This window comes from Cyprinodon tularosa, unplaced genomic scaffold (genome assembly GCF_016077235.1).
Source record: "Cyprinodon tularosa strain WSP-4 unplaced genomic scaffold, ASM1607723v1 ctg6, whole genome shotgun sequence".
In the NCBI taxonomy this organism is placed as follows: Eukaryota; Metazoa; Chordata; class Actinopteri; order Cyprinodontiformes; family Cyprinodontidae; genus Cyprinodon; species Cyprinodon tularosa.
The window spans coordinates 1,211,100-1,283,188 of NW_024039340.1; the positions used below are offsets into that span (position 1 = coordinate 1,211,100).

A 72,089-nucleotide genomic window follows, 5' to 3' on the forward strand; every position below is an offset into this window, starting at 1 on the left:
AACCAAATTGACTAATTTTTGGGGATTTTTTGCAACGTACTATGTTTACTTTGAATATCAACAAATCCTAATATCTAAGTAACCAGTATCATAAGACTTTGAGTAATCTGTATGGGCACATGGGGACCATGTATTCTCAGGCGGCGGCACTTTCGTAAACAGGGATCCGCAAATCTGAAAAGCAAATAATGCCTAAGATGATTTAGACCAATTTTTAGACTGACGTAGATGGAGTTAACCCAAATTCTTGATCTTATAATCCAGCTGTGCAGCCTGCTAGGGGAAAAAAGGGGGACACATGGCCAGGCAGATGATGACATCGCCACTGAGACCTGTGCTCGACAAACAGCACGTTTTGACGGATAAATAGTAGTGCAGCTTGTTGCTGAATTAAGTCAACAAATCCTCTTTTCTTTCTGATTAGACCAAATATGTTGATAATTAGAATTAGAAGCAGTTTGGAAATGATGCACGTAGCTCCTGAACACAGCTGTTTTTTGCTGCATATTATCTTCAGAGTAAATGTTCAAGTTGCATTATCTCTGCAAACATCTTTACCTTTTCTGTCTTTTTTCACAGTGTCCAAAAATACATTACCACACTCAATGAGTAAGAGAGAAAAATAGCACAGCAGGCAGTAATGACCAGAACAGGGCTCTGATGGCATGAAATCATGTAAATGGGATGCATCTTTTCTCTGGGCGATGTCAGTGGGATCCTGCTGCACAGACAAAAAGATCTCACAGAGCTTCCTCTCATCCTCTATAAGTCTGACCTTCCAAGTGAGCATGCTGCATCATTGTGAGAAGTGGTGATTCTGGGCGGCGCAATAAGTGGAGGAGAGCACATCAGAGTGCAGGGTATCTGAAAGCAGCAGAGCACAGAGAGGCAGGCACATCCGCCGCTGGAGGGATCAAATCTGTACCATCTGACGCTCAAGGATTTATGGGTTTAGTCAAAATTGCTTTTCCCACTGTGGAGATTAAGCACAGTAGGATGTTTTCCTGTCAGCCCGTAGAATAGCCGGGTGTTGCTGCTGCTGTTTTGCTCCCTGTTATCGGCTCCGGCGCTGGAGAAGGCAATGTCTCAGGAGGGCAGAGTGCTCCAAACCCTGGTGGGAAGTGGATTCTGATTGACAGGAGTGGTCCCGTCCTCTGGGGAATGTGAGCCATGCAGGTGGAAATGGTACTCATGCTTTTCTGTGTTTGGCTGGCGGGCACAGCTGCCAAGATGGTTCAGCCAAGAGGTCACAAGCTGGAAACCTACAAACAAAGCAGGTAATGACCACCAAGAGGTCAATTTCTACAGAAAGAAAAGCAATTTTAGATGTGCTTATTGGAAGAAAAAAAAAAATTCTTTAAGTTGAAAATACACAGAGACTAAAAGTTGTACTCCCATTCAGTTTGTATTTTTAGGTGTGCACAATGTTGCCTGCTTTCCCTGTTTCACCTGAACCGCTCCCTCCCCTTTAGAAGACAGAAGGTCGGACAGATGAGAGAGGGAGACCTAATTCCCTACATCTATTTATGTACGACAGGACAATGCTGTGTTCTCTTGCCCCACAGCTGCTGCAGGGCAGATAATGACTGTTTCTCTGCCGCCTGCAGTTGTAGCCAATGTCATTTCCAGGTGATTATTTAGGCTAATTGCAGCCTGGTTAATGTGTGCAATGGATTAAACCTTTTTACTGAGCTCTGAACTAGATCAGGGAGTCAATTTAACATCCGTGTTTTAGCAGTTTATTGACTGATCTGACCCACACATTGGAAGTAAAATCTAAAGAGAGATTTCTGAACTGACCTTTGGCTTTTAAAATGTAAGAGAAAATATGCATTGTTAATTTTTCATGAGTTTTCTTTAATATTAAAAGGCAGCTATCTCACAGACAACAAGCAGTTTTTGAAAGGATAATCCAATTTATTATTATTCAGATTGTATCTAATTATTTATGTCATTTTTTAAAATCTAAAATACAGAATATTTAATATAATGTGTTCAGATTTTCAGTAGAAAATAGACTCTTTTACTTTAAAACCTTCACATGTTTTTTACCACAGTTGACTGTTTTCCTCTCTCAATCAACCACTTTTCTGTTGAAACGTTCACTTTTATAAAGCACCATGTACGGTATTTGGATTTAACATTCAAAACAAAATTAAAAGTATTTGTAGGGGACAGTAACAGTGTGAGTTTCAAACCAGTCCTTTATCATATTTATATATAAAGCTCATCTAGTTCAAGTGCAGTGCTTCGTTTTCTTAATTTCCCTCCCTGAATTTTTCTGTGTCATTTGTTAAAAAAAAAACACATTTCATGTTTAGATGCAGGACTTTAAACTATTCTCCTTATTTTCAAAAGAAGACCTTTTGATCATTACATTGTCTTTTCTTTAAGCATCTTAAGTTATGACTATTCCTTTTGAAATAGAATAAACCGACTTTTTTAAGCCAAGAGCAAAACCTAAACCCATAGTTTGAATTTTATTATTTTGTTCTCTGGTTTTTACTGTGACAACTAAAGCAGCTGACACTAGTGTCTCAAGAAAAGGCTTTATTGATCCATAATTTGCTATTACAGAAAATGTTTGTTTCCCTTCCAGATTAATAAAGTATTTAAAAAAAATTGAATTAGAATTGAATTTTTGATTGAAGATGCGGAACAAAAAAAGTCACAGATGCTTAGTTGTAATATTATTGCACACCTGCCATGCTTTATTGGCATAGAAAGATACTCACCTACTAATGAATAATGCTCCCACATCCCCCTTATTCACACCATTTGATTGAAAGCCAAGCCCAGGATGTCCCAGATCTTTATAAAAGTTTGAAAACTCTGGCATAATGAACTGTGTGCAACATATATACTCTATGAAATTGTGCACAAATGCTGCCTGAGAGCTGTACTTTATCTCATGCTACACTATGCAGGTGCTTAGTTTGTGCTGCAGAACATTTCCTCACTTCAACATGTCAAATGCTTAAATTGACTCCTACATAAGGGCTTTTAAATTGCTTTCTTTATAAACCAGCTGATTATTTTAACAAATTGGGAAAATCTTTTAAACAAGAACAGAAACATCATGATGAAAACTGAAAAAACAAAGATAGGGGTTGTAAATACATTACAATTCTTTGTGTTTAGCTCCATGTGAAAGCATTTTAGATCCACCTGTGGCAACATAAACAACATAGATATCAAGGCAGAAGCTTTTAAAAATATATCAAGGCCACTGCTGCTTTCTGTCCATAGTGTTATGATGCTACTTGTCACAAGACAATATCCCCTGGAGTTTTGCCCATCATTTTCTTAACTATATTTGGCAAAACTGCTTCTACATTTGAAGACATTTTCAGATATGTCTGAGCTCAAGTATTTGAAAGCACAAATTTGATGCTCAGGCTTTGGAAACATTTTGTGAATCATAAAAAACCTTGAGCTGACAGTCGGAAACGACCATAAAATGTATTTTTCCCCTTGTCACTGTCGTGAATGTCAAACATATGATTAGTGTCAAGCTAACAACTTCTTACTCGATTCTCCTTTCACATTGGATTTAATACTTGAGAAGAGTGGCATATTTTTCTCTTGTAATTATTTCAGTTATTTTGGATATCAGAAAACTCACTTTTCAAGCATTATCCAGATTGTTTTATCTTATTATCAAAGAAAAGAGAAAGCCTATCAACCCCACAGTTCATGAATTGAAGCTGATTGGGCTTCTTTAGAAACAACGGCTCTCAAAATTGTCTTCAACAATTTAAGTATTAGGGTTTATTGATAAAGATACATCTAATATGACACAAAAACAAGAATAAAACCAATACATTTATCCACACAACACATTTTTTTCAGTCCTGAATTGATTTAGCTAACATTTCCCCAATTACTCCTTAAGCTAAAATCACAATTTGCAGAAAGGCTACAATGGATCAAGGTAGTTACTTGCTGCAATCAATCCAACAACTTTTGGATTGCAAAATAGCTATGAATAGCTATCCACCACAAAACTTGCCCCCATTGAAATCCACTCTGTATTTATGAACAAGAGGATGCATGGATTGAATTACCATGGCACTAAGACAATTAATTCATAAAATCGGTTTAAAAAAAAAGAGATTTGATGGTAAAATAACAGTAAATCAACATATCTGTAGGGATATCAAAGAAAAAAGGCACACCTACGAAAAATGCCATAAGCAACACTAAAGGATGTGCAGAAATGTCCAACATATTGCATATGATAACAGCTGCATGTGTCTGGAGCAAGGAATGGGGTCAAAAGACAGAAGCCTTTTGCACGCAGACCTGCATTACATCTCCAAAATCCTCACAGCTGTTATTGGATAAAAGGTTATTGAGGAGCCCTTTTCAGAACGTATTATTACAACAACAACAAAAAGGGGTTCAATGAAACATAGTAGCATCATGGTTGGCAGTAGATTTTCTTATTGCTTGTTTATTATTTTGACGATTGAAATTATGAGCATTTATCCATGAATTATAATTTTACTTCCCAATATTCACAATGAGTCCAAGCATGTATCCAATTAAAATAAAAAAACAGCCAACAGAGAGATCTGTGGAGCTTTTGTGAAGCAGATTTGGCAAACATTAACAACTAAAGGTGTAAGATGCTGATAGACTCCATCCAAAGACTAAATCCTGTTATTCAATCCAAAGGTGCATAAACATAGATTAGTTAACAGCATTTCATTTAGTTAATGTATAGGTGAGTTAAATCTTACCTTAGACATGGAAAAACTTTTAAAATGACTTGTAATTTCCTTCTTATATCACAAAACCTGGATTTTTTCATCAAGCATTTGTAGATTTAAAAAAAAAAATCTAATATTATCTAATATTATCACCTACATGAACAGCTAATTTTCTCAGCTGTGGACCTTTTGAATGTGGAAATTCATGAAACCAGACAATATCGTACTGTAGACACTTATAATAAGCCCATCTACTTAACAATTTCTTTCCTAGACTTTTCTAGAATGACTGCGTGCAATCAGCTGGTTTTCGTTAGAGAACTGTTATAAAATCTGTCTGGATAATTTGATAGGATTCTCCATATAAAGTGCATTTAGATTACTTTTTTATGAAACATGCATAAATGCATTGCCATATATAAACTAAATACAACTCAATTATGTTGTGATCGGAATGTATATATGTGTGAATTTACTTGGTTTTAATTTTCTATTTGATTAGAAAATGCTCAAGTTTGCATCGTAATGTTTGTTGTGAAATTATGCCACATAAAGCCAGGAATAGTAGAAATAGAAAGTAAAAAATATATATATTTTATTCAGTGATATCATCCTGGGGAGGTGGGTAATAAGCAAAAGGTCCATTTCCCAGAATTGCTTCAGGTCTATCAGAATAGTTGCTGCAGAAAATGATCCCTGCTTCCTGGATCCTTCGTGCAAATGGTGATAAACAACCGATGAAAATCATTTTTAAGGGCATCTTTTTTTATAACAGCAACACTTAACTTAGAAGAAGTACAGACCTAATTGAGATATAAAAATAAAAGAGTTTCCTGTTAATAAGTGTAAAACACTCCCTGCTTGTTATTTAGAAATATCAGCACAAAGTTCAGCTGTAGCCTGTTGCCTCAAGTGAGAAACTGTCTTTGGATTAATATCTGCTGAAGTTGATAAGATTTTCCGGAGTGTGTGACTTCAGCGTTGTATGCTTCAAAATGCTAACAGCATAGGGAGATTTGCATTCTCCTAATATATTCACCAAACCCTGTCAAATCATCCCCCTGCCTTTAGACGCATGCAGTATCACTTTTCATGCTTCAACGGTTATTTATAGATCAGAGGCGGCATAAAAAGTGGGTTCATTGTTCAGATTCTCCTCAATCTGAGGGGAAGTAAATAGGTTTTAATTAACCAAACAGCTGCTGTTTGTACACATCCTGATAAAAGCGTCAAAGTTTGTGGTTTGATGAGTTTTACCCAGAAGACACGTGTTAGGAAACGCTGTACAGTCATCATCTGAGCCTTACTGGGATAGAAATGGTTATTAAAACACAGTAGATATGATGATCATTATCATGACGGCTCATGTAGCTGGGAGCTGATGTGTAGTCTATAAACACTAGTGTCATGTTTTCAAGTCTGAGCTCTGTTGTTTCCAGTAGTTTCTTCCTGCAGCTTGTTAAAAGTCACCTCGCATCAGCCTTCTCCCCTCTGACAAGCAGGCTCTGTGAATACAAATGGAATATAAATCTCACTGCCCCTCTGGCCGCAGGGGAAACTCAGACATTTATGTTGAATCCAACTCTTCCCCCTCTGTGTCTCTTCACTTGACTGGGAAATTCCCAAAGCGTTCGGTTGCTGCTGGTGCTGGATTTGTGGGTGTTCTCATAATGTTAGTTTTCTCAGCTGATGCCTCAGGTTGGAGGACAAGAGAAGAGGAATTCTGCTGGACAGAGGAGCTGGAGGACAGCAGAGGAGAAAACTACATTTAAAAAAATAAACACTTATCTGAGTTCTTTTTTTTGTTGTTGTTTGAAGAGCATATACTATAATTTTTCCTTTTTCACCTTTTCTAAATTCCACATCTCAAGTTAAGAAATGGGTCAAGAGAATGCCAGAATTAAAATGGATTCAAGGTGGTTGAAAATACAACCCAACAGTTAGCAGGATGTTCATGGTTCACCCAAGACGAGACTTGCAAATGCTAAAGTTTTCAGCTCAAATCTGAGTTAAAGTGTCTCATGATTCTGCCCTTTGGGGACTTCTCTTTAAGTTCTTTTTAAGTTTTCAGTTGCACTGATTTATATAATTTTGTGTCATTGGTTTGTTTTCCATTTTGTGTTATGTTTAAGCAGTCTTGTATTTTTTGAGTTACTCTCTGTCTCCCCCTTGTGTCAGTCTTTTTTCCCTAAGCTCCTTCTAGTTACTTCTGTCTACAGCTGCTCCCCATCAGCTAATTAGTCCTCCCATTGTTTCTGGCTCCCATATATACACCACCTGTTCATTTACTCATTGCTGGATCCTCGTCAGTCTTTTGGTTTATTCCTCCTGTGTGTCTGCTAGTTTTTTTGGTTCTGGTTTCCATGTTGATCAGTTCTGTACTTTTTTTTTTACCTTTTCATTACATTTTGCAAGCAATTGTCCCTGCCTCCTTCTACTCTGCATTTGGGTTCACAAGTACATCCACTAACCCTGACAAAGTGAAAATTATTATGATTTATCCTGTGAGGAGGGGGTCAGGAGAAAAACAGCTTCCTGCTGAAAAATTATTTTTAGTCAAGTAAATTTGAAAAACAAAGGGTAAATTAAATAAAGGGGCAATAATAAATTCAGTTCAGAAAACCAAGGTAGTTTCTAAATCTCTAACTTTATAGTTGCCAGTATATTTTTGTATAACTTTAAGTTGCTGACTGTTTCAAAAAGGTTTTTATAGTGAAATGCAGGAAAACCAACTTTTGGAGTTTACTTATTTGCGAGAGGCTCAATTTCCTTTTAGTGTTTAATTTTAGCAATTCAAAGTGTTGCTGAAGATATACTGCCAATTTAAATAGCATTGTTTATTCAGTACAATTACAATAAAGCCAAATATTTCATTATTATCCATCCATCCATTTTCCGTCACCCTTATCCCAAGTGGGGTCACGAGGGGTGCTGGTGCCTATCTCCATCTGTCTCCGGTGAGAGGCAGGGTCCAGTCCAGTTTTTTTCATTATTAATTAAGTGCAAAGCTAACCTATACCTAAGTTACTAATACTAAGTTATTGGGTATAATTTTTACATTAGAAGTTTAAGATTTGTTGTTTATTCCCTAATACTAAAAAAAATGCTAACAGCTAAATGCTACTCCACTGCCTTCACAACTTGTTATTCTCAACTTCTGCATTTTGCAAGACAAGGCTGCACCCCAGCATAAAAAAATCACGTAATCAACCAAAGAAAGAAAGTGTATAGAAAGACATGCAGACAGACAGATATTTGTATAGCTTAAATATGCATATAGTGCATTGTTAATTCTTATTTTATCACTAATGCTTCTCTGTAATATATGTCTATGTCACGATAAGTGTACATAGATTCAGATATGTATGGATAAATATTGACAGTTAACCATGTGTCATTATATATGTAACTATGCATGTTGTTTTTATAAAGTTTCCAGCACATAAAACACTAAAAGTTCACTATATAGTGAGTTATTACCGATTACATACCTGTAACTGAGCCTGTTGCCAACAGGCAATACCTTGCCATGAAGAGTCATGCCTTTATATTTATCAACCACAATATAAGTATGATCGCAATCAGTAGAAATTCAGCAGGGTTTTTGCGCATGTACAGCCGCTAGAAGGAATACTGCCTTCTGGTGGCGTGTAATAATAGCTCTGTTACTGTTGTTGTTAATCTGTGAACTTTATCTCGATATGTTGTGAGAAATGGAAAAGCAATCGGGGTTTTATCAGATTGTTGTTGTGTGTTCAAGGCTTAGCCTATGACTCTCTGGAGCAGTTGTAACCAGCAGCTGTTGCTCTGGTGACATGCATTCCCCTTATAGCTTTATCCCAGTCACAGTCTTGCATACAGTGGAGACCTATGCAGTTAGGGTTAGGGTTAAGTTATTGCCTTTTGAAGACTGGATTCCGCTACAGTAATACGTTTCCCTTAATTTGCTTCCAGCAATGTGTCCTAAAATGCTACTTTAAATGAAATTGTCTTATATCAAACTGGTCCTATAGTCACTCTATTACAAATGGAGTCATGTAATGAAAGTAATTTCTCCCTGGGATTATTAAAGTATTTCTGATTCTGATTCCTGGTTGATGGGACAGGTGTTGTGAATGAAACGGTGCCCAGCTTGAAAGAGCTCCTGTGTGTCGCTGAATGTGTGCATTGATGACTGAAAGACATCTTCTGCCTCCATTGATCTGTTTACTACAGTGAGTTGAATTCATGTTAATGCGGATTTAAAGACATTTCAATTTGCAGAGGGAATATTAAAAAAAAACATCTAATCAACCAAAACTTTCGTGACCCCCATGCAGTACCCCCTGTTGAAGACCTTTGGTGTAAAAGATCAAATTGCAACTGCAGTCAAACACTTTCTTCTTGATTTAACTCAGACATACAAAAAAAAAGCACAAATGAGTCCACGTAGGTCCTAAAGACTAAAGCCAAGTGGGAAAGGTAATGTGAAACACACACACACACCCAGATAGATAGATAGATAGATAGATAGATAGATAGATAGATAGATAGATAGATAGATAGATAGATAGATAGATAGATAGATAGATAGATAGATAGATAGATAGATAGATAGATAGATAGATAGATAGATAGATAGATAGATAGATAGATAGATAGATAGATAGATAGATAGATAGATAGATAGATAGATAGATATCTGCTTAAGGCAAGGCAAAGCAAATTTATTTGTATAGCACAATTCAGTAAAAAGACAATGCAAAGTGCTTTACATGATTAAAATATAGGAAATTAAAACAGAATCAAAGCAAGCAGAAAAAATAAATAAATAAAATAAATAAATAAAAAATGCAGAGACAAAAAATAACATTAAAAACAGTTGGACTAAAGAAAATCAAAAATTTTAACTTAAGGAAGCAAAATTATGCAAAGGAAAAAAATTTTACTTTTTGACAATACCAGTACTTCTAGATTTATTGCTTTGCTTTGAAAATCAATGGGAAGGCCAAATATGCTTTTTTTCCTTTACATCCTCCTAAACTTTATGAGTTTTATAGTTTCAAAATATGTCAATATTTAGATCCTATGTTATAGTTAAACAGTTTTTAGTAGCTGTTCTTGATCCATTTGTCTTCATGTTGGCCTGCTGTAGTGAACATGTCCAGAATAACCTCTGCAGAAATTTGGCCCACTAATCGTGTTGCGGCCTCAGCAGTGATGTATGCTCACGGGCCCACAGCTGCGAAGCACAGCAGGGACAATGTCGGACCACACAGAGAAAAGCAAACAGGCAGCCTGCATGTGCCTTGGGCGAGCAGAGAGAGGATTGCAGAGGCATTTCTGCCAAGAGGATTATGAGCCAGCTGCTGGGTAGACGTGGATGTGTAGCATCCATTGGCTCCGCACAGCGCTGCAGCCTTAGCCCAGTGAAACCGTGTTCTGATGCTCTAATTTTTTCTTGCATTATTCTCCCTTTATTTGTGCAATTCTTGTATCTTAGCTCCTCTCCTTCTTTGATATTTCCTTAATGCATGTCTCCAACGGACATGGGATTTGGCTTCGCCTGTCAAAACACACTCTGCTTTATTAATCCATTTTAGGTTTTTTTTTAGACTTCACTTGTCCCTCTTTCTGTTCGTGGCCTAAAAAATATATCAAACATACTATGAAACAGTGGTGGCCATGTTGGAAAGGAACAATTAGAAAATGGTGTCTTGCTGTAAACTGGATGAGGGGAAAGAAGATCTTCAAACCAACCTGGAGCAACATGAAAAACTGTCTTTTTCACCGTTCGCTACTAATACAGATCAATAAATCTTTGAATCACTCTTTTTGCAGTTTTTTTTTTTTTAAGGAGCCACATAGGAGGATTTTTGAACATGAACAACTAGTTTAAAGTCATTCCACAGCATTTTTGTAAGAGTGGAGTCCAGACTTTGACTAGGCCGCTATAAAATCTTTTAAGTGGGCATTGGATTATTGTCCTGATGTATAATTGAAGTATCTATAAGCTAAAGGATTTTTGTTTTTAGAAAGTATAATTGGTGGATCCTTCAGTTACAGTAAGTGGCTCAGGTCCATTACACCTCCTGTCTGCCATGTTGGAGTGTTATTAAAATGTCATTTTTCTGAAAAGCTGTTAGTTTTTCACCTGATCTAAATGGACAAACACCTCCTGAGAGGCTCAGTTTTTGTCATGTCAGTCTACAGAATAATTTTGGGAATCCTGTGTTCTTTCGCTCAGCAGTAATTTTGGTCTTGGAAACCATTTCTGCTCAGTCTCTTTCTCTTATTGTTAAATCATGAACTCTGTCCTTATCTGAGGAAAAGTCTGCAGAGCATTAGATGTTATTTGAAGTTCTTGGGACCTCATGGATTAGCATTAATGACCTTTTGGATAATATTTTTATGTGCCCGTCCCTGGGAAGGTTCCTTGTTGTTCTCCGTATCTGTATAATGGTTCTCACTTTGGTTTACTGGAGTCCCAAATCCATGGGTTTGTTACAATTAAAAATTATAGATATCAACATTTTTGTCTCATCTGTTGATATTTGAGATCTTTTATCTTCCTTCATGATAGTTAATCAAGTGGCTTTACAAAGGGTCACACTATTTTGTTTTTGTAAATTATTAAAATCATCAAATGTAGACGATTTGTGTTTCAGTGTTCAATGTGGAAAATAAGCACAAAAAAAACATGAAGATTTGCAGATTGTGAATATAGAGAAAACTATTTAATGTTTTATTTATTTTTTTATTAATGTCACTGTTTATATTAACAGGTCACGAAGAGAAACCAGAATGGAGGGAGGAGGAGGTCAGAAGACTGGAAGGTAAATTGAACAAATATCAATTTTTTTAAGTTTTTCAGTGAAGCAAGATGAGTTAAACAGTTACTTGCATGTGATTTGTAACAATTTGCTCTTATTTTTTAAACAGCCCAATTTATAAACGGAGTCCGGACCTGACAAAAAACCCGATGACGAAATCGGAGCAGCTCCTGAGGATAGATGATCACGATTTTACCATGAGACCAGCGTTTGGAGGTTAGACACACTATTTTTGGTCATTTCAGTAATATTCTATTTATAATCCAAAGGCTTGGAAATGCTACGATAGAACTTGGTATGTCGGTTTCACTGGATTTAACCTTCTAGCCCTGCAGAATCTAAGCCTTCGGAGACCTTTGTGATACCATCATTTCAAACCCTGCCTCAAGCCCTGATTGCAGTTCTGTGCTTTACATGTTTTGCTTTTGTTTTTTTACTGGAAGGATTTGCTGTCAGATTGAATGATTATGCATTTATCTTGATATAATTTAATTTCTTTTTAGATTCTTCTTTTAGTTTATCCTCAGACAGAAAATATCCCCAAAAACAGAAGACATTATTTAGCAGCAATAAATGATCCTTGGTCCCTTTTAATTTACAATACTAGTTCTTTCTTTCTGTCAGAGCACTTTTAATCACACTGCAATCAGCTGCTGAGCCATCAAGTGTCTATTTGCTGAATCCTTTCTGCAGTGTGAACCGTGAAGAGGAAAAGACAGTTGGATTGTATCCAATGTTGCATCAGCTTTTATCCTTTGTTATGACCCTAATGTTTTTTTTTTTGAGCTTCTCAGAATATGATGATGCAGAGTGCAGAGGCTGAAGTAGGTCAAAGATAAATCAAAGCCTGACTGTCACAGCCGTAACACCAACAGATGCTGTGTACTCATGCCTTTGTTTGTTTGTTTTTTGTTACTTCTATAATAAAAACATTCAAATATTTGTTCTTAATATGTACTACTTGAAAATATGTTGGTGTTCATATAAAATAAAATATAATAAATCATGAAGCTTGTCAATAAAACTGATCTGAAGCAGGAATTTTCCAAATTTTCACCAAGTTGCACGTTAAAAAAAATCCTTAGCAGATCTGATATTTTTTTTAGATTGATATCTATTATTTAATATCTATCAGTAAAGAAATAAAAATAAAAATAATACATAATCAACAAGTTAATAAAAAAGTATTTGGCAATCAGACATAAAGAGAACAATTACTTTATTTGTCTAGCTCAGACCTTTATGTGCTTTTTAAATCTAAAATAAACATGTGACATTACATTGGATGTTAATACATTTTAAAGCAACGTTAACCAAGAAAGGCTGGTTAGGCATCATGGTTGGTTTGGATCAGACTCCTTCAAAAGTATTAGACCCTCGCAGCATCTTAATCTTCCAGAAGAGTTATTAATGACCAGCCAATCAGAAGCTGGTTTTAGTGTAGCTATAGAAGCTAAGTAGGAAATATTTAACAACCACGCCTGAATTTTCCTTGTGGAACTTAAAAAACAGAACAGGTCCCTGCTATGTGGTTTTTGTTATGTGAGCAAAGTGGTGCAAAGATTGCTTCAAAGGTCAGAAAATCAAATTATCTTTTGAGAGCTATTATTTATTGAGAGCTGCTCTGAATGCGAACCTTAGCAATGATTTTCAGTAAACTTTAGAATCCGTCTGATTTGCTAAAGTAGAATTTTTTTCACCATGCAATATTCATATTATTCATAAATAACAATAAAAGTAGAAGATAATAAATCATCACACTGATCATTGACATGAATTCTGCTTTTTATTTTGTCAGGTCCTCCGATACCTGTTGGAGTAGATGTTCAGGTGGAAAGTATTGACACCATCTCTGAGGTGGACATGGTGAGTCTAAAAGAGTTTTTTTCCTTTATAAATTGGTAGACATTACAAGTCATCATTTGAAGATGAATAATAGCAAAAGCTATTTAAAGGTTCAAAAGTTTTTTGATGATATGTGGGGAATGGGGGCCTATTGGTTAGGGCATTGCACTAGGAATCCAGAGGTTCTGAGTTCAATCCCCCTCTGGCTCCCTGAGCAAAGACCCTTAACCCCACACTGCTCCCCGGGTGCCACACAATGGCAGCCCTCTGCTCCCAAAGAGGATAGGTTAAATGCAGAGTGAATTTTGTTGTTTTGTACTTGTGACAGTGTAATGACTATTAAGTTGAATTATTTTCTAATTCACTACAAATATGTTTATGTGCCTCATAAAGTGATATGTTCTTTTTGATTAAGAATGATTAGCTGCAAGTTTTAATGAATATCCTTGGAACATACATAATGAACATTTTTTTTGGAATAACTGTAAACCATTTAGATTTAAATCAGGTAACTCAGCAAAACCATCTAAGCCAATTTAACAAGAAACAAAACTCCCCTAATCTAATTTTACATTTTATTTCATAACCTAATATTCATAGTGCAGTTTCTGTTAACTGAATTGAAAGCTGAATTAATGCAACATGGTGTAATTTAGTTTTGTTAGTATAAAACAGGTCTTAAAGATGAAACTTTATATTTTAGCTATGTTTAGTGTGTCTTTTTTAAAAAGGATGCACACATTAAATAACCAAACCAAGAGAGGTTTAAAGTAAGAAATAGATTTTAACACTTTAATCTAATAAAGGCAGAAAATAGTTACCATCGCTGGGCTCCTTCTGGTGCTTATATACCAGCTTTGTGTACAGAAAAGAGAGAGAACAATGACATGTACTATTTTTTATACCCTTGGCTCATGTTTCCGGTTAGATGAGAGCTTGAACCTTTCATGTCATCATTAAGAAATAATGTGTGACTATTAAAGGTCATAAATAGCCCAACAGTAACAAAGTTAAACTGGATGTTTGCAGAATGTGAGGTCATAAATCAGACCCCATCAATTCAACCACGTCTACTTTTTTTCTAAATGGTGCAAATACCAGTTTTATCATCCAGATCTTTATCTTAAAATCGTTTTAAATCATTTGGTTATAAAACAAAATCCCAAACTTTGACCATGTTACAGAGCTCAACAACAACAAAGCAACATCTGAAAATGTAAAATAAGGAAAAACAAAAAAAAAAAAACTACAAAGGCATGGTGAGAAGAAAGCCATTCTAAATGAAAGCCAGTGGAAGTTTGCAGTTTGTCACTAACAGGGGACACAGCAACCATGTTGATATAGATACTCTGCTCACATGACAATACATACTGAAAGTATTAGACCTGCATACCAAACACGACTTAAAAGCCACAGAAAAAAATTATTTATCTTAAATTTAAAAAATGATATACAGTAAGCATTTGTCCTACTAGTGTTTACTTAGTCCTTTCATTAGCCTGAAAAGAATTGCTGCATCAGACACGATAAGTAGACCATCTGCATGCAGCAAAATTGAAAAACTAGAACAGTCGCAAATATTGTATGCATTAGATACTGTATGAACTTTTCTTTCACAATAACTAAGCGTCAAAGAATAACATTAATACCAATAGTAGTGGTATTAGTAAGGCTGTGAACTAAACACCAACATTAATACAGTATTCTGATATATTTTTAGCGCTTTTTATTGCTCCTCCTATAGCAGGGGTAACCAATTAAAAATCAGCGAGGTCTGAATAAAGAAAATCATCAACCAGTAAAAGTTCGGAGACATTTTTATTATAATCTGTTACTTTAAACAGAATTTAACACTGAAATAAAATGATGTGTTTATGCATCAATGTTATACATTGGCTTTTTAAATAAATAAAAAAAATGTCCATTTTAAAAACTAAACAGTTTTTTGGAGAAAAATCTCTCAGTTTGGTATATAGAAAATTTCCTGATTCACGTATTTTATAAAACGCCTGAACTGACTGTTTGTTATTTTTTTTCTTTCTTTTTTCTGGCTTAATGAGAGCAGTGGGTTTTAGGCTGCCCTGCAAGGCTTTAAACCTGGGTTTAAAATGGAGACAAAGACATTCTTTAAGAATCCATTCCAAGAGTGGTGATTTTCTTTTAGTCCCCCTTTGTGTGTGAATTTTTTTTTTTATTATTTGACTCAAATCTGCATTGAACTAGATGCATATTTGTAAGTGACATGAACACATGTAAAACACATTATTATCCAGCAATTCACTTTCATACAAAATAAATAATATATAAAATACTTTGCTGAATAAAATAAGTATTTTAAACGTAAGCTTGACTGCTTAACTTCAAACTGTAAAAATTAATATAAGACAATAAATAAATAGTGCACAGTTTTGGTGCAACAGCAAACTTGTGCAAATTTGTAAACATATTTGTGCCTTAAATGCAATGACTACAGGCTACAGTTGTAATATAGAATAAAACATCATTAGCTCAATGCCACATTATGTGGCGATAGCCTACTTTTTCCACTTGTATTTCCTCTGAGCTCTTGCAGTAGTGAGGAGTTTTTTGTCTTTAAGTGCTGCTGCTCTGTTGCCTCCCGCTATCTTCTCCGTGAGCAACACTTGGCTCGACCAATGGGATGAGGGGATTCTGGATAGTTACAAATATGTTGTCAGCTCATTGGTCACAACGCAGGACAGGGCCCGGGAAAAATGTTTACCATAAGTTTTGTATCTAATGTGCCCTTGTTCTTCATTTTCCATCAGCTTTTTACTGACTATTTTTTTTTACTCTCACAGTTCCTTTTCTACTAAATACGGGACAGGTACTTCTATCTATTAAATACGGAACGATTACGTTTTTCAAGGGACGGTTGGCAAACCTGTCAGTGGATGAGACAAAAGTATCTGTCTCTAAATGTGCAAACCCTGAAAAGACATGCTCTAAGTAAATTGGAGTAAAAATTCCTCATTGGAGCTGATGGTCATCCTATACACTGTCTGTCTTGTGTCCATCCTTCACCATGTGCTTTGGCTCAGCCACAAAGAAGGATCTACAGATCCAGACTGCAAACAGTCAGTACTGCAGAGAGAGTCAGGGTTTACCTTCCCTCCATACATGATTTATACAGGCCTATTGTCAGCCAGCTTCTCTGTTGACCCTCATCCTTGACACATATTGTTCAAACTTTTACCTTTAGTTCGGCAGTATGAAAGGCAGTTTCAAACGTAATAATTATAATCTTTTGGAGAAATAAGAGCTAAACCAGTGTTTTAAAGGTGGTTATTTAAAATAAGAAATCTGTCTAATCGTCTGTGGATATGTTTCTACTGCCAGTTATCTTAAAATGATATGAATTGTTTTTGTAGAAATAAACTGAATCATCTTTGAAATAAATATATTTTTTTGTCCCTGTAGGACTTTACAATGACGTTATACCTGCGTCACTACTGGAAAGATGAGCGGCTGTCGTTCCCAAGCAATAACAACCAGAGCATGACTTTCGACAGTCGCCTGGTGAAGAAAATTTGGGTTCCCGACATGTTCTTTGTCCACTCTAAGCGCTCTTTCATCCATGACACCACCACTGACAACGTCATGTTGAGAGTTTATCCTGATGGCAATGTGCTCTACAGCCTCAGGTAAGAACAGTCTGTTCTCTGAACCCAAATTAGGAAGAACCGACTTTCCCACTCTTGTCTCCGCTATCATCTGGGTGTCAGTATGTATTTCACAAAGCAAAGAGCACTAATGATTTGAAAGTACAAACACATCCAATGCAGCAGTTTTAACTTGTTTTCAATCAAGTCAATTAGCAGAATTCCATTCAGTTCAGTTCTATAGCACCAATTTACACCACATTTAATCTCAAGGCACTTTACAGTTCACCAGATCATCCAGTCAAATTTATTCAAAGTTTTCAATCTACGGAAAACCAGTTCATTGCATCGAATCCTTTAATGCTAATGTTATTATTAGGGGTGTCCCAGTCCAATAATACCAGAGATTTAGTCCGACATTAGCCCAAAAAATAATATCTAATAATTAGGGATGCACGATATTGGGATTTTGGCCGATATCCGATATGCCGATATTTTAAAACGCATGTAGCCGATAACCGATATCGATACTGATGTTAAAGCTGGACAAAAATAAGTAGTCATTAAAAATAGCAGTTTTGTTATCCATTTCTGACACTTGGAAAAATAATATACTCAAATATGTTTTCATATGCTGATATCAAATAGATTTTTAAAAACGCGGTATCGATCTATTTTACTTTCAAAATCTCGTGACATTTCATCGTTCTGTTACAAACTCTCGTGATATTTTGCAAATTCTTGTGAGATTTTGTTAGTAAAATAGATCGATACCGCGTCAAAATATCAACATATAAAAATATGGCAAAATTTCCTGAATTTTCGGGGGATTTCATAGCATAACGATGACATATAGCAATATTTCATTAGTAAAAGAGATTGATATGGTGTTTTTAAATGGCAATATATCAGCATATGAAAATATTGTGATATTTTAATGTATCAATATTTTTCCCTCGTCTTTAGAAGTTTTTAAGACTTTAGAAACTCAGAAGCTGATCAAATATCGGATTAAATATCAGTGGGGTGGCCGATGTCCGATATTCAGTTTTAAGGCCGATACAGGCCGATACCGATAGGGGACTGATTATATCGTGCATCCCTACTAATAGTAATAATAGTATATATAGTATTATATCAGCCAGCATCTAAAATCTCCAATAATGCCATCCTGATAGAAACACTCTGCTAGATAGAAACATCCTGCAACTCATTTGTTAATATTATATGGGTCAATTGTTCTCATACCTTTCATTGTTGACTATAGTTCTCTCATTATCAGATCAATATCGTATCGGTCAAATCTTAAAAGAGGCTATATTTGTATTGTATTGGAAATGGAAACAGTGGTATCGGTACACCCCTAGTTAGTGTCATGATTTAACTAAAGATCAGACCCAAATGCAGAGAAACCATTACAGAGAGACCAGGGAAAAAGTTTAACAGGTTTATTGAGAAGCTTGTGGAGATTCCAGTGTTGCGCTGAACACTGCTCAACCGGAACTGAAAGGTGAGAGGAAGACACTGCGGTTAGTTCAGGTTCAGTGGAAAAATTGATTCTCGAACTTGAAGAGGAGAAAAGGTTTGCAGATTCACGTTTCCAGAAAAGTGGTTGACTCTTAGACTCCAGTAGGTGAGGAATGTGTTTTTGTGTGTTTGTATCATATGGTGGAGGGCGGACAGGGTTACCCAGAATGCGGTTGCTTGTAGATGAATGGAGAAAGACTGACTGCCACTCAGATTTCCTGAGGTACTTGAACGGACTGTTGTGCAGATGAATCCCTTGCTCAGTGTGAAGCTCAAACGTTTCCTCAGGGAAAAGAGGATCCAAACCTCCGGTTTGTTTCCTCAGTTCAGTTTGAAGCTCAGTTGATCCTTCCAGGGAGAGAAGGTCCGAAAAATACAGTTTGCAAGATGACTTCCCAAAACTGGCAAACACTCTGGCGGCGAGGTAGTAGCAGTCAGCAGCTTAAGAACACTCCTTTAACGAGGTAACCCCTTGCAGGTGTGTGAGAAGGAGAATCCGAACCAGGCGCCGCCTGGTGGAGGAAGGAAGACAAACACACAAAAACACAGACCACACAGACTGGAGTCCTAACAGTTGGCATTATAACAAAAAGTGAATATTTAAAAAAACACAATAATTATATAATTTTTCAGTAAAATATATACTTTTATTCTTCAGCACTGTAAACGTTTTGTGGATTTATTATCTTTGGAAGATAAAGTGGTAGCTAGCTCCTTTTACAAATTATAAGGTTAACAAGTCTCAACCATGGTTATGTGGAGAGATTAAGTTAAAATATCTTATCAAAGCTCTGTCTTCTTAGGCTCCAGTGTTTTGAAACATTAGAAGACAAAATGCTTTTGGCAACAGGAGGAGGTTCAAACTACTAATAGCAGGGGAATATTAATTAAAAACACAACTTCTTTCCTTAATGTGGGATTTTTTTCCACCAATAAATAAATGTCCTCATATAAAAGACAGTTCTTAAATATTCAGTATAAAATTGTGTTTCTACAGTGAAATACGAATGTATTTGAAGGCTTTTCAAATGTTGTAAATGTGAAAGGTGCTTTGAATAGAACCGTCCTCCGCCGTCACCACAGGTATAAAGGTGCTGACAGACTTCCATTCAGATACAGGTCTTAATGGAACATAAAAGATATCTCACAGAGGAAATAAATTCAGTCATGCTTTCATAAACCATTAAGCTTTAAGTGGGACATTATCAAAATGATGGTAAAATGAATCATCCCTGGAACTGTTCCCCCTTAAGATTAAGAAATATGACCTTGAATTTCCAAAGGTATACTGCTTTTCTGACTGTTAGGTGACATCAGAACTAGTATGGGCTGCACTAACCTATATGATCAAAAATAAATAAGTTATTTTATTTCACTTTTTACCCCAGACAGATGGTGTTCTGTTCCCACAGTAGAGAAACTGCTCTGAACACATTTTACAGTCTCCAGTTAATAACCTCTAATTGAGCAGCTCTGTCTATTAGAATAGCCTCTAATCTTATGGATATATCATGCACTTGGCAAGAGTTTCTCTGTAGATTACAAAGATCCTTTGCAGCATTATCATCCCCCTCTCTCTGACAGCATCCTCCCTGTTTTATTCCCCTGCTTTGCGTCCAGCAGTAAATATTTTCCAACCACAGCATGTACCAAACACATAGATCAGTGAAAAATGATTTTAGACACACCTAATTCTTTGTGTCTTAAAGGTGCAAGGAGAATGAAATACTTTAGTTTTATATGATTTTTGCTTTTTTTTTTTTGCAGCATGTACAACTTAAAAATATTTTATAAAACTTGGCATCATAGACACTAATTATTCTCATTATTAAACCCAAGAGCTCCAGGTTTAGTCATTCTTGCTTTGTATTCATGTCAGTTTGTTTTCATGGTTGGTGAATGACAGAGGATCTGTTCTTTTCTGCAGAGTCACGGTCACTGCTATGTGCAACATGGACCTCAGTCGCTTCCCCCTGGACACCCAAACCTGCTCGCTGGAGATTGAGAGCTGTGAGTGAAATGATTGAATAAGGCAAATATGAAAAGCAATAATGAAGAAGCAAAACGCTGTAAATAAAAAAAGGAAAGGTGAACTGAAGAAGGTGTCCTTAGCAATAAAGGTTTCATTTGGATTGGAAATAACAAAAACACAGCACTTTTTTTTTCAAATTACTTCACTTTCACAGCTTAATGTTAAACCAAACAGTAAACAAAGAGAATGCTTCTTGAACTTTATAGATATAAGGTTATAAGTAGGGCTGTTGTAAACGAATATTTATATTAATATAGTAATCGAGTAATCTATCGATTATTCTTACGATTAATCGAGTAATCGGATAAAAAAAATTTATAAAATAAACTATTGGCAAATCTGCAATAACACCAGTTAGTCCAGATCAGTCCAATATCTCCTTTTTGAGCATCCCTAACAGTTAAATGTTTGTAGTTTAGAAAGTTTACCTGTAACAGTAGTTTGCTTTAACCTGAAGAAAAGTTATAAGATATTAAATTATATTCAAATAATAAAGTGGCAGGCTCACAAATATGCTTATAAAAATGTCTAAATGTAAAGGTTTCAGTTTGTACAGAGTTCTGCAGCCTTAACTAGTCATGATAAAATGCAAAAATGTTGCTATTTTTATTAAAACGATGCTATTATTTATTCTTGATTGCTTAGGTATAAACAAATATAGAATTACTACAAAAAGTATTAATCAAAAATTTCTAATTCATACATAACAGTAGCGAGAAGAAAAGACTGTAACTTTTCAGGATGGAAAGACACCAATAAATAAATGCTTTTCAGCTTATGCCTGTAATCTGTTGCTGCGTATTTTTATTAACAAACTTACATTAAGTCTTGCATAATTTCTCTCAGTTCCACCCTCACATACAATTTACACTACACCCGGTTAAGTAACCGCTATGTTTAGATGTAACGTTAGCAAAAAAATGTGCCTCAATTTACATCTATAACATGGCAGATTATCACACAACGTAGTTAGCAAAGAGAGTGTTTAATTTGACTTTTTAACTATTTCGGTGAACATATTTGCACAGAATCTTAAACATCACAACGATACACTTCAAGAAAGAAGGTTTCCCTGCATCACTTTAAAAAAAAAAAACTCTGGTGTATTTCTGTCGATTTCGTTTTCAGTCATCATGCCAGTTGACAGACATTTTTGATATCCATTTCTGATATCTTCAGAAACTTTCTTGTTGCACCCTGCTGAGACTGACATGTCCGCTTTGCATACCAGATATTTCCTGAAATCCCAGATCTATCACGCTATTAAAGTTTCAAGACTTGCTCTTGCTTCAAAAGGGCAGCACGGCTTTACTTTTAAGCATATCTTCTCCTTCATGTAAAACTCCACGGTGCATAAAGAGCAGTATGTAAATATTACAATCTCTGCAGACAGAGTTACAGCCGGTTCTTCGTTTCTTTATTTTCATTTGTGTTGTAATCTTTCTTTTTTGTCTGTTCTGATTTAGTTTTACTAAAGTCCTGTTTCTACACATTTCTTAAACAGATGCATACACAGACGATGACCTGATGCTGTACTGGAAGAAAGGAAATGAGTCCCTGAACACGGACGACAGAATATCTCTCTCCCAGTTCCTGATCCAGAAATTTCACACCACCACAAAGCTGGCTTTTTACAGCAGCACAGGTACTACTACTCCGCACACTTTTTTGCTTCATTGCTGAATTAAAACTTCAAAAAATCTCATTTCACCTTTCCCGTTCCGTTCCTTATAAAGGAATCAAGTTTTTCATGCATGAACTCATCATCTCCATAGCAAATATAGAGGGAGAATATAAAAGCCTTGCAGAAAAGTGAAACAGACAGGCTGTTGTGAGCCTCCTGTGTGCTGCAGGAAACCAAATGAAAGCATTACACTGTTCAAACAACCACTTGTCACTTTCCAGCAACTCAAAACATAAAGAGGATTTTGTGTGCTATCTTCCTCTGCCAGAGTTGCTGGGACGATGCTTCTAGTGTCGACATGGTTCATCAGCTGCCAGCTCCTGACAATATGAATGTTACAGGCACTGTTTCTTTTTTTCCCCTCTCCTGTAGGCTGGTACAATCGTTTGTACATCCACTTCACCCTGCGGCGCCACATCTTCTTTTTCCTGCTGCAGACTTATTTCCCCGCCACTCTGATGGTGATGTTGTCCTGGGTTTCCTTCTGGATTGATCGCAGGGCCGTGCCTGCCAGGGTGCCGCTAGGTAGGCCAAACTTTTATTATAGACACAAAAATAAAAAAATATCTATCAAAACCTTAAAAAACAAACATTTAAGTAATGTATAATTTATGTGTTTCTACTAATTCCCGGTTTTCAAATCTAAACACATAAGCTAAATTATTCACATTTAGATGAGGGTCAATTTCTTCAAAGCACATATTTCATCATTTTTAAACCCATCCATTGTCTTTGGTTTGCAAAGAGTGCAAGAATAGGTCATTATAACACTGTTCAGCTTCATCTGGTTCGTGGCAACTACAGAAAACTGGCTTAAAGCGGATGGCCAAACATACAATCCGTACACAACAAAAGACTTGAAGAACCCAGGAGGATGACGGGTTGGTCTTTGCATTGCATCTGACTGGGAATGAGCTCAATGTTGCTAAGAATATCATTGCTTCAACTGACCAGATTGCTCTAGTTTGAGCCGGCATGCACGGAGAAAGAAAAATTCTGAAAAACTAAGTGAAAGTCCAGTTTCCTCCGATCTAAGCCTGTTTTGTGAATGTTCAGCTCATTATGAACAGGAAAGAAAGAGTTGTATCGTCCCTTCAGTGTGTTCCGTGTCTGCCCTGGGGGCCTCCTCCCAAAGAGGGATTACCATAAAACCTCCAAAGTGAGGCACCCAGGAGAGATACTGATCAATTCCCGACCCACCTTTGCTGAATCCTTTTGATGCCTTGGAGCATTAGCCCTCAACTCCAGCTTGAAGCAAAGGCTAGACCCTGATCCAGAGGGATCAGTCCACCTTTTTCATTTTAAGATGCACGGAAGCTGACGGGTAGTTAGCACTGTTCAGGTAAGAAGGCTGTAAATTAGAATTGTTATTGTGTGCAAAAAATCTAAATTGACATTTTCATTGAATGAAATTAATGAAATATTTAATTGAAAGGGGAAAAAATATAACAAGCTGAAACCTAGTTTTGCATTTATAAAACTAATTAAAATGCAAAAACATAAAGAAACATACCCTTTCTTTTCATGATTATCAGTTCAATCTAATGGCCTTGCAAAACTCATGTAAAATTATTTTTTTTTCTCATTCAGCTGAGTTTTCTTTTACATATATTCAAAATTTTATAAAAAGCAATACTCTGACCTTTTTGAATAATTTGCCTTAGAATAATTTTTTTCTTCTAAAAGCAAGATAAAATTAGTTATACCACTCTCCATTTTATATTTTCTTTTTATATTTTTTGATAGGAAAGGGCTGCATAAAGTTGAGGAATGACATTTGATTTTGGATGCCACATTTCCAGTATTATTGAGTTACAGAAAATCACTCAAGATAAAAGCATTAATAGTAATGTATGCAGGTTAAATTTGGGGTAATTGTGGTGATTTGATGACACAACCTTAAGATTACCATGTTTCCCATGTTATTCCAAACTTATTTGGTGCTAAATAATCTATAATGTATCTATGCATGGTTTAGAACAAGGGTGTCAAACTCATTTTCTCTGAGGGCCCCATCAACGTAATTGCTGTCCTTAAAGGGCCAGATGTAACTTATAAATGTAACTAAATGTAATTGAATGTAATGTAAAATAAATGTAACAACTCCTTAATGTTAAATAAGTCATTATTTATTATAACTTATTCAAGTGACAATTACAGTTGCATAGAAAACATATGATTGCTTGTTGCTCTAACACACGTGTCACACAGCCACTTCCTACCCAGTCCTCCTCATCGGTCTCTCCCCCTCCACCCGAATCACTATCATCAATATTTTGAAGCATTTCTAAAGCCTGTTTCGCTGTTAGGTTTCTTCTGAACGCCACTTTTTCCATATTAGCCAAAAAGTTCTAGGTAGAATGTTGGTTTCTAGGCAACGGTACCAAACGTCAATCAACCGCAGGAAGAATTTACAATGCAACTAATAGAGCCGTCAAAATGATGGTTGCGGGGGATCGAGGTAGAATTAACCATATTTATTTTTTACGTTTTAATTTTATTAAAAAAACTAAGTGAAAATGAAGGAAATATGGAAACAGGAAAAGTCAGTTAACATGAGCAACATAAATTTAATTTTAAATATAGTTCTTTCCCTTTAAAATCTCAGAACCATCAAAATGACGGCTGTGGGAGTTCTAGCGGGCCACATAAAATGACATGGCGGGCAACATCTGGCCCGCGGGCCTTGAGTTTGACACATGTGGTTTAGACCATTGAGAATCAAACTGAACTTGCTGGCCCTTCCTAGGCAATTTATCGGACACTATAGAGCCTAAAATGGGATATCATGTCATAAAATAGAGGAATGTGGTCTTTTCAAGGTTACAAGGTAAAACTGCTAAATAAATGTGAGTAAAGTTGTAAAATTAGAGACGGGTGCTCTTTGAAATTATGAAATCAAAAGATCCTGTATGTTTTTTTGTTTATGTGGTTTTTAGAACTTTTCTGTATTCTCCTTCTGCATAGCGTTTATATCTTCCTCCTGTTTGTTGGAGGCAGAAGCTCAAGTGACCCTTCATCCCACCCCCTCACACTGCTCATCATAGCTTAAGAGGATATAGAATTGCAGATCTAGACTGTTTCAGAAACTTGGCACGTCTTCAGTGTGGCGCCATGAGCTGATCTTAATGCAGGATCTTTTTTTTTTTACCTAAAGGTACATTTTGTGCTTGTTTTGTTCAAACAAGAGGCTTCAGGCGCAGCATGGTGTGATTGAGAAGCAGACCACCCGCTGTTACTCCATTTTTCTTCCTTTCATTTTCTTGTTTACATTCTTCTGAGTGTAATTATATCTGTTTCACTCCAGATTGTGACAAACATGCCAAGAACCCTCTCAAGCGTAAACGTTCGAAAATTAATTGGTAATGAATTTACTCATCAAGTTTAATTGAGCCAGAAAATGCTCTGTTACAAAATTAGAGTGCTTTAGAGCTGCAGGCCATGTTGGTAGTATCAAGTGTAAAATGTGCAACATCTTCACAAGTTAAAACCCTGCAAAAGTATTTAGACACTTATTGCATTTTCTCTGATTACCGGTACAAACACAAAGTTGGGTGCAGATATTTAGGATTATGCAGGATTTTATGACCTAAACAAAGGAAGGAGAAAGAAAAAATATACAAGGTTTTTATTTCATTGTGCAAGACTTAGTTCAACCAAAAATAAGCATTCATTAACAAATTAAAGTAGACATTAATAACAGATAGCACATGAAGGAAGCTCTAATGCATGTGCTTAACCTGATTCCAAGGCATGGCTGCAAGATTGACAAAGTGGTTCCTGAATTTTTCATGCCGACCCCCCCTTTTGTTTATAATCTCTAACCTCACTCCAACATTTTCTACATTTAAAAAAAAATGGAGAAAAATCAACAGCATTATATTGCAATAAAATAAATTAGAGTCTACATTAAATTGCTAAAGCTATCATTAAAGAGCGATTATTTTAAGTTTAGCTGTTTTATTCTACTGTATTACAGAATTCAACAATTCTATCAATAGAATAAAAGAATAACAACAACTCTCAAACTGGGTCATGCATTATTATTCATTTTCACGACCTCTGTAATTACAATGTACCACCCCTAGGGGGCAAGCCCCCCCTGTTTAGGAGCTTCTGTTTATGTGTATGCATTTAGCAGTCATTTTTATCCAAAGCAACTCACAAAGTAGGCATTAGCGTGTAGGGTCTTGCGTAACGACCCACACTGGCAGCTCATTTCCCCCAGCGGGGATTTGAACCCCGAGCCTCCTGTGTGCAAGTTGGATCACTGACCAATTGACCTAACCAGCCACTCCTGCACACTTCTGCACTGCTAAATTGGTAAACGCATGCTTATATCAGCCAATACCTGAGAAAAAATAAAATTGCTAATATCGGCCCACCGGGGAATTGGATTATGCTAGTCTTAAAAATGACCTCTTGGATGCTTCTCTAACTAATGCTCTTATTAATTCAATTAAAGATATTTCCAATGCTGAAAGGCCACTGTTGTGCAACTTTTGGAGGATTCCCAGTACCAGCATGCCTGGGTCAGTTGAATAGCCTCATAGAATAGAATAAAATAGAATAGAATATCCTGCTGATGTTCTGCTTTGGTCACCCAGGGTTTTTTCGGAGTTGCAGCTAGCTTTAAAACGGGAGGCCATTTGATTTGTAGACCCCTGGGTTACGTTCACCCTACAGGTTTTGATGCTCAATTCTGAAATTTTGCTGAAATTAGATTTTTTTATTCTGCATTGTCGTTCTAATTAAATGCTGCGTCAATGCAAACCTGCATACATGAAAGGATTGCGTATAAATCAAGTGCAATACATACAGAATAACTGATCTTGACATCTCAGTATTACAATATTAATGTCATGATGGGTACTCTAAGAGTGACCCAACAATGCAGAACACCACTGACGGACACAGGAATAAAAGTTCAACAAGTTTATTTTAACACAGGCACACAGAATGTACTGGTTCTGGCTCGGGCCTGGACACTGGTTCACCGGAGTCTGCGTGAGAGACAGTTCAGTTAGTGTTGCACGTTGGAGCTTGATTTCTTGACTAGAACTGATTGTTCCTTGAGGGTTCTTGAGGTTAGCTTTGGGAGAGTCACTGTTGGATCTGGAGAGGAGTTGATCAGCAGAGTCCGCTTGCTGCTTCAGCGTCTCGCGTCTAGTAATGAACAGACCTTGGCTTGGGTTTTCCAGCTCTTAGTCCTGAGCTGCATGGAAGTTCTCTATGGTTCTTCGGGTTTGGCTCTGAGGGTCGGCTCGGCAGGTTAGCTCTTCCAGAGCTTCACAGAGGAGACACTGGTTTCCTGGAAGATAGAGACAACGGTTAGAATCCTGGCTGGATTCAAAGTCACAAAGATACACTGAGAGTCTAGGCTTAGGCGCTGACCAACTGGATCAACACTGCGGCGTTGAGGCAAGGTCTGAAGACAGCTTATATGGTGGATCCTCTGATGATCTGATGGGCTGCAGCTGTGCAGGAGGCTCACTCAGAAGGATCCACGGCGGACTCTGCTGGAGAAAGGTGGAACTTCTCCAGCTCCCAACAATTAAGATTAACAATAACAAAATATATGAAAAAAAGAGAGCAGAGCTACTTCCAATGGGTTTTTGCAGAGCAGTGACTGCTGTGCTGGTGAGGAGTCCGTATGAAGGAGTAGTCAGCCTGGATGATAACATGAAAACTGGATGAAATGCAACATTAAAGCTCAGAACGCAGATATGTGTAAGATTTGGCCCTACATACTGAAGAGGTGCACTTTAGTCTTTTTTAAGGTGAGAAAATTGGAATTTGGCTGTTCTGACTGCCATGAAAAATCTGGATATGCGTCACATATATGCGTCATACTGTTTACCTGCAGTATGACGGTAGACTTAGTTTAGGGGCACGTCCAGTAGCAGTTCTATTCTTACATGTGAATTTTGGTCTCATTTTACATGTTTGCTGTGTTCTCCAAGATGTGGCAAACTGCAGACAAGTTTATCAGTCCTTTTCAGGAATTTTTTTTTCTCGCTAACTCTGCTTAGCCTAACCTTAACCCTGGCTTAGTTGGAGGAACACATTTTGAAGTAGGGTTGCGGATGTGCCATAGTCTTTCCATGTTCAGAAGAGGAATAAAACAGAGTCCTGTAAGATAGAGAACAACTGGATTTATAGTGAGATTTATTAGGCTAAACATTGATACCAACGCATAATATACTTTTCTTTTTATTTGTATAAAATAAACCCATCAGAATACAACATATTGGAATATTTGGCAAAAGGAGGCTCAATTTTCCTTGTCTGCTGCTGAACATAAACCTGTGAGCGTGGAGGGAAGCCCACCCAATCTATAATGATTAGATATCTCTTGTACTGTAACAGTGTTGATGCTGCATATTAATGACTTCCAAATAATAGCACACCTTGGACGAAGTCAAAATTACCACCCCACCTTCCTTTAAACATTGCAAATCTTTAAACTGCACGATTGTAAAGATAAATCACAAAAAGACCTGAATGCTGCAACAGACAACAAATATTGGCATGGAAAATAATGAACTGAGGTCCATTAATACAATATAACAGCTATAAGTTCTTTATCTGTCTCCCATATTTTTTCATTAAGACATTGATGAGTTTCTCCTGAGTCTGTGCAGAACGCAACATAATCAAAACCAGTAACTCAAAGAATGTAAGCAATTCCTCAAACAAGGACAGTATTCAGTAGTGTTGCACCTAAAGCTCTTAATCTTTTTCATTAATTTTAAACACATTTTACATTCTTCCGAGCTTATTCTTTAATGTATTTTTAAGATTGAGCAGAAGCTTTAAACTGAGTCACATTCAGGTGTTCCAGCCTAACATAAAGACATATACTGGGAGCTGCATGGCAGGTTTTGACTAATTAAGAAAAATATTGAGGCAGATGAACAAAGAAATTGGTGTAAAGACACAAAGCAAAACTGACAAAACACAGACTTTTTAAACACAGACTTTTTAAATACAATGAGGAACTGAGAACCTGATGAATAGTGACACAAACTGAAGGCTTAAAGGAATAGTACACCCAAAACCTGATTAGCCTTCATTTTCTACTCACCCCCATGCTGAACAACACTCTGGAGTACTTTTTTGATATCTCAAATGCATCTGGAGATCTGGGAGGCTTCTTGCTGTCTGCTGACATTCAAATAATGGAGGTCTATTGTGCCCGAGACAGAAAGGTCCATAAAAGTCCACAAAAACATGTCAATATTCCTCCATACTGCTCGTCCAATGTATTCCAAGTGTCCTGAGTGGGTAGCATCCAGAATTTACTCGAAACAAAGTCATTTAGAATGTTTTTAGAGCATAAACAGTAGTGTATAGTATTTCCTAAAAGCGCGTTCACGAGTCTACGGAAACCGCGGCAGACCAAACCAGATGAAAGTGCGCATTCAGCTCGGCAAAGAACTCATGCTCTTCCTCAACACTGAAGTCCTCAGACATTTTTCTTTCGTTGTTTCTTTCTTTGCACAGGTAAACAGCACATTTCTTCTTCTACACTTGCATTATCGGCAGAGGAGACGCTGAATGTGCACTTTCATCTGGTTTGGTCTGCCGGCTTCCGTAGCGTCCTGAACGTGCTGGCGCGCGCTTTCAGGAAATCCTATACACTACTGTTTATGCTCTAAAAACATTCTAAATGACTTCGTTTCGAGTAAATTCTGGATGCTACCCACTCAGGACACTTGGAATACATTGGACGAGCAGTATGGAGGAATATTGACACGTTTTTTGTGGACTTTTATGGACCTTTCTGTCTCAGGCACCGTAGACCTCCATTATTTGAATGTCAGCAGACAGCAAGAAGCCTCCCAGATCTCCAGATGCATTTGAGATATCAAAAAAGTACTCCAGAGTGTTGTTCAGCATGGGGGTGAGTAGAAAATGAAGACTAATCATGTTTTGGGTGTACTATTCCTTTAATGAACAGAGTAAACAGTCGCGAATGATAGGCATATTAGCAAACACTTTTTTCCCCCAGATTTTATTGTCAATACACTGTCACAAGGCCAGAGCAATGAAATTTACTCTCTGCATTTAACCCATCCCCTTCAGGAGCAGTGGGCTGCCATTGTGCGGTGCCTGAGGAGCAGTGTGGGGTTAAGGGCTTTGCTCAGAGACCCAGAGTGGCAGTCTGTGGGAGTGTGTCTCAGACCCAGAACCACAGGATTCCAAGCTCTATGCCCTAACCACTTTGCTGCCACTCCCCATTGGGAAAACAGGTGCATAGAAACAACTAATTAGCTATCTGAGGGATATGGCTGAGGGAAAAGTGATTTAACAAAGAAATACGGAGAAAAACGGTAGGACAGAAACTAACCAAGAGATAAAACTTAATGACCAGAGGAAAAAAAAGACAAAAGCACAGAAACAAAGTAAACGAATAGAACTAATATGGCAAACCCCAAAGGACAAAAATAACAGAATATGGCAACCCTCAACGAATCAAATCCAAACGTCCAGATCCTAGAATGGTAAATGGCATGTACTTATATAGCACCTTTATTCAAGCCAGGAGACTTGACCAAAGTGCTTTACACTACATTCGTTCACCCACACACTCACACACTGATGGTGACAAGCTACATTGTAGCCAAAGCTGCCCTGGGGCTCACTGACAGAAGCAGGGCTGCCGTACACTGGCACCACCGGGCCCTCTGACCACCATCAGTAGACAATGCAGGTGAAGTGTCTTGCCCAAGGACACAACGACAATGAAAGTCAGAGCAGGGGCTTGAACCGTCAACCCTTCGATTTCAGGGCAAACTCCTACATCCAACGCCACTGTTGCCCCTAGATCCTTGAACAATCAGACTTCTTGGGAAACATGAGCAACGTGTGTACGTTTGGAAAAATGTTTGTCCTCTTGTCTGCAGGAATCACCACAGTGCTGACCATGTCCACCATTATCACCGGAGTCAACGCCTCCATGCCACGGGTGTCCTACATCAAGGCAGTGGACATTTACCTCTGGGTCAGCTTCGTCTTTGTCTTCCTCTCGGTGATAGAGTACGCAGCTGTGAACTACCTCTCAACCGTGCAGGAGAGGAAAGAGAGGAAGCTCAGGGAGAGAGTGAGTTCGCTTTGATCCATTTGCTTGTTTGTTGGATATTTATCTGTATGGATTCTGCTAGCCTGCAGTATGATAGAAGTCCAATGGTTTATTTAAATGTCATGTCCCTGAATTACATAGGGACACTAATCCATGATTTTTGTGATTTGATCCAAACCTAATAAACATTTTTTAAGTCCTTGAGTTTTGTATAATATGAAATGAAGGAAAAAGAAAAAAACACAGGCTGATGGTATTTCTGAATCTTTTATTCTCACTGGCACACATGATTCATGTTGTTCTGTACTCTGGTTGGCTCTATTGAAGTTTTGTCCTCAGTTATTATTAATGTGAAAATCTGGGAAAGCTTCCGTAGCTCTAAAGTTTTTCTTAGAGACATGATACAAACATTAATGTTGCATTTCTTTCTATCCGACACAAAATTATCCAATAGAATCTTTGCTCTCCATCTGCAGGAGCAGATTGTCCAATAATGACAGGCTTCTGCGGCAAACTCTGCATGTGGGAATGTACTAAACAAAATAAAATGACTTTACCAATATAATTAACATTTTTGCAAATGTGGAATTATGATATTTTTGTAACTCTTTTATTGAAGAGTGCCTCTTTTTTTCTTTTTTGGCTGACAGTTTATCACTTCAGAATATGATTAAATTATGACCAACAGCAACACGCGCCATGCTGCCCTGGGTCAGCAATCAAACCCTTACATCAGATCCAAGACCCCTTTTTAATTTTCATCAGTCACCAAGCACAAAAATGACTGCAGTTCGTCTCTTTGAACCACGCTGTGTATTTCAGTCTCTGTTTTTTCCTTCTTATAATAAACTCTTATATCTGTCAAGGCTCAGAATAGGGAAACCAATATTTCAAAACCGTTTATTTAAAAATGGCGAATCTGCAATGAGCAGCAAGGGTGTCAATGGCAGTAACCTCTGCAGGAAGGAAACACAGGTTAGTGACCATGTCTATCTAGTGGAGGAAGATTATGAACAACTGAGTCACTAGCCTGTTCTTAAAGTTTAGTCCATGCCCGGACGACAAAGTAGAGTCCAACCAATGACGCGGGTGGTGCTGCCCAGAGAGTATCAGACTTTTAAGCCCCGAAGACTGAAGGACAGGCAGGAAATCAGATCCAAGCAGACAAAGGAAGGCAAGACAAACCAAAGCCGGTATCAAGGAAATTCACAAGAGTCCGGGCCAGAAGATCAGATATCAGAAGCGGTACCGGGGGGAAATCCAGGACAGTGTCAGGAATTGGTTCCAGGTTCAGTCAAGAGAATCCAGCAGGAGTCCTAAGACAGTCAGGCAAACAGATCAGAGCGGGAACAGGCAGGCTCACAGGTCCACAGGCAGAACGGGTCAGGATCAGGTCATCAGAAAACACTAAAACTCACTCGAAGACTCTCACCGAGGGCTTGAATAATCTGGCACTGATGACCGGAAGCAGGTAGGTTAAATAGAGACTGCTGCAGGTGTCACAAATGAGCAGTGATGAGAAATGGGGCAGAGATAGGCAGGTGAATAGAATCAACAATCAATTAATTCATCGCCAGGATCATGACAAACCCCTCCAAGATCATGGAGGGGGTTGCACAATTCATGCAATTTGCTTATGCCACGCCCTACCAAGTGATTAACAACTTATAGTGACAACTTGCTTTCAGATTTGGCTCATTTGGAACCACTGCAAAGGTTTTACTAAAGAAATGGGCTGACAGCAAAAACCATTACTGATGGAAAACTCTAATAACCAAATCATGCTGAGCAAGTCGAGACGAAAAAGGGCCAAATGACTTAAGAAGTGGTTCCTGGAGTAAAGGCAGATCAGATCAGGCTCAACTCTAGGTTTACCTAGTAAAATCAATGATGAGAAGCAACAACTTAGACATTTAAAGTAAGTTCAATGAGTTTCAAAATTATAGAGCTAAACAACCATTTTAAATTTAACATTTAAATCCTAGAATTGAAATCCAGTTTTAAAAGTGTTTGCAAATTGAATCGTCAAAGAGGATGTATTAATGCTTATATTAGTGCATTATTAAATATGATTATTTTAAAGATTTTTATCTAAATGGCGAAAAATCTGATTATAAATGACTTTCAGCATCAAACTTTTTGACAGGATTTTCTTTTTACCCTGAGCTTTCATTTTCAGCTTGCCTTTAAAATCGTTTTTGCAACTCTATTTTTCCTTTTTACTTTACCGTCTCCCTTTAGCATTTCAGTGACCTTTCTGGACCCTTTGCATTCTCCTCGCCGTTTCCATTTTGCTTTTACTTAACCCTTTGCTGCACCACCTGCTCGCTTTCTAACTCCAGCTGGGTGGAAACTTAGAGGCATCTCCGATTGGGCAAAGTAACAGTTTGATCTCATTGAATTTGAAGGGCAATGGATGCTGGATGATGCTGCAGTGTGTACTAATTACCAGGATTTACTGACAAATGTAATATACTATATAAAAGTTTATGTATTATCATCTATGAACGGAAAGTCTCAGTCTCTATGTTTGCCTTGCCATAGAAATTACTATTAATAAATACTAAGGAGCGGGTCTCACATTTATCAAGGTAGAAATCTTTGAGCTACGGCAGCACAGAGGTGACAAACTAGTAGAGATTGCCATTATGTTTGAATGTGACTCTGGCAAGTATTTAATAAGAACATTAACTTTACTAAATTTAGCGCTCAGAGCCGGCAATAAAACATACTTGATTAGGATTATTTATATAAAACAGACCATGTAGGTAGACGACTACAATTACTTATTCTGTGTATGTCACTATGATAAGCAGCTAACTAAAACATGACCACGATAAAAAATAACAGCTATATTGACAGTCTCAGACACTTCATTAAATCTATGCCCTACAGAGACCAATAAAATACAATATATAAAATGATCTAAAAACAAACCTCGTCTTCAGTTGACAAGTAAGATAATGCGGACGTCGTGAAAGCCATTTTGTACCATGCTGGCCTCCAGCAGAAGGTTGGAAGAAGCGGTGGGGGAGCAGTTCATATGGCTGCAGGCTGATCAGTAGATGTAGATTTAAAGCAACTGCACTGTTGATTTCCCATGTTCCCATGTCTCTCTTCATGTGCAAGCTTTAATTATTCCAAAAAAGTAAAAAAAAAAAAAACCGCTGGACTTTGTTTACGAGTTTGAAGACGTTTCGCTTCCCATCCAGGAAGCTTTTTCAATATAACATGACAGAAATAGCATTGAGTTCAAAGGTTAATAGAGTTTAGCTATGTTTACTAACTAAGCACCTAATAGTTATCATCTAAGATAGAGTGTGACAGCCATTCAAAACAATGAAAGGTGCACAGTACCCGTTATGGAAGCCGCCATGTTGTGATCCAAGTGTGGATGTCTAAGCAATGAAACTGTGATGTTTTTTGTTTTCATTGTGATCAGGGACCAGAAGGATCACATATAGGCTGAAACTGCAAAATAATTTGCAAATACATAAAAAAAATGGAAATACCTTTAATAAAAAATTTTGAAAAAATAAAGCTATTTATAATCTGATTTTTAAATTTAGAATTAATTTGAAAATACACTTTTAAATGCAACATGTAGCAGTGCATCTTAACTTGAAACTACATCTTCAATTTGATTCCTAATGATGTGATTTAAATGTTAAATTTGAAAGGTTTTAATTTATTTTTCTGTGACTCTCCTGGTCCTCCATATCAGCTGGGGCTGACCTCATTTATGGGGGAAATATTTCACTAATGAAGATATTTTTTAAACTGGTAGAAACATGCAATAATAGCTGATGTCGCAGCCAATAAACAGATGAATATTCTCTGAATCAGCTCACTTTAAGCTGCTCTGATGGCTGCGGTGAATTATTTCTGGGACTGCAGCACTGCTATTCTTCATGTGCCAACTGTTGTGGCATATGGGGCAAAATTGCTCACGAGGAACATTTCAGCAAAAAACGTCTTCTCCGATAAATCTTTCAAAGCAAACTCATTTGGATGCTTTTAGTGTGCTGAAAAATAAATGTATTTAGGAGAAAATAGAGTTTGTTACTGTTCAGGAAACGTGACTCATTCCTTTTTCTATCTTTCTATGTTTGCTTAGCTGCCGTGCACATGTGGAATTGGCAACCCAGACGAAATGATGATCGACCCACAGATCAGTGGCTATGGGTCCTTGGATGTCAACAACACAGGAAATTATGGGATACCTGAGAACGGTGGTCGCCAGGAGCGAATTCTGGCCCAGGTGGCGCTAAATGACCCTCAGATCACGTGTCAGGTGAAGGGATCCAGAGGCTACGTTAACATCTGGATTGACACCCATGCCATAGACAAGTACTCAAGGGTTCTCTTTCCTGGAGCATACATCCTCTTTAACATCATTTACTGGTCCATTTACTCATAAACTGGGATGCTTTAAGTTACAGAGGAGTCATTTGATGGGACAGCTGGCACTCTGTTCATTGTGCACCAGCTAAAACGATGCTGACAGAGAAAAACTGGGGATCATAAACAGAAGGGAAGCCTTTGCCTTTTTGCCCCAGCCACTTAAAACAATTAAGGATGCCGTTTTATCACTCCGTCAGATCTGTGTGCTTTAGTGTGTCTGACCTGCTGATGACAGCAGGCTTAGACTTTACTGTCGTGTTACCAAGAGGTAAAAAAATATATAGACTTCACAATTTTTAGTGCACAGATCCACTTCACACACGAACTGGAGATGACAATCATCAAGATGTTAAAAGGTTCAGAGGAGCAAAGCGGCACTTTGTCATCTGGCTTTTTTGGACGGTTTCTGGTGGATAGAATCAATACAACTCATCTACAACATAAGGAATTTACCTTGGGTAAAACTAGCAAAGAATTGCTTTTTCCAAGGATGAAGGGAAATCTGTCAATACCTCTAAATCTGACCTTATAAAAAACGTCAGTCTTTGTTTAGATTCAAATCTACATACATGTTTTCATTATGTTACATGTTTAACTTTTTCTTTGAGGCACTCACTGGTTGAAATTTAGAAAAATATTGACATTAATATTACCATTATGACCAATAATCGATAACAATCACTCTGCATTATTATCACTGCCAGATGTCAAGACAAATAGCACATAACCAACCCACTTCCCCCTCCCTCCTTTTGACAGCAACACGATGTTGTCACAAAAATCATCAACTCTGACCGATACCAATATTAATGCTGATATATCGTTCATAGGTTCATCTCAGGCTGTTAAAATATGATAAAAAGGATCATTTATGTCCAGTTTCACACACACAGCATGATATTTAAAGCTTATTTATTTCCATTACGTAACAATGGTTTACAGTTAATGGAAATCACAAATCAAGTTCCTCAAAAGAATTTTTGATGCAGAAAAGTTATTTTATGGCCATTGAAATGTGGAAATCTGCTGACCATACAGATACTGACAACTTTCACAATAACAGTAGGTCTCATTGCAAAGCTGGCTGTTCCCTGTGTAAAGCTTGAAAGTTGAGTGGAGGGAAAAGGTTTTGCAGAGGTAATAGAATCAACAGGAATAACCACGGCCTTGAGAAGGTGGTGAAGTTTTATAGTTTGGTGAAGATTTAGGAGGGTTTTTTTTCTCATTGAGAAGCCATGTCATCTGCTGGTGCTGTTCCACTGTGATTTGTCACGTGCATGTTATGCTTGCATCAGAGAATCCATTATTGAGGCCAAACACTGTGCAGAATTGTAAAATGTTTATCGAATAATAAAACAAAAATCCTGGAGAAGGCAGGTAGTTCTAGAGAGGAGAGGATAGACAGTAATACATGAGACAGGCTTGGTCATAAACAGAGCAGACAGGCAGAGGAGGGCAGACAGAAGAGGGAAGGGCAAGAAACGGGTTGGAAAGCACAGTCAACGAGGAGCGAGGGAGGACAAGGAGAAAACGGGGAGACCCAGAAACACGCACAAAAACAGAACACAGGACAAAAAGTAACTGTGCAGTCAGTGATACCACCCACCAGGAAATTTGATTGGCCTAATCCAGCTATGGTTTATTATTGGCAAGAGGAAGCTGAGAGATTCCAGATCCAAATGAAGCAACCTGGTATTCCTGAATACTTTGACAGAGAGATCTCCTCCATTCCACTCTGCACCGATGCAGTAAATCATACAAAAGGAGCCTCGACTAACGACAGAACATTGACAAACATTTCTGAAATCATCACAGTTAACAGAAATAAACACCTCAGATATATTATCCTGTGTGTTATGAAGCTAAATGACTTTACCTTTTTCAAACCTAATGACTGACATAAATAATCTGTTCTATTATATTCCCATTTATTGAGAGGCTCCCTATTCTATACAGATTAAAAACATCCTGGATTAAACACTGATGTTATATCTGACCAGAGGTGGTCTCATATTTCACAACATGCTCTTTTTACATTTTAGATTACTATTATTTTTTTGCATTAAACAAACAGGTTTTTGGTTGGAGCGTCATGTTTACAGTACAAACCATGAACTCTGTGACTTGGCTAACAAGTCATCAGAAATCAGCCTGATCATTTGGAGCACCTTAGGTTTAGATGACAATCAAACCTCTTTTTTATGAAAGCGTTTTGTGAGGCAAGCCTGTAGGTAAAGGGACACATGAACAAATGATTATAGTTTATAAATCATCTTTAGTAAATATCCAATTGGGTGAATTAAAAGTTAATTACCTTTTATGTACAAAAAGGTAGCAAAAAACTACCTTTTATTGTCACAACCTTTAAGAAATAATTGATTTAATCAGGTAACTTTTTTGTATTTTATTTCAACAGGTGTTCTACTAAATAAATTACTTTAAAATGATTGATGCAACAGGAATCAGCACTAGATTGGATGGACAGCTCCATCTTTATTTATTGACATTTTTGTCGAAGATGCTTAAACATTAAATAAAATAAATTTGGATTTTATCTAATTAGCTCAATCTCACTGTTAACATTTTTTTAATCAACCTTTTATTAAAGATTATTTATATAGTGGAGGTATAAGATTTCCTTCAATTTACCAAACTGTGTGAAGATGAAGAGTCCACAGGGTACTGGACGGGTTCTCTTCTCATCAGCTCATCTCACCACTTTATGTTTTTGGTGTGGGACTGAGAGGACAAGTATGCTGAATCTGTTAAACATTACAAAACTCTTAGATTCATTAACGACCCAAAGTTTCATTTAAAATATCCTGTCATTTAAAAAAAATATAGATTGTAATGTATTTCATTCGATACTGCTATGGTCATTGGATGTGAAACAGACCCACAGCATTATAGATCCTCCACCATACTTGGACTTGAGGTGCTTTTCCTTCAATTCATCCTTTGTTTCACATCAAAACCCCAGTTTTACTAAAAGGTAATAGCTACAAGTTAAACTCCAAACAATAAGTGGCGCACTCCCCCCGCTCTCATTCGGTACTTTTCCAGCTGGTAACCTGTCCAGAAAGAGAGCGGCAACCTCAAGTTTTGAGCCTCTCAGCTCAAATGCTCAAAAGCTTGACTGATCTTCACCCTAATTTTGCTCCTTTCTTGTTCTTTTTTTATGGCTTGAATCTGAGAAATGTTAATCTAAAAAGAAGCCATTTCTCAGCTTGGTCACAGAGCTACTACCATCTGGCAAATGTCACTTCAACTTATTGTTCCTATTGGTGCAAGAATCCTTTTGTGTTAATGTTGGTATCGTCGTAACCAAAGGTAAATATTTATATATTTTGGACCCATCAAAAATGCATAAAACAAATATTTATATACTGTTTGTTCTGGTAACATGTATACTTTTATTATGCGCCACTCTAAACGTTCTGTGGATGTATTTAGAAAACTGTTTTGATGAAAAAGTTGTAACTATGACCTTTAAATTCCAAGTACATTTAACCATTTTTTAATGTTTGTTATCTTTTGTGCAGATAATTGTGGAATCTTTTAGTGGCACTGATCAAGTTGAGCAAACATTCAAACAAACTATTTCTTAGGATTTCTGGGAATTTCCCTGTGGGCTGACTATAAATCCTTGGGGCCTTTAGGGCTGGGATTTTCATGCTCTTCCTGTGCAAGCAGGTGTTCTCTCTGGGTACTCCTCTTTCCTCCCACAATCCAAAAACAGGCCTATTCAATTTTCTGTCATCTCTTGATTTGTCTTAGTAGAAAACTCCCCATTCCCACTATGATCCCTGAAGGTAGGCAGCAGCTCGTCTGCAACCCTACATTGATAAGCATCTTTAGACATTGAATGAATAGATTTCTCCTTCCTAATCAGACTTCATAACATTCAGTTTTTAAATTTCAATATTTTCTATTGAAATATTGTTATACAAAAAAATAAATAAAAAATGAGATGATTCTAGTATAACGGAGTGCAAAAATTCAATAAGAATGTAGCAAATAATTATGTTTTGCTTTCAAACTGAGTTATTTAGAAACACGATTTCTAAACGTTTGTTGGTTTAATAAGTCAAGGTTGGAGAACAGCAATTTCCTCAAACATTTTCTATTAGGATTGCAAGTTTAAGATTTCACCCCTCAGGTCAGGAAGTTACAACTTTGTTTACTGAAGATTCGGTGAAGTGGTTCCAAGCTAAATCTGAAAACAAACATTTGTAGAGTATTTTTAAACTGAAGGTTTCAGGTTTTCTGTATTGTGTTAACAGGAGTCAGTTTATGCCTCATGTTCCTGTGAATTTCTATCGGTGTAATTGTTTTGTGGCCAACCTGCTGCACAACATTACCATAATCATGGTTTAAGAAAGTGTTTAATAATTTAAGACATATATATCTATATATGTGTACACAGAAACCTGTTTTATTATTATTATTCTTTTCTAAATAACTGTAATTTATGTCCTTTTTATTTTTTTATACTGAAACTGATCTCCTCTGCTGTTGCTGTCGTGAGGCTTTAGGGTTCACTGTGACCTGTTAGTTGATAGTTTATTTTTCATGATACATTTTTGGTGAAGTGATATAGAGATATTTAAATATATTCAAAGTAAAATGACCAGAAAACTATGATGGATTTAAACTTAAGAGAACTATTTTATGTTATTTTATTAAAAATGTGAAACTTGTGATGAATTTATCGAAGCTAATGTAAATTTCCTTTTGCATGCAATATATGAAAAATGAAAGCTTTGAGATGCATGGCAGTGATTATTAGTAATTTCAGTTTTTTCTTAATAAAAGAAAGACGTTTGAAAAAGTTATGAGTTTATAAGATCTTGATGACTACAAACATTAACAGAACAGGACATGCTTCATGCTGTATATTCACTGTTCTTTTATTTTTGAAAGTATTTCTCAACAAACATAAAAAAATGAATTAAATGAAGAAAGATATTCAGTCTGAAATAAAGTTCTAGTTTGCAGAAGATCAGCGCTATACATCAAACCTACAAATATTTAGATACCAGTTCATCAGGTTTCAAACATCTTGCTCCTAATTTGAGGTAAAGATGGAGAATCTGGAGGAAGTCATTTCTGCATCTTTGAGTGATCCACCAGTACCTCTGGTAGTAATGTCTACTAGGAGAGTGAATTGGCAAGAATCTGTTGATACAATACGTACCATTAGAAATACATTAGCACAACTCTGGAAAACCACAAGAACTTGTTGGTGCTCCTCTCTTTCTGGTGCAGAGAAGCTAAACAACAGGCTCTTGTGTGTTTCCAACTAGTTTTTAAATGTTATATAAAACTGAGACAATAAAATGGATGTTTGCCCTTAAATATTTTTTAAATTTAAGATCCATTGGGAAGTATTTTGAATTAATGCTACAATATTTGAAATAATGGATTTCTTTCTTACATCCCTTATGCTAACCCTCATGTGTAATCATCGGTTTTGCTTACATGTATCGACTGGCTATCTATGGGATACTCGCTCTTTTTTTTTTTTTCTGTTTTCTTTCTCTCTAGTTTCAAACAGATGCAGAAGCAGACTTCTAGAAGCTACTGTATATTTTCTGTATTGTTGTTTTTTCTTTTTCCTTTCCCCCCTATTTTCTCTGCCAGTCTATCCCTTTCTCTCTCCTTTGAAATAGTTTCCTCTCCCCTGTTTCCACTGTATTTTTTGCATGCAATTTCATTCTCTAAACCATTTCTAAACAGAACATTATGGAAACAGCCACTAAGGGCTACTTGTGAAAGCAATGCTATGGATTTGTTTGGCTAATATCTACCTCCAGGACATAATTTCCCAGAGGTAGTTTGGCAAAACAGAACAGAAAAAAAAAACATCATACTGCCACCACTGTGCTTCAACATTAAAATATTTCTCCTGGTTTAGAAAGATTCACCTTGAATCCAGACGCCCATTTTCTTAAAGCTACAGTGTGTAATAATTACAGGGATATACAGTCAAAAATGTAATATCTTATACATAACTATGTTATTTATCATAATCTACAAGCTCAGCCTCTTAACCTTAATATTTGCGTTGCCTTATGCTGCGTTCACACCGGGGGCAGCTGGCGCGACAGAAGCAGCTAGTTTACATGCAAAGTCAATGGTTGACGCGCATCAAGGCGCAGCAAAAGGTCCCGCGGCACGTTTTGAGCAGCAGGCGCAGCGCGTCTGAGCAGCTGAAGCAGCGCGTCGGGTGCGTTTAAGCATCTGACGCGTGTGATGCGCCGCAAACGCGTTGCTGCTCGAGATGGAAAAATTGAATTTTTGCTGCTCGACGCGCCGCGTCAACCAATCAGAGAAGCTGATCTGTGAGCTGACTGGGAGAGAGACAAAGCGCTGATGACACAGACCGCTCTGATTACTCCTCTTAAACAGTTTATTAACGCATAATTCACTTAAAATATATACATCTGCCGGCAGAATATGTTCGCTTTTATTATTCTGGTGCCTGCAGATCGGATTATTTAGATGAAAAACACCTACCAGCCGCCGCGGTAAACCGCGAGGAGGCGACCCGGCCAGAGGCTGCTGAAGAAGGGATTCCTTCTGTCGGCGCACCGCCGGTATGTGGGGGTCTGAGCGGCTCCGACAGAAATAACATTGGGAGACAGGATTGTAATCTGGATGAACTGACTGCACTGATAAAGTTTTCAGGTGTATTTTCTCACTTAAAAACATATTAAAACTACTTTATTCCCACTGATCACAGCAAATATAGCTGCAAGGCAGAGAAAGGATAGTGAAGCTCCGCCCAACGCGCGTCAGAGCCACTTTTGCACCGCGCAGCCAGAGCAGCAAAGCTGCTTCAGCCGCGCGTCAGAACTCACTGGTACAGGCAGCAAAAATGAAGCAGCAGACGCGATTTTGCTGCTTTTGCAGCGTCCGGTCTGAACGTAGCATTAGAATTCGTTATTTATAATTACATAGGAGCGGGTCTCGCAGCCATGGAGGCAGACATCTTTGCGCTACGGCAGCGCAGACCCAACAAACTAGCGATTGCGAGATCGGCCATTACGCTCGAAAGTAACTACGGCAAGTTGAGAGAGATGAACTGAGACGGTACTGAACACACAGACTAAGGAAATACTATCTGTAAAATTATCTATGTAAACAAACCTCATCACTTGAGAAGGTAGGTGATGCGGACGTCGTGGAAGACATTTTGTCCCTTAACACTCGCCGTACTGTTGGGGGGGAGAAGCGGTGGGGGGGAGATGTTCATGTTGCTGCAGTCTGCAGTCTGGACGTTAGATGTCGCTGAAAATTACACACTGTAGCTTTCATGTATCCAAAAAGCAAACTCTTTGCCTCATCTAATATTGAAAGTTTTCTTTAGGGACATTAAGCCTGTTCATGTGGGCATCTGCAACTTTTACTTAAAGGTGTCAGTATTAGATGTAACAGATCAGTCATACTTGTCTTCCAGACTATTGGAGCTTGTGCCTCTGTGCTTTTCAGGTTATTCTGGAACAACTTGACCATTTCTGTTTCATTGGAGGTGACAGTTTGGGTTAACATTTTTGCATAGTTGGCCGTTTACAACACAGTAATAATCCTAATTACAAACCTCAAGTATTTTTCCAACATGTATATAAATAAAGCAGACTAACATAAAGCTGGAATGACACCCAGCTCAACCTGACATATAAAAGTGTGATTAACAGGCCTTTCCAGGCCTTGAACGCTGATGAGGGAAGAGATAGGTGTAAAACATGCATCCTTTGTGTTTAGGATTCTATGACTAAATCCTAATGGGGTCAAAGTATTTTTTTTGCATTTATTTGAGCTTTTAAGTGAAATGTTTGCACCTCTGGGAATTAGAGAAAGTCGTCACTGAATTAAAACTATTATTAATCTTAAATTAATCATGTTTCTTTTTAGAGAACCTGTAAAAATCCTCACCAATATCTAGAAACATAATGGCTTCATGTAAACCTGACCAAACCACAGAGCAGGTTCCTCACTGTGGTCCTCGAGGTCTGATGTTTAGATGTGGTTCTGCTTCAACCCACCTGAGTTAAATATTCAGGTCATTAGCTGGACTCATGGTGAGGAGGTAATTCAGCCATTTATTCCAGTGTGGAAATGGAGATACTTACAGACTTAGACAACTTTTATAATTTTGTATACACGGAGTGTATTTGTGAAGCTTTCAGACAGTTAATGAGCAGCAGCTTAGCAGTAAAATTACATTTCCATTTCATAAAGTGCAGCAGTGATCAAATGTAAACAGTGTGAGAGAAAAACATGGTGCAAAAACGCATTGATATGGAAGTTAAGAGCATTTTAAATACACTATATTGCCAAAAGTATTTGCTCACCCATCCAAATTATTGGAATCAGGTGTTCCAATCACTTCCATGGCCACAGGTGTATAAATTCAAGCACCTAGGCATGCAGACTGTTTTTACAAACATTTGTGAAAGAATGGGTCGCTCTCAGGAGCTCAGTGAATTCCAGCGTGGAACTGTGATAGGATGCCACCTGTGCAACAAATCCAGTCGTGAAATTTCCTCGCTCCTAAATATTCCACAGTCAACTGTCAGCTGTATTATAAGAAAATGGAAGTGTTTGGGAACGACAGCAACTCAGCCACGAAGTGGTAGGCCACGTAAACTGACGGAGCGGGGTCAGCGGATGTTGACGCGCATAGTGCGAAGAGGTCGCCAACTTTCTGCAGAGTCAATCACTACAGACCTCCAAACTTCATGTGGCCTTCAGATTAGCTCAAGAACAGTGCGCAGAGAGCTTCATGGAATGGGTTTCCATGGTCGAGCAGCTGCATCCAAGCCATACATCACCAAGTGCAATGCAAAGCGTCGGATGCGGTGGTGTAAAGCACGCCGCCACTGGACTCTAGAGCAGTGGAGACGCGTTCTCTGGAGTGACGAATCGCGCTTCTCCATCTGGCAATCTGATGGACGGGTCTGGGTTTGGCGGTTGCCAGGAGAACGGTACTTGTCTGACTGCATTGTGCCAAGTGTAAAGTTTGGTGGAGGGGGGATTATGGTGTGGGGTTGTTTTTCAGGAGCTGGGCTTGGCCCCTTAGTTCCAGTGAAAGGAACTCTGAATGCTTCAGCATCCCAAGACATTTTGGACAATTCCATGCTCCCAACTTTGTGGGAACAGTTTGGAGCTGGCCCCTTCCTCTTCCAACATGACTGTGCACCAGTGCACAAAGCAAGGTCCATAAAGACATGGATGACAGAGTCTGGTGTGGATGAACTTGACTGGCCTGCACAGAGTCCTGACCTCAACCCGATAGAACACCTTTGGGATGAATTAGAGCGGAGACTGAGAGCCAGGCCTTCTCGTCCAACATCAGTGTGCAACCTCACAAATGCGCTTCTGGAAGAATGGTCAAAAATTCCCATAAACACACTCCTAAACCTTGTGGACAGCCTTCCCAGAAGAGTTGAAGCTGTTCTAGCTGCAAAGGGTGGACCGACGTCATATTGAACCCTATGGATTAGGAACGGGATGTCACTTAAGCTCATATGTGAGTCAAGGCAGGTGAGCAAATACTTTTGGCAATATAGTGTATCTATAGTGCAAATATGCGGTACTTTGGTTTGGTGTTATCAGTGTCTGGATTTACAGGACCTCAAGTCTGGAATTGAGGAACCTGCTATAGCGTCATTCATTACTAATTACCTAAACTTCCTGATGTGCTCTCTTTGATGCAGTTTTGATTTTACAGTAATAAATTCTATATTTTGTCATTGGGGCCCTAAATAAAATATAACTTTGGGGCCTCTATTTCTGCCAATAATATCCATTGCTGCAATTAACAGATAAATAATCGGATCATTTACACACCTACTAAATAATTTCAGCGCTGGTGGTGCTGTTTACATTCTTCTATGCATCAGCTAGTGTCAATAAAAGTAATGAAAGAAACAAATATTCAGCTCAACTGCAGCGGCAAAAATAACCTTTAGTCCAAGAAAAACAGCAAACAAATAAAATAGCTTGGATAAGTAAAAGAAAATAAACTGAAATGTAAAAAAAAACATATACAAATAAATACATCCAAAAAATTATCAAGCTAATATTAAACAAATAAAACGCAGAAAACGAAAGGAAAGTAGGATAATACATTTTTTAAATGTACGAACTATATGCAAAAGTTCCATTTGAAAACATATACTACCTTTAACCACATTTTCTACTTTAATACTCCATTTCCCTCCTTCAGTATCCAGTATTTTTCTGGCTTTTCCGTTTGCAGAACTCACTAATACCATCACTGCATTCAGGTTTTATTATTTCTAAACAATTAAATGTATAAAAAATGTACTATTTTATGTTTTTTATATATATATATTTATAGAGAATGTACTATACATGCATAAAAACACCAATTAATTGATGTAAGGGGCCTTGTAGTTGCCCCAGGGCGCAAGCAGTCACTTTGTTTTCTTCTGCCTTGGCCTGAATTCATCTATAAATGTCATAAAAATGCTGTTATTTAGAATTTGCTTTAGATAGATAGATAGATAGATAAACTTTATTCCGGACTCATGGTCCAATAAATACATACATAAAAATAAAATAAAAATAGTTAATGATAAAAACACAATACAAGTACCATTATCGATTAAATAGGATCTTTAAGAAGACAGGAATACCAGTGTCTCCACAGCTTAGACTGATATCGGATTGCACTACGTGTGGTATCAGTGAGTGACAAAATAATATCGTTTTCAGATGCATTTAACCTACAAATAAACTTATACATTAACTTTCGTAGAACAGCTTGTAGGGTATTAACTCTTGCTGTGACAAACATCTCACTTGCACTGGACCATCTTGGACGTTTCAAAAGTAACCGCATAGCATCATTATAGGCCACCTGCAGCCTTTGCAGGTTGACTTTTCTATAGGTAGTCCACAGGTGAGCAGTGTACAGAGAGGTACAATATGCATTAAACAGTTCCACTTTGACTTTATCAGTACATGAACCGAATTTACGTGCAAGGGTATTAGCTTGAGCATACAACAATCTACGCTGTCTGCAAATATCTTCATCGTCTGACAGATTTTCTGTGATGATGTGCCCAAGATACTTGGTTTTATTTGTTACGCCCAGCACAGTATTTGACAGCAAAAAATCTGGAAACTCAGTAGATTTATCTTCCTTACTCCTACAGATCATGATCACACTTTTAGATGGATTGTACTTTATGTCGTGTTCCAGACCATACTCAGAGCAGATGTTTAGTAGTTGCTGTAACCCAGCAGTACTAGGGCTAAATATTACTAAATCATCTGCATACATCAGGTGATTAAGTACCGAGTCACCAGCCACACAACCAGTGTGACAAGCTCTCAACTTGTGTGACAGTTCATCCAGATACAAGTTAAAGAGAACTGGGGACAAAATCCCGCCCTGCCTCACCCCATTACTAACTTTGAATGGAGCAGAGACACATTCCCCCCATTTAATCTGCAGTGTTTGCTGAGTATACCAGTACTTCAAAATACGAACAATATACTCTGGTACTCCTTTTTGTGTCAGTTTTGTGAATAGTTTTCTGTGGTTTACCCTATCAAATGCTTTTGATGCATCCAGGAAACACATAAACACTGAAGAGTTCTGCTTATTATATTTATAAGTAATCTCTTTTAGAGCATATATACACATATCTGTGCCCAGCCTAGCCTTAAAACCAAACTGGTTATCTGTAGACTTGACAACCTCTAAAATCCTGTCCAGCAGGATTGATTCAATAATTTTTGAAACTATGCTGGCCAGCGCTATCGGACGGTAATTATCAGAATTGCCAATGTTTCCAGTTTTGTCTTTAATGACGGGTACTAACAGGACACTTAAAATAGAGTCAGGTAAAAGCCCATGAATAAAAAACGATGTGAAACAAATGGAAAGTAGAGGAGCTAGCCTTGCATTTGCATACTTTAAATGTTCAGCTGAGACTCCATCCAGCCCAGTGGCTTTATTGTTAGATAATTTGGAAATAGCTTTATGAACCTCATAAGGCAGGATTTCATCTATATGGTCAACATTGTTTGCAGTGCATGGTTCACTATGGATGCAATTAAATAATCTGCTGTAATGTTGGCGCCACAGCTCCACAATGTTAGCAGTGCCTGATATGCCATCAACCGAACATGGGAGGGATGTTTTGTAGGATGTCATACCTCTAACTTCTTTCCAGAAGCCTTGGGTATTGTTACAGAAGAGTTTTCTGGCCATTGAGTCAGACCTCATTGCTCTTTCATTTTTACCAATATAACGCACAGCATACTTATATTGGGCATTGGTATACTTTTTATGTTCAAAGACAGGCCCTGATCTTGGTCTACCTGCCTCAATCCATTCCTTAGAAGCCTCTCTAGCTCTATTAAAAAATTCAACCACATGGGTATTCCAACCTGGCCTGATCTTATTTTTCTTTTTTATTTGTTTATGAGAGTGTTTAGTTGATGCAATCAAAACATTAACTATTTCATTATACACAGAACAAATGGATCTTATGTGCTCAGGATTTTTACAATTAGCATCTCTACAGCTAACTGCTTCTCTGGGCAAGTAGATATTCCTGAGTGAGTTATCTGTGCACATCGAATAAGATAGCAGATCCTCCTTTGACAGTGAGCTCCAGTCTAAGTGTAATTTGTTGCTTTCAGAGTACTTTTCTGTCATTGGTAACCACTGTAAATTTATCTGCATCCCAAATGGAATATGATCGGCAGTAGAGAATTCATACAGGATTTTCATGTCGGTCAATGAGGCATGTGCATCTGCTGTGGTTACACAGTGATCCAACCATGAGGTTGTATGCCATGCCTCACTAATATATGTAAAACTATCTGTAGGCAGCAGAAATTTCGTTGAGAGAATTAACCCACTATCCTCACAAAACTGCTTTAAATGAGTACCAAAGATAGATTTACTGTCAGTGATATCAGAGTTCATGTCACCAATAACAAACACATTAAAAAATTTGTTATCTTGTATAAAAGAGTTAATAAAAGCAAGCTTGTTAAGATACTCAGTTTCATTAGCAATGCACTCATATGGGGTGTACACATTCAGGATAACACATTCCCTGTCATGTTGTGTCAGGTGTATTGCTATGCACCAGTCCACTTCCAGTCGGATTATTTTAACACAAGGATCTAGTCTCTTATCCCATAATATTGCCACACCACCAGCAATCCGTCCTCGTATTATTCTATCCCTAATATCAACACTGGACTCCCCAGCCCCGTGGAAACGCTCATTTATAGAGTTCAGTCCTTCTAAATCCTGCTTTGTCAGAAAAGTCTCTTGTAGACACAGCACATCACATTGACTCAGAAGTTGGTCTACAACAACCCGGCGAGCTTTGTCCTCTGCACTATGGCCCAAGCGCAGGCCACGGCAGTTATATGAGAGAACTTTAAGAGCCATCTGTTCAGTTTTATTTGGCCTTGGTGCCACAAGCAAAGGAGGCCCCACTCATCTGCATCCCCGGGGGAACGGCACCACTCATACCCACAGCTCCAGCCCTCCGCGGCTCATAAAAACGCCTTACATAAGCTCCCACTGGCCAGAGATCAGGATTGTACATCTCCGCCACTTCATTACACTCAGATGAGACTTTGAAAGAGGCAAACCTGCTATTATCAGAGCTTATTTTCAGACATGTAACTTCACGACCCAGCTGGCCCTGAAGATATTCAGTTAAAGTCTGTACATCCAAGTCAGGCGAGAATTTAGAAGCAAAAACACTCACCAGTTTTGTTGTCACAGTTTTTATGTTTTTCACTGCCCCTGTGCCCACAATGGCCATACTTTTAGCATTTGTTTTCACTCCAGGTGTAGTACCGCGTAATCCCGCTTGTCGCTTTCCTCTCCTCACAACCGCGCTCCACTTTGGGGATTCCGGTGGATACGTAGTTTGACCAGAGATCTTGCTATCTCCAGGGGCAGCTTCCCCGCGATCCGTATCCCTTCTCCCAGCATTTGCTGCAAGCCCAGCAGCCTGAGTAACTGGCGGGTTCGCAGCGTTTGCTTCGGCACTTCTGCGCTCACCCTCCGTGCGGTCGCTGTCACTGCGTCCATCGCTTCCGTGTACGCCGCCAGCACAGGTGACAGGTGCAGATCCACACCCACCCTGGTCCTCAGGTACCGCATCCGCTGCACATTCTAGGCTGGAAACCCGGCGGTTCACATTGTTGTGATCAGACGAAGGTCCTCACATACGTCCACCTGAAGTTTGAGTGCGCACTTCATCGCTCCAACCTCAGCGTGCAATTGCTCCATTCTCTTGAGCAGACCGCAGACATCCATGTTTGAGAAAGTAACAGGAGGCAAATCATCCAAATAATGAGAGACAAAACGTGGCACATTTTCCCCACATTCATTTAGGACTTTTAGACAGCTTTTGATGTTGTTTATGTCTTTTTGCGCTCCTTTGTGCGCTACATTTCGCTGCGTAGTAGTGCACAGGTCAAACAGTACTTTCTTGGAGGCCTCTATAGACTCGGTGTCGAAAGTGTTAATAGCCATCAGCACTATTTCATCCTGGCTCAAAGTTCTGATTTTTACAGCCAAAAAGTTCAAGAGCTCATCCTCCACAATTATTTTTCCATCCACAGTCCTGTAGATCTCAGGTTTTTGTCTAGATCGACATGAAGCTGGGACAACAGATACACACGCTGTTGCTCCGTCAGCCATCTTCCATCCATCCAATTCAATCAGTCTAGAAAATCTATAAAAGATATAAATTCATCAAAAGGTGAAATGTCAAAAATGTTCCTTTATCCTGACACCCGTTTGGCCTAAATTCTAATGTCAAAATAGTGTAAACATCTCTAAAATGGGAATCTGAGGGCGGGGGTGTGCAAAGATACCAACTTTACAGCAGAGGTTATATAGAGTTAAAGAAGTCTAAAAAAAAACACCTGTTTGGTTTAATGTAGCTGAAAGAAGGGGAAGCATCAAATCGTTCAGGTTCACAGTAAACCTCCCGTGCACTGTGGGCAAATTACATCAACATTCATAAAAGCCACGTCATGCCGTTCTGCTCACATGGTGAGAGATGTCCAGCTTCGTTAACCATCCTTTAGTTCTGTTTTCATCTCCAGGAAGCCTGAGGGGAAATATCTGACTTTCTATCAGAGAAACGCTCTACTGAGTTCATTTATTAGCCGCTCGCTGCTAAAGAACATAGTTTAAAAACAGTTTTGCTGAAAAATGATGCTATAAAGAAAAATGGCTATAACTTCTAATAGACTCAGAGAATAGGAGACATCTGCACTTTCCTGTATTTCATTCGAAATTAGAAAGACGCCTTTTCAGATTTCACATTTTATCATTCAATAAGTACAAGGCCTTGATTTCTAAAGAAAAACTGCAAGAACAAACAAATCTATGCAAGTGAGAAACACTGATGCAATGTTTGCAAACAAACCAGAAACAGAACAGCTTCATCAACACTGAGAGCAAATTATGAATTCGTTGCACTGTTTTTTAAATTTTTTGGATTGTATTAGAGTAAACAGTGTTGGGCACGTTACTTTGAAAAAGTAATTAGTTATAGTTACTAGTTACTTCTCCCAAAAAGTAACTGAGTTACTAACTGAGTTACTCCACAATAAAAGTAACTAGTTACAAGTAAAAGTAACTATTGTGTTACTTTTGCGTTTCTCGCCCCCGTAAACCTCACCACCCGGCCCCCACCTTCTCGCCGTGTTTTTCCAAAGCCAGCTGAATAGAGCGGATGACAAAGACAAGAACCTGCAGAGAGTTTTGCATTTATTGCAACTCAACGTAAATGACATTAGGGGGGAACACGATGTGAAGTTTTTTAACAGGGCATTCAGATCTGGTGAGTATATGAAATTAATAACTGGGGATGTCTAATTCTGAAATCCTGTGTGTTTGGGTTGTTATAGATGCTGCAACATCTATCTATCAATCTATCTATCTATCTAGCTGTATACTCTGTGTGTGACATAAAATATGGATCTCCATCCCTGCCACAAAGGCCATCAAATAATGTTTAAAATAAAAAATACAGTAGGTTGAAAAGGCAGAGCATCCATCCATCCATCCAGATTTCTCCCTTTCATTTGATCGTTCACGCTCTCCGTAGTTCTCCTGTGGCGCGAGCACAGGGCGACTGTTGCGCGCCTTTAGCTAGCATGCGCGTTTCCTGTCGCTTGCGTGGTGACTCTTGCCGCCTGCGCTGTGCGGAGATGCAGAGGAAACCGTATATGATGGGGAAACGCAGCTCGACGTAACCAGTGGCGGAGCTAGACTTTTTTTCAAGGGGTGGCCAAAGGGTGAGCAAGGCTTTATCAGAGGGGTCCATATACAAATGATGAACGAAAGGAAACAAATATTTTCTCACACACACTCAAATTAAAATGGTTTATTTAACAAAGATTTGCCATGACCAAACAAGACGTTGAACGGCACTATGAAACAGTGAACATGTAAATGTAAACTCAGAGCCCAGAATATGACCAAAAACAAATTCTCAAAAATTAATAAAACTGGCTCCAAATAGTAAACTGCAAGATAATACCACAAGAGCTGACCAGCATTACCATGGTGGTATTTATAAAGGTTTGAGAAACACTGCTATAGTCAAATAAGCTTTGAATGGGAACAACATACTGCAAACTCAAAGCCAGGATACACTCAAGAGGGCATAATTCTCCGATTTTGGTGGGAAGAAGCAAAATGTTTTACAAAGTCATCCATGTTGAGGGCATGTGCCCTCCTTGACTCAACTGTTCTAAGGTGGTTTTTGATCAGCTTTAGAGCAGAAAAACTTCGCTCACAGGATGCAGTACTGACTGGGATAACAACTGAAATCTTACAAAGTCTAAACAGCTCATGAAAAACCTCTTTATAAGATTCCAGGAACACAACAAAGTCAAGTAAAGTAGAGGGTCTCTCTAACCCACCTTTTTCTCTCCTCAGAAGAAGCCGTCTGGTTTGGTGAACCTCATGTTTAAGATCTTCTATATCTGACTCAAATGTCTGTCCAAAAGCATACAGTGTTTCCTCTTGCAAGAATAATGGGCTTTTTGGGACCAGAGACTGAACCCCTAGCATTATCTCACAATTCTTCTGTGAAAAGCGCTTCTCAAGCTCAACTGTGAGACAGTCAAGTATCTGATAAAAGACACCTCTGTTAAAATCCTCATTACTTTGGTCACTGTGCCTCTGTCCTACAGTAGTCATTACCAGTGAGTCCAAAAACTTCGAACTGGCCTTAGGCTGTCTCTTGCTGAGTGGCAGAGTGCTTATTTTGCAGCGTTCTACTAGTTCTTGAGTGTCCCTCAGTAGTTCACCAAAGCAAGCTTCACTTCTGTAGCTTTTCAATGTGTCTGTCAGGGAGCCGACTAAATCTACGGCTTTTGATAAATCAAGATTGCTAGATTGGAGCATGTCAGACAGGATTTTGATATCCCCGAGCACTTTACAAAAAGTAACTAAAAGTGCTATAAAATGAAAATCAATTTGAGCCAAAAGACCCTTTGCTTCCACTTTTCTATCCGCACTGTTATTTTCAAGGGAAATATCTTGCAGAAGCCTCAAAACCGCTGGAAGTCTGTCTCTCACAGACTGCTCCTGGTCTGGTCCTGGTTTTTGCCTCTTTAAGAAGAACTGGGAGATCTTTTCTCTTCATTTGGGTTCTACACAAAATAAGACAGCCTGGTATTTGGACTCCATGACTGTTTGGCAGAGACAACACTATTTTAACTATTATTTAAACTATAGTTTTTATTTTTCTGTAGCTAGCTAAATAATACAACATTTAAAATAGATTAATTAATCTATCTAAATAATCTATTTAACTAGTTAGGTTATAATTCAAAGCTTTCATAGGACATAGCCTACTTACATTTCAGTCATTATAAAACTTAATGTTTTTTCACATATTCTTACCACGGCCAAATTAATAAAACATTACAGGGCAGCATGTGCATTAAAAAACATATGTTAAAGGAATCTGTTTAAAACACAATCTATCAGCAAGAGCATAAACGGGGCACTACGGAGCGTGCACAACCATTTTTTTTTTTCTTTTTAGAAATGCATGACAAGTGCCGCCTCTCATTAGGAAGGGAACACAGCGGTTACCGCTGAGCGGTAACATTTTTTAAATACCTGCAACACTCCTCAATATTGTTCTCTAAAGCTGCGGGTGTGTTTTGGATCAAGCAGGAACCACATGTCAGCTTAACCAATGAACAGCGTCAGTGAACAGCATGTAGGCTGCTGCTGCATCGGGCTAACTTCAGGGACAGTCGGAAATTACACTTTTTCTGGCAAATCTTTGCTGATCTCATAAGTATTATATTTTAAAATGACCGTTTCCAGTGGGGTGGCAGTAGGGGTGGCAAGGGCTATGTTGGGGGTGGCAAATGCCACCCCTGCCACCCCTCTGGCTCCGCCACTGGACATAACACCGGTATTTCCATCAGGAAAACGCTGTTTTGCTGCTGGAGTCCTCCTCACTCTCCATCTCTCTGTGTGTGCTGTACGTTAACACCCACCAGCAGAAACACCCACCTACCCAACTGACAGACGGAATCTCACTATTCATCAGCCAATCTCATCCTCCCCTCTCTCATGACAAGGCGCGCACCTCTGGATGACCTAAAAAATAATCTTTAATATCTCTTAAACAAAAGTAGCACAAACAATATTTTTTTCTGCACAAATCTGCTCTAACGTTGCACTAACCATTCAGTCTATTTGCAGAGTTTTTGACGTGGGTGGGGTGTCAGCTTCACGCAGCTGTGCACGAGTCCTATCATGAAAAAAGGTTCATTTTGCGACCTGAGTAACGCGCAGTAACGGGGTGTCTGCAATGGTAACTGCGTTATAGTTACAGTCAAAGTAATTAGTTAGATTACTCGTTACTAAAACAACGTAACGGCGTTAGTAACGCCGTTACTTTCAACGCCGTTAGTCCCATCACTGAGAGTAAAAGGGGTCAGTGAGAGATGCTCGCCACGCTTTAAGAAACAATCCACTGGACTTTTTTTTTTTTCAAATTTGAAGATGTTTCGCTTCCCATCGCAACACAGAAGAGCGACCTCCTCGGGACAAGACTCTGTGGTACATCTACACCTTATGGACAAAGGACATTCTTTTGAGGACCAGAATGTTCACATTTTGGACAAATAAGACAGGTGGTTTGGGAGAGGTGTGAAGGAAGCCATCTATGTTAAGAAAGAAAAAACAACCTTAAACAAAAGGGGTGGACTCAGTTGATTCTATCCCGCTATCATTGCAGCCCCCCACCCCCATACAGGGGAACAGAAGACCTCGCCGGTTCAGCCAGGCCAACAATTCCCTTAAACGACCCCCTCTTTCAGAGACATAGACAGGCAGGCTAACAAAGAACCCAAACGACCCCAATTCCTGAAGGGCGGACCCGTTCATCCGGTTCAGTTTGCATGTTTTTTAAGCCAAAACAAAGGCTTTGTTTTCTGTCCACTCTATAAAGCCTCGAACTGAACGCCATTTCTGACCTTTTGAATTTAAAAGGGTTCCTGGATGGGAAGCGAAACGCCTTAAAACTTGGAAACAAAGTCCACTAGATTGTTTTTTAACTTTTTCTGGAAAAACACACTTTAATAGGTTTTTTTGTTGTTTTTTTTTAAAACACTTCTACATCACCTGTTTACATCACTTGTGTTGAAAGTGCTGAGCATATGAAATACATTGGAGTTTGTGTTTTTTATTGAGTGTACATACTTTACAAAGCATCATGTTTTTTAGCAAGTACTCTCCAAACCAAACTGAGCAGATTTGACCTTCTAACTTTAGTCAAGTTCTGATGATTTATGTTTGTTCCGGATTTGCGTGTCTGTCCTCTGCTCTCAGTTTGGCCAGCCTGAAGTCCTCTCTCGCTTGCTGCAAGAGATCTGGGCAGCACATCACATCCACAGCTGTCATTGCCAGGGCCTTGGCTGCCCTCAGGGTGTGCAACTGGGCCACCTCAGCTCCTGACGCAAGAAGAAGAAGTAGAGAAGGAAAAAATAACTATAAATAGAAATCAGCAACCCTCACGACTTGGAGGGAGATGATGACAGATCTTTGCTTTTTTTATTTCAGGAAACCTCTCTCTACCTGCTGCTTTAGCGTATTCCTCTGTGTGGTTTAATGCATCCGTGCCAATGTAGAAGAAAGGATGGATCCCAGGCACTAAGAAGGATACGTTCCCAAAGTCTGTGGAACCTGTCAGATAATAAAAGATTCACGGATAATGATTCTGTGTAAAGAGACAGACAATCCTGATGCTAAACGTTACATTTTGTAAATTTCTAAAGCAGAAAACAGAAAGAGATAAGAATGTTTCTGTAAAGCATTTATATTTACCAACCAGAGAAGCTGGCTGGCTGCTCAGGAAACATCATCCCCAAAGCTTTTCCGTTGCTCTCATACAGGTTCGCCAGAGTGAAATTAGGCAGTATGTTAGAGTAGGTGTGTGCCGGGTAGATTATCTCCACCTGCAGGTATATAATCAATAATTATATCAATCCTCAATATTTGTAATAAACATTCCTGATTATTATTATTTTTTTAATTAAGGCTGGCTTTAGGAAATTAAGCCGTCCTTTCTTTTTTGAGAGAAAACAAAGGAAAGAAATTTTCCTCATCTCCTGTTTTGATATTTCTCCGATTTCTCAGCCTCAGAGGGTCAAATAATATAATCCAATCATTTGTTAATAAACTCCCCACATTGTTTTCCTTTTTGACAAAAGTACATTATGTAGTATTGTCTCAGAAATATTATTTGATATCTGGAAATATCTTCTTTTTAATGTAATCATTATTAAAGACAGGCTCTGTCTAAGCACCCTGATGCTATCTTTCCGGTTGTTTTCCCTGAAAAGAGATCACTCGGGACAAGCTCTTTAAATAAAACTTCATAACTTATATTTATTAAACAGATTCTGATAGAAATTGTAATCTTACTCAGATCAGAGTGTTTAGAATTTACAGAATGGCAGCTGCTCACCTATGAGCTCACCTCACAGGAAGTGGCCCCGATTAATAGTTAAAAAGGCATTTTATACATCTCCATTCTGCCACATCATCATATCTTACATCATACAAATTAGCAGATGATTAGACATCCATGGCTCCAGCCTTATCAAAATATTACACTTCATTCTTAGCTGAAGGACACCGCTCTCATTCCATTTCCAAATCTTTCCCACGTGCAGAATGAAGATTATAACTGTATATCCACACAGAGGAACTGTTAATTAGATTAAAACATCAGTTCTGACACGCAACAGGCAGCCAATACCATGGTGTAATAAACTCACACATCTTCAATAAAGATTATCCTAACAACGTTAATTCAAACCTCAAATACTAATCCTGTTTGTGCCATTTTCAGCCTTCTATTTTCTGCTCAGGACCAACATGCTGCATGGATGTACCTTATAGAAAAAGCGTTTCATTATAGTAACTCTTCTGCTATTGGCCATACTGAGTGTGTGGGATGAAAATCAAGCCAAAGAAGGAACAGGAGAACCTTTTCCCCTCATGATCATGGATCTATAAGCTCAGAGTTTGGAGTACTATAAGCTTAGAGTTTGTTTACATCTTTGCTGAAAGTCATTCCTTCTTTCTGTTCCTTTAATTCTTATTAGAAGAAGAAGAATGCATTTATCATTTGTTGTTTATGTCCATCAGTTAGTTGCTGCTTAATAGTAGAAAGCATAACAGAGCCCGCACAAGCTGCTGGTTAAGACCATCAGGGGCCTCTCGTCCATAATTGCTTGAAATTTAATAGAGACCATAGATCTAAAATGATTAAATTGGTTATTATAAATAAAAACACCGTCAAATTTTATTTTTGAAATCTGACCCTTTTCACCCAAATGTCACCAACCCTCCATTAGAATAGAGTACAAACCGAAATAGAAGCCACCTTCAGAGTTTTTGACCAGCCCACCTTCATAATCAGAAAATACACCCAGATATGATAAGAAATCATAAAACTGAGTACTATAATAAACATCCTGTTCCAACTTTGAGTTGTGCAAATAACTACTGGACCAGCAGTGTCCAAAGTGTGGCCCCGGGGTCATTTGCAGCCCTTTAGAACAGGGGTCTTCAACGTTTTCAAAGCCAAGGACCCCCAAACTGATTGCGAGATGGAGCGGGGACCCCCTAATTATATATATTCTATGAAATTGTGTTATATCAAACTGGTCCTATAGTAACTCTATTACACATAGACTAATGTAACAAAAGTAATTTCTCCCTGGGATTATTAAAGTATTTCTGATTCTGATTCCTGGTTGATGGGACAGGTGTGGTGAATGAAACGGTGCCCAGCTTGAAAGAGCTCCTGTGTGTCGCTGAATGTGTGCATTGATGACTGAAAGACATCTTCTGCTTTCATTTATCTGTTTATTACAGTGTGTTGAATTCATGTTAATGTGTATTTAAAGACATTTTAATTAGTGCAAAAAATTGCAGGAGGGAATATAAAAAAAAGTAATCAACCAAGACTTTCGCGACCCCCAAGCAGTACCTCCGCGGACCCCCTAGGGGTCGCGGACCCCCTGTTGAAGAGCTCTGCTTTAGAAGCCCTCGTTAGGCCCTTTGTAATGGTTTTCCAGCCCCGATGGTTATTGCAGATACATGTTGTTAATTGTTAGACTGTAGCTTTCACCATTATGAGGCCTTTCAAAACAAGAATAAAGACAAATTAAATACATAATTTAGACAAATGGAGCTTCAACTAAAGGTGCTCTGTTTTTTCTTTAATTTAATTCCATATAAGTTAACTAATTGCACAAAGGACCATAAACATCCATGGATTTAACAAAAAAAAAGAAAAAAAAACAGACTTGGGGCAAGCTCTTAATAACTTTTCTAAATGAAGTATGATTGCATCATATCATATCCTTCTTGTTTCTTATCATACAAATTCAAATATTAATTCAAATATTTCAAAATCAGTTAATTATTATACAGGTAGAAACAAAGAAAATTCATTAGAGATGCATCAATCGAGTGTTGAATGAACAGGATACATGTGAGTGAAGGCATCAGGCTTTCGTCTGCATCAGTAACCAATTCAAACATATAATGTATTTGATATTATTTATTGCCAAAAAATGATTAAATCAGCAACAGAGCATGTAAAATATTGTTAAAATTGATATTTTAAAGTATAATATAATATAAAGTAGCTGACTGAAATCTGTATTGTGTGTGTGTGTGTGTTTGTGTGTGTGGATGGCCATGTCTTTAATACCTGGTGGGGACAATTTCCTAGGAATATGCTACATTTTGGGGACTCATAGGTACTTGTGGGGACCAACAACTGGTCCCCATAAGGAAAGTTTCTCTTCTTGTGGTGGGGGTTAGGTTTAGGACTAAGGTGTGAATTGAGTTTAGGTTAGGTTTAGGGATAGGTATGTGTCGGTAATGGTTAGGGTTAGGGCAAGGGTCATGGTTAGGCCATATAAATTAGTGGGAAATGAATGGAAGTCAATGGAAGGTCCCCACAAGGATACTGTGACACAACATGTGTGTATGTGTGTGTGTGTGTGTGATAGGAATGAAAAAAAATGAAAAAAATCAGCTCCAGCTAATTACTCAATATCAGATTGGTGCTTCTTTAAAAGTAAGAAAAAATGCTTTACAAGTTTAATTAAAAATATTCTAATAAAAAAAAAAATTGGATCCTTCGTATTTTAAAAAGGTGTCTTTGCAAAAGGAAAAAGGACTGCTGCCTTGCAGCAAGAAGGTTCTGGGTTCGATTCCCAGAACCATGTTCTCCCTGACCATGCGTGGGTTCTCTCTGGGTACTCCGGCTTCCTCCCACAGTCCAAAGACATGACTGTTAGGTTAATTGGCTTCTCTGAATTCTCCTTAGGGTGAGTGTGTGTGTGTGTGAGTGGTTGTTTGTCTCTGTGTTGCCCTGCGATGGACTGGAGACCTGTCCAGGGTGGACCCCGCCTCTCGCCCATTGACTGCTGGAGATAGACACCAGCACCCCGCGCGACCCCAGCTGGAATAAGCGTGTCAGAAAATGAATGAATGAAAAAATGAAACGTGTTTTTAAAGTGCAAAAAAGCACACAGTTCCATTTAAAAGCTAGAAGTAACACACGAAAAAAGAAAACCTGTAAAGTAAAGTGTCCACGCGTCCATGCTGGTTGGCAAAGTATTCAGACTGCACTGTTTGGAAGGAAAAGAGGAATATATTTAAAGAGGCTAACAGACTTTCTAAAACAGGAGCCTGTTTGGATCAGTTGCAGACGAAGGTGACATACAGCTCAAAGGTCACAGTTACGCAACAGCAACAAACAACCTGGAGCGTAATTACGGCGATAAGTCCTCAAAGATAATCTTACATGACAGCTGAGTCTTATTACTGAGGTGGTCAGCAGCTCACCTGGCAGCCTGTGGCCAGAGCAGCAGCTCGGAAACAAGCCTCAGCTTTGGCCTTCAGCTCCCACAGATCACTCAGCTGTGGAGTTCGCAAATAAAACTCCAACTCAGAGTAGGCAGGGATGATGTTGGGCTTCACCCCGCCGTGTTTGATGATGCCTGTTCAGAGGAAAAACAGGAAGCGAAAAGAAACTCATCCGTTTTGTTTTTCTGCTTATTTATCTGACACAGATAACAGGGTTTCCACTTCTAGCACAGGATTTAATGTCTTCTTATACCGTCTTTGGTAGTGAAACCTGTTAGATAATTCACACTAAAGAAAACTGTGACTTCATTTTCTTAGTTTTTTCGAAACAAAAATGAAAGTCTGCAAAGAAATGCATGAAAACAAAATGAAAGGTAAGAAGAATTATTTGTTTTCTACGTTAACTGAAGTTTAAAGGTAACAAGATTTTTCGATCATGCATTCCTGATTTTGTTTGCTGCAAACTAAAAGTCATTCAACTTTATATTTTTTCTGCTCCTCACCATGCAGCCTCCACTCAGGCTTGAGCTGCTGTCTGAGCGCGGAGAGGTTGCTGTAAGCCAGCACAGCAGCATCCAGAGCATTTACCCCCTCCCAAGGGTACGCTGAAGCATGGGACGCTTTCCCGTGGTACTTCACTGACATCCTGCGTAATATCCACCCGCTTGGTTCAGATGTGATCATTTAAGGTTTCTATTTTAAAAGGAGATGCAATATAAAAGAACTCACTCTGTGATGGTGACGGTGGGAAGGAAGGGAGCATCCTGCTGAGCTGGATGAGCCATGAAGACCAGATCCACATCACTGAAAGCCCCCGCTCGGATCAGGTCAATCTTTCCTCCAACCGCCTCCTCTGCAGGAGTTCCCAGAACAGTTATCTGGGATTAAAAGGGTTCAGTAACCTGAAGTTAATGTTAGCTCAAACCTGCCAGTCATGCTCGATGATCCACAGCAGTAAGTCAACTGCTGCTACTCACATGGCCTTAGGTTGGCTTATCTTAAAACACATGGAGCGTTTTAGGTCTCTTTGCATCTTTAATAACTGACAGGAGCTAAGGTAGTTTCAAACTTTGGTGAAGATTCTCTCACCAGGCTTCAGCTTGCATCATTCCTCAAACTATCAGCTTGTTTCATTAGTAAACAGGATAGCTTTTGGTGTTTTTGATCAAAAGAAAATTGGCAGATTTCTCTCTTTTTAGTGGATCATAAATGGGAAACATACGGAAATCAACAGGTGCAAACAAGCAGTGAAGCGTGAAACGAGCTGCAAATGTACGGAGCCCCTAAAGGGATATGGAGGAAAAAATAAACTTTGCGAGATCCCACAATACTTTTGCGAGATCTCGCAAAAAATAAACTTTGCGAGATCCCACAATTCTGCGAGATCTCACAAAAAATACGCTTTTGCGAGATCCCGCAATACTTTTGCGAGATCTCACAAAAAATAAGCTTTTGCGAGATCCCGCAATACTTTTGCGAGATCTCGCACAAAAATAAACTTTGCGAGATCCCACAATACTTTTGCGAGATCTCACAAAAAATAAGCTTTTGCGAGATCCCGCAATACTTTTGCGAGATCTCGCAAAAAATAAACTTTGCGAGATCCCGCAATACTTTTGCGAGATCTCGCAAAACGTTTTGCTATGTCAGCAAACCGGAAGTAAAACAAACACACAACAGTGGAGGTGCAAAGTGTACTGCTATGGGAGGATAATACGCCCATGTGTCAGCTACAACCATGGAGGATGATTTGGAGAGGTTCTTAATTTCTAGAGTCCCAAAAAGTTCTTTTTTTCCCTTCCATGTCCCTTTAGGGGCTCCGTACAAATGTACGCGTGATGCAAACTCCAAACAAGCAAGTCCAAAAAAACAAACAAACAAAAAAAAAAAACAAACAGAAAAACACTGCTACAGTAAGTTAATTAGTTTGAAGCTGGATATTGGATATTCAAGCTCCACTGAGGGCATAAAACTGCTGGTCACTCTGGTCCGCTCAACGTCGGAATTTTTTTTTTTAAATTTCGCACTAACTCTGTAAACAGACCACACAGGGAGGCTTAAATGTATAATGTTATCGCCTCAAACGATTTCAAAACGTACTTTTGAAGAACCACAGCAGCAGAAAAGGGAATGTTTAACTTAACACTGTGAGCGCTGTCTCGAATCAAGCTGCGGCCGCGGGGCATTCTGGGGAAGCGGTCAGTCTGAAGAACGCACAAGTCTGCTCTGATGCATGCTCGATAAAGAGGGCGGGGCGAGAACAACATCCGGGGATTTGGTGCGTTCTCGATCTGGCGTTCTCGAGAATTGGAACGGTACTCGGGCTGAGGCTGATGACGTGTCACGAGTACACAAGCACACGAGAACGCTCAAGAACGCATATTGAGAAACGGCCTCAGACTTCAGCCAGAAGCTCTCTGTTGCTCCCTCCTCACCTATGGTGGTCACTTAGGGACAAATTTCTGAACCAAACCCTCTTGAGAAACAAAAATAAATAAATACCTTGTCTTATGGCCAACTTAAACAATAGCAATGGTAAATTGTGCTATTAGATTACATAAGCGAGGCACACATTTTTTTATTCATGTTAAGAATTTTTAATATTTACTTAATTCAAACTGTTTTTCTTCAATAGCTTCTAGGTCATGTGATTTAAAATCTGTCTGAAATAGTTCTATTAGAAGGGACAGATGAGGAACCTTTCTGCGTACAGAGGAAGTCAGAATCTAGCTTTTAAAACATGGAAACTAAATGTCTTATAAGCAAGATTTTTACTTTTTTTTGTTAGTTAGATTTTTAGATATCTCGTGCTCGCTCGCTCGTTCGCTCGTCGTCTCCCGCTTTATCCGGAACCGGGTCGCGGGGGCAGCAGACTAAGCAGAGACTCCCAGACTTCCCTCTCCGCAGACACCTCCTCCAGCTCTGTTGGGGGAAGCCCTAGGCGCTCCCAGGCCAGCCGAGAGACATAGTCTCTCCAGCGTGTCCTGGGTCGTCCCCTGGGCCTCCTCCCGGTGGGACATGCCTGGAACACCTCCCGAGGGAGGCGTCCAGGGGGCATCCGAAGAAGATGTCCGAGCCACCTCAACTGACTCCTCTCGATGTGGAGGAGAACCGGCTCTACACTGAGCCTCTCCCGAATGACCGAGCTCCTCACCCTATCTCTAAGGGAGAGCCCAGCCACCCTGCGGAGAAAGCTCATTTCAGCCGCTTGTATCCGGGATCTCGTTCTTTCGGTCATGATCCAAATTTCATGACCATAGGTGAGGGTAGGAACGTAGACCGACCGGTAAATTGAGAGCTTTGCCTTTTCGCTCAGCTCTCTCTTCACCAGGACAGACCGGTGCAGCGTCCGCATTATTGCAGCAGCCGCACCGATCCATCTATCGATCTCCCGCTCCATTCTTCCCTCACTCGTGAACAGGACTCCAAGATACTTGAACTCCTCCACTTGAGGCAAGGACTCCCCTCCAACCCGAAGGGGACAAGCCACCTTTTTCCGGTCGAGAACCATGGCCTCGGATTTGGAGGAGCTGATTCTCATCCCGGCCGCTTCACACTCGGCTGCGAACCGCCCCAGCGCACGCTGTAGGTCTTGGCAGGAGGGAGCCAGCAGAACTACGTCATCCGCAAAAAGCAGGGACGAGATCCGCTGTTCCCCAAACCAGACCCCCTCCGGTCCTTGGCTGCACCTAGAAATCCTGTCCATAAAAGTTATGAACAGGACCGGTGACAGAGGGCAGCCCTGTCGGAGTCCAACATGCACCGGGAACAGGTCCGACTTAATGCCGGCAATGCGAACCAGACTCCTGCTCCGCTTGTACAGAGAACGGATGGCCCCTAATAAAGGGCCCCTGACTCCATACTCCTGGAGCACCCCCCACAGGGCAGCACGAGGGACACGGTCGAATGCCTTCTCCAAGTCCACAAAACACATGTGGACTGGTTGGGCAAACTCCCATGAACCCTCAAGCACCCTACAGAGGGTGTAGAGCTGGTCCACCGTTCCACGGCCAGGACGAAAACCACACTGCTCCTCCTGCAGCCGAGGTTCGACAATCAGCCGGACTCTCCTCTCCAGCACCCTGGCATAGGCCTTTCCGGGGAGGCTGAGAAGTGTGATTCCCCGATAGTTGGAACACACCCTCCGGTCCCCCTTCTTGTGGAGGGGAACCACCACCCCAGTCTGCCAATCCAGGGGAACTGTCCCCGACCTCCACGCGATGTTGAAGAGACGTGTCAACCATGACAGCCCGACAACATCCAGAGCTCTGAGATACTCAGGTCGGATCTCGTCCACCCCCGAAGCCTTGCCACCGTGGAGTTTTTTGACTACCTCGGTGACTTCAGCCTGGGTGATGGACGAACCCAGCCCCAAGCACCTCGTCTCTTCTTCCCCCACGGAAGGCATGTCTGTCGGGTTGAGGAGATCCTCAAAGTATTCCTTCCACCGCCCGACAATATCCTCCTTCAAGGTCAGCAGCTCCCCACACCCACTAAAAACAGTGTTAGTGAAGCACTGCTTTCCCCTCCGGAGGCGCCGGACGGATATCTTTTTTCTTTAAATTAAAAAATTAAGTAAAATGTCGATGAGACATGTTGAGAAGACCAGCCTCTCTGCAGGGCTGGTTCTAGCAACAGGGGCCAGTGCCCTGTGGAAATGATCCTGGCCCTTTAAAGCCCCTGGACTAAATACAGGATTCTGATATGCACTAGCATAGAAACCATAACTGATTAGTCTCTTGCACTAAATTCTTCTAAGTTTTTTTTTCTTTACCACCTTCATTTTAATCACATATACCAAAGTCAAGGCCAAAGAATTGTTCATCCATGGCCCCCTTGTGCACGCTGCTGTGACTTTGCAGGCTACCGTTGCATTGTGGGGAATGTAGTGTTGATGCGGTTGTGCTGCATGCACCAACACTACATTCCCAGGGGAACACATGATTGTGTTTTTCTTTTCTTTTAATTTTTTTGTTGTGCTTTGCATGTTTGGATTGTTTTTTTTTGCTTTTCCCCCTTTAACAATCCAAGCTGGGCTGAGGTCAGAGGCGAGTGAACTAACTGCGCTGATTGAAGCCAAAATAAAAGGAGCCTGGATGGAGGGAGGAGCGGAGCTGATCCTGTAGGCGGCGAGCGTGGGGCAAGTGGGATCTAAATGATACTCTGATGGAGACAGAGCACTTCTTACAGGCGTGGACCTCTGCCCTGACTGTGCTGTCTGTTCCCCTCAAGGTATTCTGTGCCTGGTGTACGGATCCCACCTGCCCCTCTGCTCTTGCCTGCAGGATCAGCTCCGCTCCTCCCTCCATCCAGGCTCCTTCTTCAATCAGCCTCTGCTGATACCTATGGTCCGTAGTCTTTTTGATTATTCAGGCCTTTTTGGTATTGCTCTGCTTTTTGTTTAATAAATTCCTTTATTAAAGAACCTCTGGGTGAATTCTGGGTCCAAAACAAAAACTAAATTTTAACATTTCTTTGTACAAGAGGTGATTTTTCTGTGAAGGAAGTATTGTTTTGTCTGTGTGCCATAGATTCTTGTATTTTATTTATTCATATTTTTCAGTTGAATGGAATCAGAGAAAAGTGCAAATAAGAGTCGAATACAACTTATTTGATTGTTCTTTTTTTATGTATTTATCTTACGTTTATTAATAATACTGATATTAATATTTTTTTTTTTTTTATGTCATAGGTCTTGGTTCAGTAGGCTATGTTCATTTCAATATGTTTTAATAAACATTTAACCAGTCTGGCCCTCAGCTTGTAGCAAATTAGTTTTTTTGGCCCTTGGTATATTTGACTTTGACATCCCTGATTTTAATAATGATATAAAATGTAACTTTTTTTTGTTTTGGATAGAAGGGGCTGTTTGGCTTATTTAATATTTCAAACAATTCAATGTTTATCCTTTTTTAGTTAGTTTTTTTCATGCTTTTGATTAGTGGCCCCATGAAGGAAAGTTGGCCCCCACCTTGGCCCCTCCTATGACAGTGACTGTTACCTCCACTGGGACAGCCTGTTCTGCGTGGGTCTCCACAGCAGCTTTCAGCCCCACTGCAGCCGCAGCTCCCACCTCTGCTATCAGGTTGTGGCCGCACGCGTGTCCGATCCCCGGCAGCGCGTCATACTCGCACAGGAAAGCCACGTTCAGCGCGGCCCCCCGGCTGGCACCCAGCGGCCCCCAGCTGGCCCGGAACGCGGTGGGCAGTTTATATTGGCTTTGGACCGTCCAGCCCTGGTTCTGCTCGGAGAAGAACCGGACCAGAGTGTCATGAGCGCTCACTTCCTGAGCGGAGAGTTCGGGTCTGCTCCAAATGTCCAGACTCAGCCTGTGGAGCTGCTGCGCCATGGAGTCTATGCGCCTCTGGAGGACTGATTTCATCCGCTGTCGGGTCTCCATTCCCTCGGTCCAACCCTGGAGCTCCAACCGGAACCAGTTTTATTTGTGCTTCAGTGAAACACTTTTCAATAGGAGACACTGATCCATAAAATCATTTCTACAATACTCATAAAGGACTCAAATGGGCGGAGCCTATGACCGGAAATAGTTCACTTTGACCTAAATTAATCTAGATTACCTGGATTACAATTATGGAGGTTGTAATCTTTTGATCTGTTGGCCAAATTTTATATCCACAAATGTAAAATTACTATGACTGAACCCTCATATATCTCCTTTTTAAAGAAAGCAATAACTTATTTTTCTACATTGTCCTCTTCCAATAACAAAAAGGCTGTTAAAACTTTATCTCTATGCTCTAAATTTAAAGTATTTACATAATCCCTTTACATGCATATATTTACTATTGCTATTTTTACTTTTATTCAGTTCCTTTTTATTTATGTATGTATTTATTACTTTTTACTCAAACCCCTGGCGATTATTTCATGGAATTTGTATTTCTTTCTGTATTATAAAGCATTTTCTAATTAAGTTTATAATAATAATAAAAAAAGAAAAAAAAAAAAAAAAAAAATATATATATATATATATATATATATATATATATATATATATATATATATATATATGGAGGACCAACTCTGCCATATTTAAATATAAATAAATAAATGCTCAATAAATAAATAAGCATACAATTAATTGCCCCCGAAATACTTTAAAAAAGGAAGGTAGAAATTTAATTATACAGTGAGACATAAATGTATATATATCATTTAATTAGCTTTTTTATTTATTCGCCTTTGTAATAATTAGCTTATTTATTTATTGTCCATTATAATCCTTAACTTTATTTATTTATTACTTATTTTTTAAGTATTTATTTATGCGCATGTGATAATATTTTTGTCTGTTTTAAATGATTTGTCCTTTGGACCATTTCACTCTAATAGTTGTTAGAATGAATTGGTGAGATGGAATTGGTTAGCAAGTAAAGTTAGCAATTACAGTCAGTTTTAAGCTCCAGCTCTTTAAATAAAGGGTCACAGTTTTCATCTGCTGGTTTAAGGCCCCGTCCACACGAAGACGAACCCTGGCCTAAACGCACAAATTTTTCACCAAACCAGCCTCTCATCCACACGAAGCCGGCGTTTCGGGGGTCTGTAAACAATCTTTTTTTTATTCAGCCTTCAGAGTGGGAAGATTTTGAAACATCGTTTTTGCGTTTCCATCTTTAAGCTCTAACCGCATTTTTTTTTTTTTACACGCATGCGTCATAGCGTCGCCTCTAAACACGCATGCGCGACACAGTATCACAACAACAATGGCGCCGTACTGTGTTGAATGGTTGCTGCTCATGCTACTCACCCTGCTGTCGGGCTTACAACAGAATCTTCTTCTTCTGGAATATCTCCAGGAAGAACAGAGCAATATAGACGACATAGTTCAGCACCTGAATTTGACTGAACCACGAAAATGGACCCGCAGGGCAACCATGTATAAATATTACTGCGCATGCCCAACATTTCGTCGCCTATTTTTGCTTTGGCACCACAGCGCCACTTATAGGCCTGGCATACATTTTGCAGCGTTTTCATGCATTCGTGTGGACGATCACATTTATTTTACGTCTCTGTCTTTACGACAAATGTTTTGGAAAATATCAGCGTTTCGTGTTCGTTTTGACTTCGTGTGGACAGGGCCTAAGGCTCTGCAGTGATGAGCTTGTGCTGTTTTTTTTTTGTTTTTTTCGTGTCCCATGAAAAAAACAGTGGCCCCACCCAGGCCCCCCTGGTAAGTTTCGCTTACAACCGCGACTGCAAGAACTCCTTCCACATATTGAATGCATTTCTTACATTGTTTTAGCAAACTGCAAAGTGGACATTTAAAGTCCAGATGATGAATTGATCAGAGCTCTGTGAGATTTTTACTTCTTAGGGTACAGTTTTAGAACCTAACCCAGATTTAAACTTCTTCACAACTTTCTCCTTGACCGGTCTGCAGTGTTCCTTAGTCTTCATGATGCTGTTTTTTCTCTAATGCTCCCTCTAAACAGCAACAACATTTATACCCAGATTAAGTTAACTAAAGAGAATTCTTCCTGTCCTTTTTTTAATTTTGAAAATAATGTTTCTTTCTTCCACTTTGCAATCATTTACTGCTTTGTGTTGATCTATCAATGAAAGAAGGCCTCATAAAATTCTGTGAATTTTAAATGTAACTAAAGAGTTTCAAAATGTGTGTCTTTTATACAAACATGAAACGTAGAATCTTAACTAGAGGTTCTTTTATACGACTGAAAATACAGCAGAGCTTTTTGCACCACTCTATACCATCACTAGAGGGAGCCAGACTCCCATTTATATGATTATTAACAACATCTCAGAGGTGCATTTGAGCAGCTTAATTATATAATTCTTTATTTGGCCTTAAGAGAGAATAAATGTTAAATATGTTGCTGCATGAATAGAAAAAGAGAGTCTCACAGCTGATACAAACCCCTGTGTGTTGCATAAAGAGCAGGTGTATATGTGTGTCATTTCTGTCTTTAGTTGAGCTGGAGGTTAATTGGGGGGGTTGTCAATCACAGGAGGAGACATGTTGCAGGGCGCCCAGCAAGCTGACACCACGACTGCCTGCTGTCATGGCCTGAATGTCAGCTTCATCCACGCCCCACTGGTGACGCTGACACTCTCCATTGTGTATCAATTAGATGAAGGGGGAACAACAGACCCATGTGTCATCCTCATTGTCTTGATCCATGTGCTATGTCAACATGTGTTGAGTTTCACATTATTTTGGGGGGATTTTTAGGGTGTGAGGTTTCCTCTCTGTTCTAAAGGTTCTGTTTAATAAAGCTGCTCATCTTCCAGGTTGAGCCAAAGGTCACTGAGCCGGACTGGGATGCAGGAGTTCAGATGATATCTGTGTGCAGACATTACTGCTGCAGAATGCCTGAAGGGAGACCGGTTTGACAGCAACAATGACTGGATGTGCTGTGGATAACAAGGTTTCTCAAATATGACATTCAGCAAAGGTGGACATTATGAGAGTTTGGTCCTTTTTGACCCAATAGTCTTTGAGGATCACTGCTTAGATGTGAGTGGTTTTGTTTTTTGTTTTTTTGCACAGACCTCAAATAACGTGGACCATTTTAAACTCTGCTGAACCCTGCGCTGATGTGATCCTGGTGGTTTTTATTTTTTTTGCTATCTTTCTGTGCTGCAGGGCTCTTCCTGTTGTGCTGCTCACTCATGTAGTCAGAGGGAATAAGGAGTCACAGAAAAAAGGTTTCATTTTAACCCAAAAAGAAAAATTTACAAAAACAAACACCAAGCTAATAAAAGAGGTCAATAGAACAGCGACCTATGGGAAAAACACAGTACGGTTAGTTGTTTTTTTAACTAAACTATTGCCAGGAAGTGAATCAAAAATATTAGATTTAAAAAAAATAAATGAAAAGTTGAACACAAAAAGAAAAAGAGAATCGAGTAGATAAAGATATTTAAATGAATTTAATGTGTGTTTACAAATAGGAAAATATATTTAACCAGTCAATAGCCATGTTGCACATTGAGATGCAGCATTGTTGCTGGATGAATAAATAAATGTCAGTGCAGATGAACTACCTGGCCATGGTTTTTGTCATTAACGCCTCAGTTTTAGAGCTTAATGGTCATCATGCTTGAAGATACCTGCAGAAACAGTTAATAAGATCCTGACGTTCCCATACCAGACCAACCCCCCCACGTCTACTCCTTGGGATTCTGCCCATGAACACAATAAACCAGATCGGGAACAGGAAGAAGAGGCCCTGAAAAAGAAGTACTGAGAAAAACTGTAATTCATTCTGCAGATGCAGATATGGCTTTAACTCTGTTTGCAGAATGAGGAGGAGTGTTTGCCTGGTTAGAGCAGTGTGCTTGTACTTGGAGAAGTTTCGATCCCCACAGCCTGCACTCTGGGTCCCTGAGCAAGCCCCTTAACCCCACATTGCTCCCAGGGCGCTGCACAGGGGCAGCCCATTGCTTCCCAATGGGATGGGTTAAATGCAGAGACTTGATTTCTTTATTGTGGCAAAATAAAGTTAAACTTCTATTTTTCTTTCTTTCTACTTTGGTTTCTTGAGATGCACATCCAGGATCCCATCAACCTGCCCAGGCACACAGAATCAGCTTTATTCAGACAGATCAACATTCCAACATCCATGACCTCTTCAGCCATTCTGTAAAAATAAAGTTAACGGAAGCCTTTTATCTTTGTATTGGCGCATCTTATAAAAGTTTGAAGAGCTCTGAAACGGTTTAATGATTATGAATCCTGTAGTATAGTTCTGCGAAAATAAATCCCAGCTTTTCTGTGCTAAATATTGAAAACTATTCTATTTGCATTTCTTAAACAGAAGATCCACAATGACTCATTTGTCAGTATGTTCTTTCTAAATGCTGGGAGATTTAAAATATTAGTCTTTATGGGCATCTGTTTTAGCCTTTTTTGCTTTCTTTATGATAACTGGCTTAATTAATCTAAGTTTCCTGCTTAATAGCATTAAATATATTTTTATTAATTCATTTTTTAGATGTTCTTCTGTGTTCGTGTGGGACCACTTAGGGTTTTTGCTGTTGCATTGTGTTAAGTAGCTGCAAATCCCTGCAACAGTTTTAAAAGAGCTTGATTTTAAACATGAAATTCTTGCCCACTGGAGAGAAATTGTGCTAGAGCTCCCTCCATCCTGTCTGCATCACTATCAAATGAGATGCAGAGCATAAAGAGTCCCAACAGAAACCCTGCCTGTTGTGCTTCATATTCCAAACTGAGCTGCTCAGCGGTGAGAAGGCTTCCCCCGAGGTCTCTCTGAAACGTGTGTGTGATTGCGAGTCGTGTGAATTTGACAGTCCCTCTACTGTCATTATCATCACATCAGTGCACGCACTCTGCCTCTGCTCTCACCAGGCTGTGATACATTTACACCCCAGTTTATCCAGTTAGTCTTGCATCTTCAGCGTGTGCAAGGGAGTCGGAATGACATGCTGCAATATTTGTTTATGTTAGGTCTTTGTGTTTCTCCTTAATTTCAGGTTGGCAGGCTTGATGGGTTCCAGCTGTTACTCCTTGATGACAATCAGTGGTGGCCTTTATATTGGAGCAGTTTCCTGGAGCATGCTGCCAGTTGGTTCCGCTCTCTCAGTGGTAAAACAGGTCAAGCTCTGCTAGTGAACTAAGCTCCCAGAGTCTCCTCTAATCTCTCCTTGCTTTCGTTCTCCACAGAACCAGATCAGACGCTCACCAGGATCAGGTCCGTTTCCTCCACCTCCTTGCTGCTCTGGAACTGTCTCCTCTCTGGGGAGCCCATACAGGAACAATCAGCCTGCCTGTCCACCCTCAATCCAACACAGGACAATCCTCTGGATAAGGATCCAGAACTCAGACTCTCTCTCCCTGTTTTTGTCTAAGTTGACTGAGCTCTTCTCCATTTAACTAGGAAATAAACTGTTAAAT

General features: G+C 39.0%; 2 protein-coding genes across 3 annotated transcripts; one reads left to right on the forward strand and one right to left on the reverse strand.

Moving 5' to 3' along the window:
* The first annotated feature begins 748 nt into the window (after positions 1-748).
* Positions 749-35,740, forward strand: LOC119797848 (gamma-aminobutyric acid receptor subunit rho-1). The gene is made up of 10 exons (XM_038307079.1): positions 749-1,277; positions 11,480-11,530; positions 11,637-11,743; positions 13,326-13,393; positions 16,811-17,034; positions 20,447-20,529; positions 22,056-22,196; positions 22,608-22,760; positions 31,145-31,341; positions 35,438-35,740. The coding sequence occupies exons 1-10, from the start codon at positions 1,171-1,173 to the stop codon at positions 35,738-35,740; spliced, it is 1,434 nt and encodes a 477-aa protein (XP_038163007.1). The 5' UTR covers positions 749-1,170.
* Positions 35,741-55,400: 19,660 nt separating this feature from the next.
* LOC119797797 (peptidase M20 domain-containing protein 2-like) lies at positions 55,401-66,726 on the reverse strand. 2 transcript variants are annotated; one of them, XM_038307009.1, is made up of 7 exons: positions 66,192-66,724; positions 60,920-61,068; positions 60,694-60,836; positions 60,170-60,324; positions 56,124-56,250; positions 55,871-55,978; positions 55,401-55,746 (listed from the first exon to the last, which is right to left on the reverse strand). In XM_038307009.1, exons 1-7 carry the CDS (start codon positions 66,588-66,590, stop codon positions 55,583-55,585), a joined length of 1,245 nt encoding a protein of 414 aa, XP_038162937.1. In that variant the 5' UTR covers positions 66,591-66,724; the 3' UTR covers positions 55,401-55,582. The 2 variants fall into 2 exon arrangements, with proteins under 2 accessions (XP_038162937.1, XP_038162938.1); XM_038307010.1 differs by having other exon boundaries at positions 55,605-55,746; positions 56,120-56,250; positions 66,192-66,726.
* Positions 66,727-72,089: the final 5,363 nt, after the last annotated feature.

Coding starts and splice junctions, on each gene's coding strand:
- LOC119797848 (XM_038307079.1), top strand. CDS start 1,171: ATGCAGGTGGAAATGGTACTCATGCTTTTCTGTGTTTGGCTGGCGGGC. Junction 1,278..11,479: donor GAAACCTACAAACAAAGCAG/GTAATGACCACC, acceptor TTATATTAACAG/GTCACGAAGAGAAACCAGAA. Junction 20,530..22,055: donor CTCGCTGGAGATTGAGAGCT/GTGAGTGAAATG, acceptor TTTCTTAAACAG/ATGCATACACAGACGATGAC.
- LOC119797797 (XM_038307009.1), bottom strand. CDS start 66,590: ATGGAGACCCGACAGCGGATGAAATCAGTCCTCCAGAGGCGCATAGAC. Junction 61,069..66,191: donor AACAGGCTGTCCCAGTGGAG/GTAACAGTCACT, acceptor TTTTAATCCCAG/ATAACTGTTCTGGGAACTCC. Junction 55,747..55,870: donor GGAATACGCTAAAGCAGCAG/GTAGAGAGAGGT, acceptor TTCTTGCGTCAG/GAGCTGAGGTGGCCCAGTTG.